Source organism: Helianthus annuus, chromosome 6 (assembly GCF_002127325.2).
Source record: "Helianthus annuus cultivar XRQ/B chromosome 6, HanXRQr2.0-SUNRISE, whole genome shotgun sequence".
NCBI classification, from domain to species: domain Eukaryota; kingdom Viridiplantae; phylum Streptophyta; class Magnoliopsida; order Asterales; family Asteraceae; genus Helianthus; species Helianthus annuus.
This window is the reverse complement of record NC_035438.2, coordinates 102,714,775-102,786,863: the sequence shown is the minus strand read 5'-3', so window position 1 is coordinate 102,786,863 and position 72,089 is coordinate 102,714,775. Positions and strand designations below refer to the sequence as shown.

At 38.3% G+C, this 72,089-nt stretch overlaps 2 long non-coding RNA genes across 4 annotated transcripts in view; one reads left to right on the top strand and one right to left on the bottom strand.

The window, feature by feature from the left end:
- The window catches only part of LOC110912676, a 1,196-nt gene extending 664 nt beyond the window's left edge, over positions 1–532 (bottom strand). For all 3 annotated transcript variants that reach the window (XR_004860856.1, XR_002578106.2, XR_002578105.2), the window contains exons 1-2: positions 343–532; positions 1–21 (exon numbers count right to left, since the gene is read on the bottom strand). The exon at positions 1–21 is cut by the window's left edge. This is a non-coding gene — a long non-coding RNA (uncharacterized LOC110912676). The remainder of the gene's footprint in view (positions 22–342) is intronic.
- A 40,152-nt stretch (positions 533–40,684) lies between these two features.
- LOC118479800 lies at positions 40,685–60,027 on the top strand. Its single transcript, XR_004860855.1, has 3 exons — positions 40,685–40,979; positions 42,152–42,229; positions 59,968–60,027. It is a non-coding gene; the product is annotated as an uncharacterized LOC118479800 (long non-coding RNA).
- Positions 60,028–72,089: the final 12,062 nt, after the last annotated feature.

The following is a 72,089-nucleotide window of genomic DNA, read 5'->3' as shown; positions in this document are numbered from 1 at the left end:
GTTTCTCATATCTTGCATATCCTGAAAGAGTAAAAACAAAACCGCATGAACCCTAGCATTGAATTAAGCCTAGCAGCATAACTTATCTCACCAATGGCAGCTTTCTATTCGATTTACAGCATAATTTCAAATCAGTTAACCTCAAATTACAAAAACAAATTCAACTTTCTAGCAATTCATCTTCCACAACTATTATTTAGTATTAAAAACTAAATTCGTGACATTGCACGGTTACAGTTGACAATCAAAGCAGAAATAAACGTAGTATTAACCGTTAATCAACACCAAACCCTAACTCACTTGCAATTAACAACGGAAAGCATTTCGAAATGGAAACCCTACCTTGGTCTTCTGCATCGTTAATTTGCGCCCAAGCTTCGAAGGTAGGTGGAGAGATGGATGGTACCTTTCTTCCTGAATCCTCGAGGGAACATATCTCTTGTTCGAGATCGCGATCCATTGTCGGCTTTGGGATTTGGTTTTGGGGATGAACCAGAAGAGAACCACGTTCTTTTGTGTTTTAGGTATTTAGGGATTTGACTTTTGAGTAATAAAAGATTTATTTTGTCTTTTTAAGGATTTTAATCAAAACTACGTAGTTTTGATGAGTTTGGCGCGTAAGCTTATACGTCTAACAGCACCGTATTCACTTTCCCCATAGTATAATGCCTTATAAAACTTTGAATATTCGTTGCGACATGCTTATTTTATCTGCATTTCAATAAAAGCTTTGTTCAAAGCTGAACGAGTCAATTATAATTTTTTTGTTCTTTACCATGAAAAACCAAATCGATGTTGTCCGAACACCTCGATAGTGGTGTAGAGTACCTTTTATATCATAAGCTATAAGTGAGTGTCGATGATGAACAAAATTGATATCATCCGATCACCATTGGTACCACGTCAATTTTAACCGAACATCAGTACCGGTGTTTGTACTTTTGAAAGCTTAATCAATTTTCATTCTTATTGTTTTTTTATCGATGTAAAACATGTGTCGGTTTTCTAATGGGCACATCAGACTTTATTTTTTTTGTGGTTTATCTTTCGGTCGCTAAGTGCTGATCACGATATAAATGCTTTTTCTAATCAAACCGATGATACCAACCGACTTCCCACCGCAACGCGTGTGGGGAAGTCCACTAGTTTTTATAAAAATTGCACCTTAAAAACAAGCGCTTTATTATCTTTAAAACGAACACACTATTGCTATACTTTTGGAAAAAAAAATTGTTTACGATAACCCAGATCCGTAAAACGCAATGGACAAAAACACAAAAATGATTTTTTTTAAAACGCAGTGGACTAAAAACACAAAAAAAAAGTGTTATTTCTAAAACGCAATGCACAAAAAACACAAAATAAAATATTTTTTTCTAAAACGCAATGGATCAAAAACGCAAAATAAAGTGTTCTTTGTAAAACGCAATGGACTAAACACACAAAATAAAATATTCTTTCTAAAACGCAATGGACCAAAAACACAAATAAATGTCTTTTCTAAAACGCAATGGATCAGAAACACAAAACAAAGTGTTTTTTTTTCTAAAACACAATAAACTAGAAATACAAAAGAAAGTGTTATTTTCTAAAACGCAAATGACTAAAAAGGTAAAAGAAAGTGTTATTTCTAAAACGCAATTGATTAAAAACACAAAATAAAGTGTTTTTTCTAAAACGCATTGGACAAAAAACTCACAAAAAATGTATTTTTTTTCATTTTTTTTATAAAACGCAATGGACAAAAAACTGTGTTTTTTCATTATTTTGTAAAATGCAATTGACAAAAAACACATAAAATTGTGTTTTTTCATTCTTTTGAAAAACACAATGGAAAAAATGTTGCTTTTTCATTTTTGTAAAACGGTAATGAACAAAAAACACACAAAAAATATGTTTTTTTCATTATTTTGTAAAAGACAATTCTAAATGAAAGTTTAAACTGAAAATTGTTTTATAATTTTCTTTAAAACATTTTCTCAAACACCTTAACACCTGGTATGCAACTTTTTACCATTGATATCTTAATAAAATTGGAACAAAGAATGTTGTCCAAACGCAAGAATACATCAAGAGAAGGTTAGAATCATAGAAATTTGAGAAGAGAAGTACATGTTTCAATCGATTTCTCTAGTTCCATCACATTATGTTAAATTGAAAAAAAAAAATTGAGAAATTACATAAAAATAAACTGGGTTTCTTCAAAGAAATTGAATAACACGTAGATTGAGTGTTTAAAACATTCGTTGATGAAGAAAATCGCACTATGATGTAGTAATTTTAGAGAGAGAAAATGAAGGAAATGTTGAAGATTGTGGGTTTTAAAAATGGTGCGTTTTGAAGATGCAGAGAACGATAAATAGAATAGAAAAAAAGGAGATTGACTAAAATGCCCATCCTTATGTTTTTTGTTATTTGTCACATGTACTCTTATTATTGCTTCCTACACTTACTACTGAAAGTAAACTTGTTATTTGATATTTTTCATATATATATATATAGTCTTAGGATCCTGTAAAAAAGACATTTTTGTGAGAAGTGTGGAAGGCATAAGAATTGACATGTAGACACCATGTTTTGGACTTGGGCATAATTTTTTGGGTTATTTTGGCAAAAAAAAAAAAAAAAAAAAAAAAAAAAACCAAACATAACAATTTAAGACACAGTGCAATGAATTCTAGGCTTAAAACTTAAAACACCATGCCAAGAACGTTAAGTAGTACGTTTCAGGTGTTAATAAGTGTGTTTTAAATTTCACGCCCATAATACGTTGCATTGTGTTTTAAATTGTTATGTTGGTGTTTTTCTTGCCAAAAAAAACCCAAAACATCATGCATAAGTTCAAACATGATGTCTACATGTCAATTTCTATGCTTTCTCACACTTTTCACGAAAAGGGTCCTTTTTATAGGAACCTCACCCTATATATATATATATATATATATATATATATATATATATATATATATATATATATATATATAGGGGATGGTTCAAATGAAAACCACTTTTATTGTGAAAACTCGAAAACTAACTAAAAAAGCCTAAAAAACACACAAAAAAAAAATTTTTTTTTCAATTTTTTTTATAAAAATCGCTAGTTTTTATATATAAAAAAAACTTTTTTTCAAAAAAAAAAAAAATAATTTTTGTGTAGTGCACATGTGTAATAATACACATGTGTAGTACACATACATATGTGCAGTATTACACATGTGCACTACACAGAATTTTTTTTTTTTTTTTTTTTTTGAAAAATTTTTTTTATATTAAAAAATCTGCGAAATTTTGATTGCAAAAAAAAAAATTAAAAAAAAAATTTTTGTATGTTTTTTTGGCTTTTTTTAATTAGTTTTCGAGTTTTCACAATAACTAGTGGTTTTCATTTGAACCTTCCCCTATATATATATAATATATATATATATATATATATATATATATATATATATATATATATATATAGGGTAGGGTTCCAGCGTGAAAAATCTCCCAAGAGTGAACTGCGTGAACAGATATGGACCCTTGATTTCCTTTTTAGTTGTTAAGGGTAGGATTGTAATTATATAAAAAAATTAGATTTAAATCATTATTTTAATAATTGAATTAAGTTACATCTTTCCTAATTTATATTCATTATCCACATTATGTTTATTTATTAATTAGATAATTATCAAAACAAACAACAAATCACCAGATTTCAGTTTTAATTTTTATTTCAGATTTCATCACCAGAATTCAAATTTTGATTTTTAAGATCCACGTAACCTTCATATTTCAACGGTATACACATGTGTACTTGGATATAAATAGAACAGTACACATGTGTACTCAGCATCGTACATATGTGTACAGTAATTCACAGGTGTACATCAACATTCAATACAAAAAAAAATCTGAGATATCACAAAAACAGACGATATACACATGTGTACATCGCATTAAAAAGAGGGCAAAATCAGAATACACATGTGTACATCGCATTTAAACAAATAATTATTTTAATAATTGAATTAAGTTACATCTTTCCTAATCCTTGATTTGATTTGTGAGAGATTTATGTAATCAATTTAAGAGAATAATTGATTACTTGATTTGTGAGATATTTATGCAATCAATTTAAGATTGAAATTACACATATACCCTTTTTGTATTTAATTAAATGGAAAAAAATTAACCAAATAATTACCATCATGCCACTCACTTTAATCTCAAGATCATAAAAATCAAGGGCTCAGATCAGTTCACGCAGTTCACTCTTGGGATTTTGTTCACGTTTGAACCTAATCCTCTATATATATACATAGGAGAAGGATTCGTTAGGAAACACCCTTTATTGCGAGACCGCGAGAACCAATGTGAACACAACCAAAAATACCTAAAAAATATAAAAAACACACAAATTTATTTTTGAGTAAAATGCACGGATAGTCCATGTGGTAACAACTTGTCAAACCACAGGGACTAAGAGTGTAATTTTGAAAAGTTTGAGACTAAAGGTGAAATTTCACCAAACCACAGGGACTATCCGTGCATTTTACTCTTTTTTAATATTTTTTTTATTTTTTTTGAGACTAAAAGTAGCGATTAGAATAAAAAAGTACTAAAAAAAATTGTGTATTTTTTAGATTTTTAAGTTTTTTTTAGATTTTTTTGGTTTAGTTTTTAGCATTTAGCTTGTGTGTGTGTGTGGGGGGGGGGGGGGGCGCGGGGGGGGGGGGGGGCTTAGGTTTTTGGGGGGGTCGAGGGTTAGGTTTTTTAGATTTTTGGTGGTGTAGTGGGTTTATTTTTTTGTATTCACATCGGTTCTCGCAATAAAGGTGGTTCTCGAATGAACCTACCCAATATATATATATATATATATATATATATATATATATATATATATATATATATATATATATATATATATATATAATATAAACCATTAAGTGTGTTACTATGTTTATTAAAAATTTTAGGTGACAATTACAGACAAAACTAGCGTGGGATTTCATTTTAAACTGTTGCTTATAATGATATTAAATAAAAAAAAACTATATATTCAAATAAATATTATTTAATTTATTTCATAACATCTGAATACAAACAATTGAAAAAAAGAAACACTAATAATTTTAACAAGAAAAAAATGCATCGAAAGATATAAAATATTGATTAAAGAAATGCCACCACGTCAAATGGTGAGCTAATCATGCCATCAAGGCGCCACCAGCAACTCCAGCATATCAGAAAACACTTCCACCATATTTAAAATTAAAACTGGCCGACCATCAAGCGGCCAAGAAAGCCAGAAACCAAAGAATGGTTAGAACCAAAAGAACTCCCCAAAAACTTCCATCAAGCTGCTCCATCTTTACGGCTCTCCGGCCACAGAAGAAGATAGAGAGGAAAACGATAAGGATTAAAAGTGATGCTATGAAAACAGGCTTACATAAACCTTGAATCACCATGAAAATGTATTCAATGTTGGAGTAGCATGTGAAGGCCATGAACATGAAGAGGTATGAACATAGGTGCATATACAGTGCTGAGTTCAAGGAAGAAGAAGAAGAATTATAATCTATTGACATTCTATTTTGTGTGTGTGAATGTTTTGGACAACGAAAAGCTCACTATATATGAATCCCGTTTCCTCGGTTTAATTGAATTGGGTTTTTTTTAACCAAAAACTATATAACTAGTTCGGTTCAATTTTTTAAATTTGATTTGCTTCTCAATTTAGTTAATATGCGAATGTTGAATTGGAGTACCGTTATACCAACCATAAATATATAACGAAAATGTTAATAATATTATTATTAATAATACTAAAAACTTAAAGTGGCAGGATGATCTCACTCTCACTATATGATGTATTATAAATCAACTTTAATTGAAAATTGTTGGAACATTATGCCCCACACACTCCACTTTCCATCATCACAAAGTCACTACTAATTCCAAATGTTTGTGTGTGTTTACCGAGATGCCCATTTCATCATTTTTCATTTTACCTTTTAATCGTATTTCGAATTGGCACCCTGTGGTAGAGCTATTTCCTTACAGAGAAAGGGCATCTTAGTCCGTAGTTATAAGGCACTTTTGAGGCGTTATGCGACATGTGGCATGCCACGTTCAGGGCCGGCTCAACGTTTTTAAAGGCCTAAAGCGATATCAAATTTTAGGGCCTTTTTTCAAATTAAGTACTCAAGTATTAAGGTATTAAACAGCTTTTACCAAAATCAATAGCGAACTAGGGACATAAAATAATCATGTGTTGCAAATGAACTTTGCAATAAAACAGATACACAACAATTATTTCTGGATAAGCTAAGTTAGACTTTTTGGCATAATTAAACTGAACGGTGGGCACTTTTTTTTTGTTTCCCTGCTTAGGCTACACGGTATGGGGGTCGTCCCCCTACCGTCTTGGACCGGCGACGGCAGCTACACCCCCCCCCCCCCCCGTCCCGTCCTCAACGTCTGTATTCGGACGATCTCGACGCGCACAAAATGACAAAACAAGTGGGACCATCTGGCATATGACCGTTTAAAAAAATTAATTTCAGAATTTATATTAATTAAATAATAACGGCTATATTTCAAAAAATCCCCCAATTCACTTCTATTTTTATAAATACTCACCTCTTTAACCATTTTTTTCACAACTTTTCACCCACTACCACCCCATCTCTCTCACATTTTATAACCATTCTTCCCTTTTTATAAAAACTCATCATTTTTTATACCATTTTTTACCCGCTACCACCCCATCTCTCGCTCAAAAATTATCATGGCTTCACCTTCTTCTATTTCTTCAATTTCTTCCATCTCTTTATCATCTTCATCTACGGGGTATTCATCATCTTCGGAAGAGAATGCTATTATGCATAACATGATAATGGAACATCATTGAACATCCAGCACGTTCGGCTACACCAAAGCGGTTAAGAAACATTATGTACGCTTGTATCATACTTCATAACATGATCATTGAAGACGAAGGTAGAGCGATATGTGAGTACGACGAAAACGCGTCTACTGGAAATACTGTTCCAGTTAGTGGGGAACAACAAGAGTTGAACATGTTCGCTCTACGTAACGAGTACACACATCATAACCTACAAGCGGACTTGGTTGCGTACATCTCGAACAACGCTCAAAACGAACCCGACGACATGGAAGACGAAGACTAGTAGCTTATTTTAATATATTAGGATTTGCTTAATTTTATGTTTTTTTAAGTTTATTTTTTTTAAGTTTATTTTTTTTAAGTTTATGTTTTTTTAAGTTTATGTTTTTTTTAAGTTTATGTTTTTTTTTAAGTTTATGTAATATTTTTAAATATTAATGAAAATATTTTGTTAGTTTATTTGTTAAATGTTAAAAAAAAGTAAAAGATTAAAAAAAACATAAAAAAGGTGGGGAGGACTATGACTAGGACCATCCTCCCATACCCTCTACTTTTAGGGGATGGAGCATCCTTGGGAGGACTATGACGTGGCGCCTACGTGGCGGATTATCCTCCCTTAGAGGACCATCACCATACCTTGTAGCCTTAGTTTCTCTATTATGTTATAAACCCAATGCACAACAGCCCCAAGCCCAGACATATATAATATAGAAATTGAATTTTCTAGATTATGGGCCCTAACATAATGGTAGCCTCAAGCAGTCGCTTGACTTAAATGTCCCTAGAGCCGGCCTTGGCCACATCACTAAGGGGCTTTATGGGGCATTATGCAAGTTGAGGCTGTAGTCATAAAGCCCCTTTGTCATCATTACTCAATTAATTTAATTTTCATTTCTTTAATTAATTTCTAAGTTTTATAAAATTAAAAATCATTGCATTAAAGCCCCTTTATCATCATTACTCAACTAATTTAATTTTCATTTTTTTAATTAATTTCTAAGTTTTATAAAATTAAAAATCATTGCATTAAATAAAAATCAATACATTAAAAATCAATACCAAAGTTGGCCCTTTTTTATCACCCCGTGTATGTTGACCTCGCCATGCGGTTGGACAATTATACCAATGCCATTGACGACAATCCAAGCTACCAATCATGCCGGGTATTCCATGCTTTTCTAGATGCACCTCATATATTTGTTATATTTGTTGAAGGTCGTTCCAAGTGGGATTTCTCAAATAACGTTTTCCATATAACTGGCATATACCTAAAATATAATTTAATATATAAAAGTTTTACTAGTAAGCTACTAAAAAAATAAATAGATAAAAGTAAATAAATAAAAGTCAATAAAAAATACCATAGCAAAAATGTTCCAAGCAATCTCGGGTTGTTTTCTCCGGCATCTTCAAGTACTCGTCGTTGATGTCGTACGTGTTTCCGTATGATAATATGCGTAAGGCGGATGTGACCTTTTGAATTGAGGTGAAGCCTAAATATCCTTGCGCGCCCATTCTTTGCTTAAAGAAATCATACTTATTTTCCAAATCATTATTAATGCGCAAAAATAACCTTTGGCTCATCCGAAAACGTCGTCTAAAAACATTGGGTCCGTGAACCGGTGTCGCATCAAAATAGTGTTTCATCAAACGCTCGTTCGCGGCTTCACGATCTCGCAAGATATAGGTGCGCCGCAAGATGGGTTGTGGAGGGGGACTAGGCCGAACGTGCTCAAATGCTTGTATCACAAAAGTACATGCACTCGTAACCGCTTCTGCCTCCTCCGCGTCTTCTTCGGGTGAAAAAAATCTTCGGTAAATATTGGTAAAGGAGTCTTCCGACGGGGAACCCATTTTTTTAATAGGGTGGGAGTAGCTTCAAACACTTTTTAAAAAAATATATAGAGAAGGAGAGAATAGTTGAGTATGAATTGTAAAAAAAATGGAAGAGTTGGGAGTTATTTATAGAGTGAAATTAAAAAAAATTGAATTTTTTTTAATATTATGACCGTTGTTTAACGGTCAAATTTTCAAAATCCTTCACAATCGCGCCGCTATAATCTCGCGCCCCACCTCAATTTGGCATTCATACCGCCCTTCGTGGCGGTGTTCCGAGGCATTTTCCGGCGCTATGGGGGACCACAGCGCCCCACTACGTTTGATCTAAGGGTACTATCCTAGCCTCGTCTAATCCTACACTACTATGTCAATTCATACACCAAAATATTCTAGAACCATAAAACACTGGTGCCCTGACTCTACTCTTTTCCTTCACCCACCAATCACACGCCCTAGACCTTAAACTCTCTAACATCCCAACCCTCAACAGTCAACCCCTACCCTTGCGGCAAACCTTAGGTGGGACGTGTGACAACCCTCAAATTTGCATGTAACCGTACAGATTATTAATGATAATAAAAGTACTTGATGACTGTGCTGAATCATTTAACTGCTCTCCGATTTCTGTGTTATAGTTACATGTGCGTGTTAGCATACTAGTAGTATATAGAAAAGTTACTAAATAGTCCGGTATATTTTCCTATGTGTTAGGAATTAATTTCGTTACAAAAAGATGCACAAAAGAGGCTTTACGGGACAATTAAACGCTTTAACGAAACAATGCGAAACCGAATAACCAGACAATACCCGAGACTCGAAAATATTGTCAGAAATATTATTTTATCATTTTAAATTAGTTACGGTCATAAAATCCCTATACACCATGTAAACATGACATACACCCACTATACTTGTAAACACCCTTAACCTTCTAACTTAATACCTACTAATTACCAAGAATTTACATTTTACCCCCCCCCCCCCAACCGATTTTCAGCCAATAATTACTAGAATATTTTGTTAAGATTTTTATTCTTGTAATCTTCACTCTTATTGGCCAATAGATAGGCCATGATGACCTTAGGATTTGAGTGTGCATGTTTCCAAGACTTACCATCATTTCTACCAAGCTAACACTCAACCTCTCTCTCTCCTCCCTTCTTATTTTCGGCACAAGCACCCCCCCCCCTCCATAACCGAATTCACCATCACCTCCCTTCACCATCTCCATTTCTTTCACTAAAAGCTCTCTTTCAAGTGTGAAGCTCTTCCATAGGAGTGCAAGATTAAAGGGTTTCCAAGGAAGCTTTGTTCAAGTCCTTCTCACCATCTTCTTCTCTTCATTTTTGTTTTAGATTCCTACCCTAGCCTTGTGCTAGTAGTAAGTCTCTTCACACCCTTGTTCCATCTTGTTCTTGTTATGTTTTGTTTGAATGTTCATGACACACAAGAGCTTAAACACTAAAATATGAACTTAAGTTTCTGCCTAAAAACATTATGTAAAAAAGGTTGTGTGAGGTTGAAATCTGAATGATTTAAGGTTGGTTAAAGCATCATTGAAGTATTAACATTTGTTCATCAATAAACCATGGTTAGGATCTTCGTTTATGCACTTTTAGTCACTTCTACAATGTAAACAGCTTGCTGAGTTGGATTTCCAGCCAACTTCAACAGGCTGTAACGGGATCATTTTAAATCGAAAAACGGATTTTCTGAAGCCTAAAATGAGTATTTTGGTATAACTAAACAAATGGCACTGGAATCGTAATTTTTCGAGACCGTTTACTATTTTTAAAAGACTATTTTTTGACAGCAGCTCAAGCTGCATTTTTACTACAGAAAAAGTGTGTTGTTTTCGAAGTCATAACCTGAAACCTGAGTGAAACCGACTCATGGAATTTTTACAGTAGATGGACACCGTTGTCAGGACGACCCTCCAACTGGAATTTCATCAAACGGACTTACGGTTAATTTTTAGTGAATATTTCCGTAAACTGCAATCAGAAAGTAACAAATCAGATTGCAGTCGAGAAAATGATTTTCTATAAAATATGGGTAACGGACTGGACTCTGAAATTTTTATACAATAAATATTGGAACATATAGAACCTTCTGTAAAAATTTGAGAATTTTTGGAAAAGGTTAACTATTTTATTAAAACACTCGAAAATAGTCCAGTTTTGATTAATAAAGCTGAAACGACATAAGTAGTGATTTGCGTGTCTAAATGTCGAGTAGGTTATCCGAGAATGATATAACATGTTATATGTCAATAAAAGTGTTATATGCAATGTTGTATGTTTGTCTACGAGTGGGGAATAGATGGGAAACTTATAAGGGCATGAACCGTTAAAGTGATGCATGTTATGTGATAGATACGTGTAGGGACTTTGTGTTCTATTTGAAATCACTAATAAACTAAGTGATAATTATACTAGGGCGTGATTGACCGACCTTGACTATTAGCTATATTTGAGAATCAAACCGAGCAACCAAGGTGAGTTCACACTCTTTCCAAGGCATGGGATTCCCGGTGGGTTGGGAATGGGATTTAATGGCTACTCGAACTATCATTACTATTATACTACTTACTATTGTCCTCGGATTGAAGGGCACGTACGTAAAGCCTACGTACACGATCATAAGACCATCAACTCTATCAATTGAAGTCCCTCATTTATCGACTTAATCGCCGAGGCCTATGGCGAGCGGGTCATTAGTTAATAGCGCTATTAGGTTTAACAAACCTCACACCGTGCCAGTCGGACGGGCGTGTACTAATGGACTATGGGCAAAGGGTCAATGCTGATAGACATTGACTTAGGGCACCTCTTACATTTTCGTAGCAGTCGATACGCGTGGTCTAGTAATACATGGGAAGCCCCCACCAACCTTCGCAAACATGTCAGAAAGACCGCAATACGAATTTATACGATACATGATTTACATAACGAACAAATGATTTACAAAACGAATGCTATAACAAAACAACCAGCTGTGAATTCACTCAACTTTGTTGTTGACTCGTTGTTACATGCCTTACAGGTCGCTAAATGCTTGTAGCTTGCACGAGGAAGGAGTCGTTCTGGTGTACGGACTTTTTAAATCTTTATGAACTTATTAAACTTGCGTTTTGGACTTTAAACTTATGGACTATGAACTTATATTTTGGTATCACATATTATGCTTCAGCTGTTTAATTTAAAACATGGTTAACCGGCTTTTGGTCACCAATTGTATTGTGGTTGGTTTTATTTACTTAAATACGTTGTTCAATATGATTGGTGGCTCGATCCTGGTCATGTCACGCCTCCAAGCGGTGGTACTCCGCATGGTGGATTTTGGGGGTGTGACAGATTGGTATCAGAGCCATTGGTTATAGTGAACTTGGTTTTAAAAAGGGAAAAGCTTTTTGATAAAACCAGACTATAACCTGTAAAGTGCTCAACGATCCACAACGACGCTTCGCTCCACGTGCAAGACTCGACACAATAGGTGGTATGATCTATGTTATATTGTCGGTTAGATAGTCTACACTGTGCATTAGATAACGTGATAATTGCTATATGAACCTTGTGTGCTTACTCTCTACTGTCGTCCCACACTTACGCACTTTTGCGACACTTCCCTCACTTATGTTGCTTCGTTATGAAGATCATGAACGGACGCGGAGGACGTATCAACCTCACTCAAGCCCAGTTGACGGCTTTGATCAACGAACGAGTTGCTGAGGCACTCGCCGCTGTTCCTGCAGGAGGTATAACCTGCTATTTCGACCTATCCTAGGATGTTTAGATCCTACTCTCGCGAACCAACTCTCGTGCTTAACCTTGTCTTTTATTCCCCGCACCATAGGTCATCATGCTCAGCCTCCTGTGTGTACGTTCAAAACATTCATGGATTGCCGACCTAGCACCTTCAGCGACACAGAAGGAGCGGTAGGTCTACTTCACTGGTTCGAGAAGCTTGAGTCTGTATTTGAGATGTGTGAATGCCCCGAAGATCGAAGGGTGAAATATGCTACTGGAACCCTCGAAGGAGCTGCATTAACCTGGTGGAAAGCACAGGTTCAATTGCTTGGGTTGGCGGTTGCCAATGCCACCCCATGGAACGGTTTCAAGGAACTGATTAGAGAAGAGTACTGCAGTCGTGACGACATCCACAAGCTGGAAGTGGAATTTTTCAATCTGAAGATGACGGGATCTGAAATTGAGGCATACACGAAGAGGTCAAATGAGCTAGCCATCTTGTGCCCTACTATGGTGGACCCTCCCTACAAACGCATTGAGCTGTACCTTAAGGGCTTGGTGCCAGAAATTCAAAGCCACGTAACCTCAGCTAACCTTGGCACTATACAGCAAATCGTCAAGTTGGCTCATCGTCTCACTGATCAGGCAGTTGAGCAGAACAAACTACCCAAACGTATTAGCGCCACTACTTCTGATGCACTTACCGACAACAAGCGAAAATGGGATGGAAACTCCAGTAAGGGTTCTGCTTCGGGTCAGTCTCAGCAGCGAAAGACGGAGGACTACCAGAGTCCTGGTCAGCAATCCTCCGGTAATCAAGGACAGGGTGGATATCGAGGAAACCACCCAAAGTGCAACAAATGCAACAGACACCATAGTGGTCAGTGCAACAAGGGACGCTGTTAGAGGTGTCTCAAGATGGGTCATGAAGCCAAGGATTGCAGGAGCTCACGGCCTGCAAATCAGAATCGTCAGCAGCAACAGCAAGCACCGCAGAATCAGCAACAGCAACAGGGCAACAGGGGATGCTTTCAGTGTGGCACTGAAGGCCACTTTAAGAAGAACTGTCCCCAGCTGAACCAGAATCAGAACAACAACAGAGGAACGGGAACCACAATGGAAATAACAACGGAGGCAACAATGGAGGTAACAATAATGGCAATGGCGCCCAAGGTCGTGTGTTCGTGATTGGCCAAGGGGAGGCAAGGAACGATCCCAACGTTGTGATGGGTAAGTTTCTTCTCGATGATTTCTTTGTTACTGTGTTATTTGATTCGGGTGCCGATACTAGTTATGTGTCCTTGAAAGTTAGCCAAATGCTTAAGCGCACTCCAACACTTTTGAACACCAAACACACGGTAGAAATAGCAAACGGTAAAAGTCTTGAAGCCACACACATAGTTAAGGGCTGTAACCTCGTCCTAGCTGGTCAGACCTTCTCCATCGATCTTATTCCTATCGTTCTGGGTAGTTTCGACGTCGTGATCGGGATGGATTGGCTATCTCATCATCAAGCGGAGATTATTTGCAAGGAGAAAATCGTCCGCATTCCTCGTTCTGGTAAAGAACCCCTCATAATTCATGGCAACAAGAGTGGTGCTGTTGTGAGCATCATCTCTTTCCTTAAGGCCCAGAAGTATTTGCGAAAGGGCCACACCGCTATTCTAGCCCTCGTTTCTGATGCATCCTCAGAGGAAAAGAAGATAGAAGACATTCCTATTGTGCGCGACTTTCCCGAGGTATTTCCTGAGGAATTACCTGGTCTTCCGCCTCATCGACAAGTCGAGTTTCAAATCGAGCTAGCTCCTGGAGCAGCGCCCATAGCCCGAGCACCGTATCGTCTAGCTCCATCGGAACTTGAAGAACTGTCCGCGCAACTAAAAGAACTCTTGGAAAAGGGTTTTATACGTCCTAGCTCTTCACCCTGGGGAGCTCCAGTCTTGTTTGTGAAGAAGAAAGACGGTACTTTCAGGATGTGTATTGACTACCGCGAGTTCAACAAGGTGACTGTGAAGAATCGGTATCCTCTTCCATGAATTGACGATTTGTTCGACCAGTTGCAAGGGTCGAGTTATTACTCTAAGATTGATTTGAGATCGGGATACCATCAGCTGAGAGTCCGAGAGGAGGACGTCTCCAAAACAGCATTCAGAACTCGTTACGGCCATTATGAGTTTCTAGTTATGCCTTTCGGATTAACGAATGCACCTGCAGTTTTCATGGACCTCATGAACCGAGTGTGCAAGCCTTACATGGATAAGTTTGTCATAGTGTTCATTGACGACATCCTGATCTATTCGAAAAGCCAGGAAGAACACGAGCAACACCTGAGGCTTATTCTGGAACTTCTTCGAAAAGAGCAGTTGTACGCCAAATTTTCGAAATGTGACTTCTGGCTTCGCGAAGTCCACTTTCTAGGCCATGTGGTAAACAAGGATGGGATCCATGTTGATCCATCCAAGGTTGACTCGATCAAGAACTGGCCTGCACCCCGTACACCAACCGAAATCCGCCAATTCTTAGGTTTGGCAGGATACTACAGAAGATTTATCAAGGATTTCTCCAAGATTGCGCAACCTCTCACTTCACTGACTCAGAAGGGTGTCACCTACCGTTGGGGTGATGCACAGGAGTCCGCATTTCAGCACTTGAAGGATAGACTCTGTAGCGCACCTATCCTCTCATTGCCTGAAGGCACAGACGATTTCGTGGTTTATTGCGACGCTTCTATCCAAGGACTGGGTTGTGTGCTGATGCAACGTGACAAGGTCATTGCCTACGCATCACGCCAACTTAAGGTTTACGAAAGGAACTACACTACGCACGACTTGGAATTGGGAGCAGTTGTTTTCGCGCTTAAGATATGGAGACACTACCTGTACGGTACCAAGTGCGCCATTTACACCGATCACAGGAGTCTCGAGCATATCTTCAAGCAAAAGGAGTTAAACATGCATCAACGCCGATGGGTCGAACTCTTGAACGATTATGAATGCGCTATCAAATACCATCCAGGCAAAGCCAATGTTGTGGCTGACGCTCTCAGCCGAAAGGATATTATACCTAAGCGTGTACGTGCGTTACAGCTTACCATCCAATCTAACCTTCCCGCTCAGATTCGCGATGCTCAGATTGGAGCATTGAAAACAGAGAACATCAGGGCTGAGTCCTTACGAGGATCGAGGCAACGACTAGAACAAAAAGAAAACGGAGCCTACTATGTTAACGGACGCATCTGGGTTCCACTGTATGGAGACCTACGCGAGCTTGTGATGGATGAAGCACATAAGTCTCGTTATTCAGTACATCCTGGTTTGGATAAGATGTACCACGACCTAAAGACTACATACTGGTGGCTTGGTATGAAAGCCAGCATAGCAACCTACGTCGGTAAATGCTTGACTTGTGCTAGGGTCAAGGTCGAATATCAGAAACCATCAGGCCCACTTCAACAACCAGAGATACCTAAGTGGAAATGGGAGCAAATTTCCATGGACTTCGTTACTGGCCTGCCCAGATCTCAGCGCGGAAACGATACCATTTGGGTGATCGTGGATCGACTGACCAAGTCTGCACATTTTCTACCTATCAAGGAAGCGGATAAGTTTTCTACTCTAGCAGACATCTACCTTAAGGAAGTAGTATCAAGGCACGGAGTGCCAACCTCCATCATTTCAGATCGTGACGCGCGTTTTACTTCTGAACTGTGGCAAGCTATGCATAAGTCTTTTGGCTCACGTCTAGATATGAGCACCGCTTATCACCCACAGACAGATGGGCAATCTGAACGCACCATCCAAACCCTTGAGGACATGCTTAGAGCATGTGTAATCGACTTCGGCAAAGGCTGGGAAAAGCATCTTCCGTTAGTGGAGTTTTCTTAAAACAACAGCTACCACACCAGCATCCAAGCCGCTCCGTTTGAGGCATTGTACGGACGTAAATGCCGATCACCTCTCTGTTGGGCAGAAGTTGATGACAGTCAAATCACTGGCCTAGAACTCGTAGTAGATACAACAGAAAAGATTGCTCATGTACGACAGCGAATGGCGGCAGCTCGTGACCGTCAGAAAAGCTATGCCGATAAACGAAGAAAACCACTCGAGTTCCAGGTTGGGGATCGAGTGCTACTCAAAGTCTCACCTTTGAAAGGTGTAGTTCGTTTTGGCAAACGAGGCAAACTCAATCCGCATTACGTCGGACCATTCGAGATCATTGAGAGAATTGGCAAAGTAGCCTACAAGTTGAACCTACCGGAAGAACTCAGTGGAGTTCACAACGTATTCCATGTGTCGAATCTGAAGAAGTGTCTGTCAGATGAGACCCTCATAGTTCCTCTTAAAGAACTCACAATCGACGACCAGTTGCGGTTCGTCGAGGAACCAGTAGAGATTACGGATCAAGATGTTAAGATCCTCAAGCACACCAGAATATCTCTCGTCCGAGTTCGTTGGAATTCCCGTCGTGGCCCAGAGTATACCTGGGAACGAGAAGACCAAATGAAACTCAAGTATCCCCAGTTGTTTAAGAAAAGTGCAACCACTACTGAGACTGAAGCTACTGCAGAATTTTGGGACGAAATTCCAAATCGACAGGGGGATGATATGACACCCCAGGAAAACCAAGAAACCAACGCAACTTAACTAGCTTCTCAGTAACCACGTGCTAAATTTCGGGACGAAATTTTCTTAACAAGGGGAGAATGTGACAACCCTCAAATTTGCATGTAACCGTACAGTTTATTAATGATAATAAAAGTACTTGATGACTGTGCTGAATCATTTAACTGCTCTCCGATTTCTGTGTTATAGTTACATGTGCGTGTTAGCATACTAGTAGTATACAGAAAAGTTACTAAATAGTCCGGTATATTTTCCTATGTGTTAGGAATTAATCTCGTTACAAAAAGATGCACAAAAGACGCTTTACGGGACAATTAAACGCTTTAACGAAACGATGCGAAACCGAACAACCAGACAATACCCAAGACACGAAAATATTGTCAGAAATATTATTTTATCATTTTAAATTAGTTACGGTCATAAAAATCCCTATACACCATGTAAACATGACATACACCCACTATACTTGTAAACACCCTTAACCTTCTAACTTAATACCTACTAATTACCAAGAATTTACATTTTACCCCCCCCCCAACCGATTTTCAGCCAATAATTACTAGAATATTTTGTTAAGATTTTTATTCTTGTAATCTTCACTCTTATTGGCCAATAGATAGGCCATGATGACCTTAGGATTTGAGTGTGCATGTTTCCAAGACTTACCATCATTTCTACCAAGCTAACACTCAACCTCTCTCTCTCCTCCCTTCTTATTTTCGGCACAAGCACCCCCCTCTCCATAACCGAATTCACCATCACCTCCCTTCACCATCTCCATTTCTTTCACTAAAAGCTCTCTTTCAAGTGTGAAGCTCTTCCATAGGAGTGCAAGATTAAAGGGTTTCCAAGGAAGCTTTGTTCAAGTCCTTCTCACCATCTTCTTCTCTTCAGTTTTGTTCTAGATTCCTACCCTAGCCTTGTGCTAGTAGTAAGTCTCTTCACACCCTTGTTCCATCTTGTTCTTGTTATGTTTTGTTTGAATGTTCATGACACACAAGAGCTTAAACACTAAAATATGAACTTAAGTTTCTGCCTAAAAACTTTATGTAAAAAAGGTTGTGTGAGGTTGAAATCTGAATGATTTAGGGTTGGTTAAAGCATGATTGAAGTATTAACATTTGTTCATCAATAAACCATGGTTAGGATCTTCGTTTATGCACTTTTAGTCACTTCTACAATGTAAATAGCTTGCTGAGTTGGATTTCCAGCCAACTTCAAAGGCTGTAACGGGATCATTTTAAATCGAAAAACAGATTTTCTGAAGCCTAAAATGAGTATTTTGGAATAACTAAACAAATGGCACTAGAATCGTAATTTTTCGAGACCGTTTACTATTTTTAAAAGACTATTTTTTGACAGCAGCTCAAGCTGCATTTTTACTGCAGAAAAAGTGTGTTGTTTTCGAAGTCATAACCTGAAACCTGAGTGAAACCGACTCATGGAATTTTTACAGTAGATGGACACCGTTGTCAGGACGACCCTTCAACTGGAATTTCGTCAAACGGACTTACGGTTAATTTTTAGTGAATATTTCCGTAAACTACAATCAGAAAGTAACAAATCAGATTGCAGTCGAGAAAATGATTTTCTATAAAATATGGGTAACGAACTGGACTCTGAAATTTTTACATAATAAATTTTGGAACATATAGAACCTTCTGTAAAAATTTGAGAATTTTTGGAAAAAGGTTAACTATTTTATTAAAATGCTCGAAAACCGTCCAGTTTTGATTAATAAAGCTGAAACGACATAAGTGGTGATTTGCATGTCTAAATGTCGAGTAGGTTATCCGAGAATGATATAACATGTTATATGTCAATAAAAGTGTTATGTGCAATGTTGTATGTTTGTCTACGAGTGGGGAATAGATGGGAAACTTATAAGGGCATGAACCGTTAAAGTGATGCATGTTATGTGATAGATACGTGTAGGGCTTTGTGTTCTATTTGAAATCACTAATAAACTAAGTGATAATTATACTAGGGCGTGATTGACCGACCTTGACTATTAGCTATATTTGAGAATCAAACCAAGCAACCAAGGTGAGTTCACACTCTTTCCAAGGCATGGGATTCCCGGTGGGTTGGGAATGAGATTTAATGGCTACTCGAACTATCATTACTATTAAACTACTTACTACTGTCCTCGGATTGAAGGGCACGTACGTAAAGCCTACGTACACGATCATAAGACCATCAACTCTATCAATTGAAGTCCCTCATTTATCGACTTAATTGCCGAGGCCTATGGCGAGCGGGTCATTAGTTAATAGCGCTATTAGGTTTAACAAACCTCACACCGTGCCAGTCGGACGGGCGTGTACTAATGGACTATGGGCAAAGGGTCAATGCTGATAGACATTGACTTAGGGCACCTCTTACATTTTCGTAGCAGTCGATACGCGTGGTCTAGTAATACATGGGAAGCCCCCACCAACCTTTGCAAACATGTCAGAAAGACCGCGATACGAATTTATACGATACATGATTTACATAACGAACAAATGATTTACAAAACGAATGCAATAACTAAACAACCAGCTGTGAATTCACTCAACTTTGTTGTTGACTCGTTGTTACATGCCTTACAGGTCGCTAAATGCTTGGAGCTTGCACGAGGAAGGAGTCGTTGTGGTGTACGGACTTTTATGTTCCGTGCTAAATTTTTAAATCTTTATGAACTTATTAAACTTGCGTTTTGGACTTTAAACTTATGGACTATGAACTTATATTTTGGTATCACATATTATGCTTCCGCTCTTTAATTTAAAACATGGTTAACCGGCTTTTGGTCACCAATTGTATTGTGGTTGGTTTTATTTACTTAAATACGTTGTTCAATATGATTGGTGGCTCGATCCTGGTCACGTCACGCCTCCAAGCGGTGGTACTCCGCATGGTGGATTTTGGGGGTGTGACAGATTGGTATTAGAGCCATTGGTTATAGAGAACTTGGTTTTAAAAAGGGAAAAGCTTTTTGATAAAACCAGACTATAACCTGTAAAGTGCTCAACGATCCACAACGACGCTTCGCTCCACGTGCAAGACTCGACACAATAGGTGGTATGATCTATGTTATATTGTCGGTTAGATAGTCTACACTGTGCATTAGATAACGTGATAATTGCTATATGAACCTTGTGTGCTTACTCTCTACTGTCGTCCCACACTTACGCACTTTTGCGACACTTCCCTCACTTATGTTGCTTCGTTATGAAGATCATGAACGGACGCGGAGGACGTATCAACCTCACTCAAGCCCATTTGACGGCTTTGATCAACGAACGAGTTGCTGAGGCACTCGCCGCTGTTCCTGCAGGAGGTATAACCTGCTATTTCGACCTATCCTAGGATGTTTAGATCCTACTCTCGCGAACCAACTCTCGTGCTTAACCTTGTCTTTTATTCCCCGCACCATAGGTTATCATGCTCAGCCTCCTGTGTGTACGTTCAAAACATTCATGGATTGCCGACCTTGCACCTTCAGCGGCACAGAAGGAGCGGTAGGTCTACTTCACTGGTTCGAGAAGCTTGAGTCTGTATTTGAGATGTGTGAATGCCCCGAAGATCGAAGGGTGAAATATGCTACTGGAACCCTTGAAGGAGCTGCATTAACCTGGTGGAGAGCACAGGTTCAATTGCTTGGGTTGGCGGTTGCCAATGCCACCCCATGGAACGGTTTCAAGGAACTGATTAGAGAAGAGTACTGCAGTCGTGACGACATCCACAAGCTGGAAGTGGAATTTTTCAATCTGAAGATGACGGGATCTGAAATTGAGGCATACACGAAGAGGTCAAATGAGCTAGCCATCTTGTGCCCTACTATGGTGGACCCTCCCTACAAACGCATTGAGCTGTACCTTAAGGGCTTGGTGCCAGAAATTCAAAGCCACGTAACCTCAGCTAACCTTGGCACTATACAACAAATCGTCAAGTTGGCTCATCGTCTCACTGATCAGGCAGTTGAGCAGAACAAACTGCCCAAACGTATTAGCGCCACTACTTCTGATGCACTTACCGACAACAAGCGAAAATGGGATGGAAACTCCAGTAAGGGTTCTGCTTCGGGTCAGTCTCAGCAGCGAAAGACGGAGGACTACCAGAGTCCTGGTCAGCAATCCTCCGGTAATCAAGGACAGGGTGGATATCGAGGAAACCACCCAAAGTGCAACAAATGCAACAGACACCATAGTGGTCAGTGCAACAACAGACACCATAGTGGTTAGTGCAATATGATTGGTGGCTCGATCCTGGTCATGTCACGCCTCCAAGCGGTGGTACTCCGCATGGTGAATTTTGGGGGTGTGACAGGACGGGGCACCTCAACGGGTACCAAGCCGTGTTAGAACCTGGACGGTAACACCGCCGCCACCCCCCACAAGTAGGCTGGGCGAGATCCGTCCACAGGTAAAGTAAGCAACACAGTTTGATGAAAGCGTGTGTATTTGGAGAGTTTAAAGTTTAACGAAAGTGTGTGTGATTTGTGGGTGGAGTAAAATGGCAGGGTTCATGGTTCTAGGGTACTTGTGGGTAGGCACCGCCAATATTTTGTGGTTTTAGGACACTTTGGGTGTAGAATTGACATGACAGCGCAGGATTGGTCTGGGATAGGGTAGTACCCTAAAGTGCCCATACCCCCTTACCCGGGCAAAGTATCTTTAACGCCTACCCTAGAGGGTGTCGACAATGTTACCACATGGGTACCTCACCCGCATCCTTATACCCCATGAGGTGCCCCGGTGGGCCTAATATCTCGCTGGTTGTAAAGCTAATACTTTGTCAATGGGGATTTGATTGACGCTTTCTAAATTTGTTTTAGAAAGTTTTCTAAATTTGTGGACAAGTTATGGCCATTCTTGAGTTGAAGGTGAGCTTGGTATGAATTAAATGTTTAACCTTTGGCAAAGTTGTGTGTTGTGTCTTTATTAATTCCTTCTACTCTTCTTCTTTTTCTTCTTCTTCTTCTTCCGTAACGAGCATGTGAATACTTTTGGTCTTTAATCTTGTGGGAGTTCTTGATAACCTTGGGAGGTGAAGCTTATTGGTATACTCATTTTGTGTAACAACCCATATACTATTAAGGGAACTCCGAACTTGGAGAAGCAGTTGACCCATTTGTGAAAACACATCTTGTGATTAACCCTGGTTTATCAAGAATATCATTGTTGGCCTGCACGGTTTATATGCTCGGCCTCAATGATTAGCCAAAGCTTAGTTATGCAAGTTGTCTAACACGTTTTATATGTTAGGCTTTGCGCAAACCAAGAATTGTTGAACCCATGTTAAAATACTATACATATTTGTATATATATTTCAGTATTATAACACCACCTGTTAAATATAGATCAATCACCTTAATTAATCGCAAGTGTCATTAGCAGCCATGGGAAGCACTTGGATATATCCTTGGCGATCTTTCAAGTGAGACGGAGATATGCTGTTTAGAGGATCGCACCCATGGGAGGAATGTAGAGGAAAGAATAGTAGTTGGATGTAACTAACCCAATATTAGGGGATTGTTCCTTAAAAAGAACCTTCTTCAAAGATTGGGAAATGAATTATCTTTAATTGGCTTTAATTTTATTTTAACCTTAAAGTTACAATTTTGGAAATCTAATAAAAATTCGTCGGTAACCTATGCTACGAGTTAGGATTTTTAGTTTATTACCATCACCACTTGCTAATAACTTAACTATAATTCCTCCTAAGTGGATTTTTAGGTATCCTATCCAGGTTTTCCAAGTCTTCATATTCCATATGCAACAATCATTTATTACTTGAAGAGAAAAATGCCCGGATAGTCCCTGTGGTTTGTCCATTTTTCACCTTTAGTCCCTAACTTTCTAAAATTACAGCTATAGTCCTCAACTTTTACAATTTCATTCCCGGATAGTCCCTGGCACGAATGGGGGTTAGTTTTTGATGTTAAGTGGATGTTAAGTTACTAAATTGCCCCTTACTTCAATAAAAATAATTAAACAATAAAACAATTATAATGTGACACCTGTGTCACCACGAACACCAAACAAATGCCAAACCTATGAAACATTGTGTTTCATACCTGGGATTTGTATAAATATGTGTATCCTTTGCACATATCAATTCTTGTTCAATTCCGAGCTTTAAATCGCTTTCTGGAAAGTTATATGCGCACTGGTGCGTAGACGTAATCAGTTTTAGCGCAACAAACACTCCGGAATAGTGAAATAGGCTTAACATACCTTAAATGACCTTTACATAACTTAGAAATAAGTTTTGGAAGGTTTGGTATGGCGAAAACAAGTTTATTCGATCGCAGGGACTATTTGCGTCAAACTGCAAAACTATACCGATTCGTAAGGTAACGAATAGTCCGGAACTTGATCATAAGCTAAACATACCATATATAACCTAAACATAGCTTAGAAATAAGCTTTGATAGGTTCGGTGTGCGAAAACATGCTTATATGATCTTACAGGGACTAAAAGTGTCAAAAATGGCATAAGTTTGCATTTTCGCGCATATCTTACGTTCTGGCCACATCTGGACATCCAAAATTTTTGTACACACTAAAATATTTTTATTTTAGTGATCGGCATGCAAAAATTCCATTCGTCGCTTAGTTTGGATCGATTTTGCGTTCGTTACGACTTCCGTCGTAATTAACCGAACAACGCGATTGTACGATCAAACGAACCGACATCCGAGATATTTTGAGCATGTTTTGAGTCCCCTATACTTTAACTTCATTTTAGAGCCTTAAAATGAGGTTAACGGGGTTTAAACGCATCGAAAAAGGCTTTAAAAACGTGCAGGGACCATTTCTGCCAAATTTTGAAAGTTCAGCCTACACCGTCGCGTAGCGCGACGACCATAAGGCTTTATGGTCGCGCTACGCGACCATCACATCTGGGCAGAAACATTGTTTTCAGCATCAGTTTGATAATTCAGGGACCTTTCTTGCAATTCCTTTGTGTGGTGACCAAGTTAGCACCTCTCCAAGCAAAGTATAGCTGTCAATTACACTTGTATGGTTGTGATTCATTGCTTAATGGCTAAACAAACCACTTGTCATGATCTTGTTGATCACCAACAAGTATAAATAGGCCACTCCATTCACTTGTTCATTGCTCATTCCTTCTTTCTCTCCTTCACATCTGCTTTGGAGCTCTCCTAAGCTGAATTGGGACTTTGTCTTCTTGTTGAAAAGATAGCAAGGACCCTTAGTGAGCTTCTTTCGTTCTTTTTATGGCTTTTTCCTTATGTAATGCAGAAAGTCAAACGTTTGGCCAACAGTTTGACTTTCGGTTTTGACCATCAATTGGTCAAGTCAAAGTTCAATTGAACTTTGAAACGTGATTGTAATCACGATAGTTATAATCCTTCGTGATTATAGCCGCTGATTACCACGTTAACTAGTTATAGTGTCGAGTCAAAGTTTCGGTCAAAATGCGTTTTAGCACGCATTTTGCAACGGAACTACTTTAGGGTATCAAAACGCTTTGTTTTGATACCAAATCAGTAGGTTAGACATGTTTTGACATGTTTAACTCGACACTATTAGATTAGTGCTTGTTTAGGGTCGTAAGGTAAGCGGTCTAAACAACCGCTTAGCCTTTCGAACCCGACCCATTTGGTTGATCTTTAAGATCCGACCAAGCTTAGTTAGTGATCATAGTTGCATAGGGAATAGCCACTGAGGTTATACCTTATGATCACATAGGATTGGTTAGTCGTATGCTAGTTAGCTTGTATGCCCATAGGAAATGACCAAAATGCCCTTTTGAAGCTAAAATCCATATTTTGATTATGTGAACATATTTTTGACATATAATCTGAATTAGTAACATGTTTAGGGATAATTGGGCATGTAAGACTTCACATAGCACATAGTTAACCATCCGAACATAAGTTTTACGCAAACGACGCATTATAGTGGCTTATACTACCATAATGCGTCGAAACGGGTCAAAAGCACTTAGGTAAACTTCCAAATCAGAATGTTAGGTCTATTAAATCATGCCATATGAGTTGCAATACTCATTTGATTTATAGAACTTCATTCTATCCTATCTTCCGATTTAGGATCCGATTGTTTAACATAGTGATCCATACTAGGTGCCACTTGATTCCTTGATTTCCCGAGCTTTGTTAGGACACTTAATCAAGGATACTTGCAATCTCAAGTGAGTACATAGTCCCCTCTTTTACTGTTTTCAATTGTTTTGGGGTGAAACATATATGCCTATCTGTTATTTTCCTGATTTTAAACTATATGATTACACATACTTAATACATATTCTTTTGACAAATTAAACAATTACCTATGGTTTAAACACTGATTTTCCAAAACTTAATAAACAAATTGTTGGATTGTACCATTTTTATACATTCACCCAGCCGATTGGTAGTATGATATAGCGCTATAGGACTAGACACCCCATTCCTGTTGTATGGAATGTCAGAAACCAAATTTAAACCAAATAGAAATTGCCTTCGTGGTATTTCTATAGTCTCCAAAGTGTAGTTTGATACACTAAGGCTTGGTTGAATACCAAATCACACTCTCTTTGTATATGTTGATATACTACAAAAGTACAGTTTGATGTGCTCTCAAATGTGATCTACCAAAGTATATTTTGATATACTATGTACAAAAATCCAACATATGTTTTAACACACCTACTTTGTTATTTCATAAACTAAAGTATAATTTGATATACTATCAAAGCATAACTGATATGCTATTTTTAAACCAAAGCATATTTGATATGCTATTTTCAAACCGAAGTATAATTTGATATACTACCAATACTTTTATTCTTAAACCAAAGTATACTTGAGATATACTACCGAAACTATTATTTTAATTACTAAAGTATATTTTGATATACTATCCATTTAACTATTTCAAAACTAAAGTATACTATGATATACTATTTGTACAAACTTTTCAAAACCAAAGTATATTTTTGTCTATACTATAAACCCGTTTTCCAAAACGACACATTTTCAGAAACAAAACTTTTACATTAGATTCATGGCTATTTTGAAAACATAAAACCTTTTCTCATATTATCTAAAGCCATGAATCTAATACACAAAATCCTATGTTACTCACAGGCATTTTTATGCTGACGTACCATATTTTCATATATGTTTCAGGTACTACTATGTGATGATTGTTGATGCATGCTACACATAGGATGGACTTGTGCCTTAGCGACTTTAAAACTGAGAAACAATTATTTGTATTTATCTAAATTGTATCAAAACATTGAGTTCATTAATTCAATAAAACAAAACTATTTGATCCATGGTTGTGAAACAATGATTCTGTTACAACACTCCCCGACGTTTCCGCCACGATTTGTTGTTTTACGTGGTCGGGGTGTGACAGAAAAGTTGGTATCAGAGCCAATGGTTATAGGGAATTAGGTTATTAGTAATGCTTTGACCTAGACTATAACCTTCCTAGGACCCTAACACAAATTATCTTGTGTTTAGTCTTAAAACAATACACTTCACCTATCCTTAGGTGATTAACAAAAAAAAAAAAAAAAAACACAATTCGTTCTCTCGAGTCAAAATTTTTCAAAACATCACAAGAAGTCATCTATCCTTAGATGATTTGTTTTTAGACTTTTAAGCCTTTGGTGTTTTTAAAATCTCGTCAAAGTTTGGGTCTAAATAATGTGAACACGTGCAAACTGGAAGGGTGAATGCCTGTACCCTGAGTTTTCTGTCTAAGGCTAGAGTGTTCGTACAAATCCGCAGTATCGGACCAGTCACTCTTACCTGGGAACTCTTGGGGTGAGTGTTCACTTATAGGCGAGCATGTCTTCAGTGATACATTATGTTGACCCATTTACTTTGATTTGTCACAGTGTCGTTTGTTTGTTTTAAGTAATGAACTAATGATCACAATCCTTATGCTCCGTCGATATTCTTAAACATCCAGTTTTGAATATCCAATGACATCTCACTCGTTTTTCCCTCCTGTTTCTTTGCCCTTTTAGAATATGCCTCCTCGACGTGATCAAGCTCAGGATGCCGCCTTGGCAGCCTTAATCGCTCAGCAATTCGCTGCTGTACTCCCGAACCTTATCACCCAGATAAATCAGGCAAACAATAACAATGTTCAGTGCACCTTTAAGACATTCAACTCAGCTAAGCCACTCACATTTACTGGGTCTGAAGGGGCCACGGGACTCCTACAGTGGTTCGAGAGTCTCGAAAGCACGTTTCGTCATGTACAATGCCCAAACGAGCGAAAAGTTGAGTTCGCGTCAAGTGTGTTCCAGAAAAGAGCACTCACATGGTGGAACGGCATAATGAGGGATTGAGTGCCGATGTAGCAATGGCACAAACCTGGGAAGAGCTTCGGGCTCTAATGATGAAGGAATTCTGTCCTCGTCATGAGCTTAGGGCTTTGGAACGGGAATTTGATGATCTCAAACAAGACAGCGGTGAACATCGAGCCTACACTGATCGTTACGAGGAATTGAGTCTGTTATGTCCTACCATGGTTACGCCCTTGGATAAGGCGATTGAAAGATACATCGATGGTCTTCCTGACCCAGTTCAGGATATTGTTACTGGTAGCAACCCTACTGCCGTCAGACAAGCCATTGAACTATCTGCTACCCTGACTGAATCTCAAATCAGGAAGGGTAAGCTTTTCCGAAAAGGCAATCTGAAACCCTCTGACAAGTTGGCACAAGAAAAACCAAAGGATAAACAGATCGAGTCCTCTAAGAAGTCGAAGAAGCGTAAGGCTTCACAAAACTTCGCAGTGGTCGCTCAGAATGATCAGGTTGCACCAAATCAGCCAGCACAGCCTCGTGCTAGGAAGAACTATATTGGTACTGCACCCTTGTGCAACAAATGCAACCGTCATCATGTGAATCAAACACCGTGTCTCAAGTGTACCCACTGTGGGCGATTGGGACATTTGGTTGAAACCTGCCGTCATGTTATCCAAAACCAGAATGCTGCAAATCCTGCTGCTGTTCAAGCACAATTTCCACCTGGATCCTGCTATAACTGTGGTGATCTTACTCACTACCGGAACAATTGCCCAAGACTTGCTAATGCAAATCCAGCACGCGGACGAGTATTTAACATAAACGAGGCAAATGCAAATGACAATGCAGTAGTGAACAATTAGACTTTTGTATTTCCTTCGTTTGTTATCTTTTGACATTTGAGACAATTCAGTTACTATAAATAAAATGGTTGTTCCAATTTTATTTCCAAAACTGATACGATTGTGTGTGTGTTGACATACCCCTACAATATCAACACCAAAGAACCATGTTCTTTCCAGAACAAACTACTCGTGTGGTTCCTTCATTCTATGATCATTTGTGATCTCCCCAAAAATCCTAAGTACTAGTTTTTTTTAAGAAACAAAGTACAGGTGCAATTCTTAATCAGATACTTGAAGTACCATTTCAAATCTTTGATTTGATAAAGGTACTGTCGTAAGTCCTTAATTGGATTCTTTATTTATCCTAATACGAATGTTATAACACGACAGAAACAAATTCCAAATCCTTATAAGATCTTCCTATCTTCATAGTTAGATTCTTGAGGATATTTTAAAGTACTAATTGAAGTCCGTGATTGGATTTCTAGTGTACTTCAAATTCACAAACGAGCTAATAATTAAATTAACGAATACACAATTTGGTGATTTTGTGTTTATGTGTAACTCCAAAGCTCGTTATCTAAGTCCTGGTGGAATCTTCCGTATTTTCATATGTTAGATTCTCAGAAGGATACTCAAAGTACTGTCTTAAATCCTTAAGGGGCTTCTATGCAAATAGTAAGAACCTTGGATTCCAAAGTGCTGAATCAAAACGATTATTTGGTTCCGAGTTATAAAGATCCCTTAAGTGGTCTATTTAAAGAGATCATACAACGGTCTAGTTAAGGAAGATCATGTGTTGATCTGGTTAAAAGGATTGTTCATTGATCTAGTTAAAAAGATCCTTTGGTGGTCTAGTCAAGTCATTTCATGGTTATTCGATTGATTTTACCCTACACATTATGAGATGAACTGTGTGGACTGTGCAAGGAATTACGTAATTATGGATGCATACGTAATTATGGAATTCAATGCACAGAAACCACAGCAAGTTTTGTCATGTGTTAAGACCTATAGTGATAAGAATAACGAGACGGGAACAATGTAAAAAGGGCATGGTGGATACGCCGCTGGTACTTCCTATATATAAGTGTTCCTTATTACATTGCGAAAGTAGCGTTATTTAAATTGCTAGAAGTCCTGGACCTTGACCAATGTCAATCTTATTTTGCATTCTCCGACTCTAATTTCGAGCACACACAAGTTTCCTATAATAGTCTTCATAGGAAACATTCTCCTATCCGTTGTTCAAAACCCCATGTTTTTGGTACTACAACAACGACATTTTGGCAGTTAACAGATTCGCTAAGAATCCAAACGTGACCTAGAGTTCTACTTGGGAAACGAAGGATTCATTTGAAAGCGAAACGATCACAGTTGTCTTCACAAGTTTCCTCTAGAATTAAATTTCGGGACGAAATTTCCTAAAGTAGGGGAGACTGTGACACCTGTGTCACCACGAACACCAAACAAATGCCAAACCTATGAAACATTGTGTTTCATACCTGGGATTTGTATAAATATGTGTATCCTTTGCACATATCAATTCTTGTTCAATTCCGAGCTTTAAATCGCTTTCTGGAAAGTTATATGCGCACTGGTGCGTAGACGTAATCAGTTTTAGCGCAACAAACACTCCGGAATAGTGAAATAGGCTTAACATACCTTAAATGACCTTTACATAACTTAGAAATAAGTTTTGGAAGGTTTGGTATGGCGAAAACAAGTTTATTCGATCGCAGGGACTATTTGCGTCAAACTGCGAAACTATACCGATTCGTAAGGTAACGAATAGTCCGGAACTTGATCATAAGCTAAACATACCATATATAACCTAAACATAGCTTAGAAATAAGCTTTGATAGGTTCGGTGTGCGAAAACATGCTTATATGATCTTACAGGGACTAAAAGTGTCAAAAATGGCATAAGTTTGCATTTTCGCGCATATCTTACGTTCTGGCCACATCTGGACATCCAAAATTTTTGTACACACTAAAATATTTTTATTTTAGTGATCGGCATGCAAAAATTCCATTCGTCGCTTAGTTTGGATCGATTTTGCGTTCGTTACGACTTCCGTCGTAATTAACCGAACAACGCGATTGTACGATCAAACGAACCGACATCCGAGATATTTTGAGCATGTTTTGAGTCCCCTATACTTTAACTTCATTTTAGAGCCTTAAAATGAGGTTAACGGGGTTTAAACGCATCGAAAAAGGCTTTAAAAACGTGCAGGGACCATTTCTGCCAAATTTTGAAAGTTCAGCCTACACCGTCGCGTAGCGCGACGACCATAAGGCTTTATGGTCGCGCTACGCGACCATCACATCTGGGCAGAAACATTGTTTTCAGCATCAGTTTGATAATTCAGGGACCTTTCTTGCAATTCCTTTGTGTGGTGACCAAGTTAGCACCTCTCCAAGCAAAGTATAGCTGTCAATTACACTTGTATGGTTGTGATTCATTGCTTAATGGCTAAACAAACCACTTGTCATGATCTTGTTGATCACCAACAAGTATAAATAGGCCACTCCATTCACTTGTTCATTGCTCATTCCTTCTTTCTCTCCTTCACATCTGCTTTGGAGCTCTCCTAAGCTGAATTGGGACTTTGTCTTCTTGTTGAAAAGATAGCAAGGACCCTTAGTGAGCTTCTTTCGTTCTTTTTATGGCTTTTTCCTTATGTAATGCAGAAAGTCAAACGTTTGGCCAACAGTTTGACTTTCGGTTTTGACCATCAATTGGTCAAGTCAAAGTTCAATTGAACTTTGAAACGTGATTGTAATCACGATAGTTATAATCCTTCGTGATTATAGCCGCTGATTACCACGTTAACTAGTTATAGTGTCGAGTCAAAGTTTCGGTCAAAATGCGTTTTAGCACGCATTTTGCAACGGAACTACTTTAGGGTATCAAAACGCTTTGTTTTGATACCAAATCAGTAGGTTAGACATGTTTTGACATGTTTAACTCGACACTATTAGATTAGTGCTTGTTTAGGGTCGTAAGGTAAGCGGTCTAAACAACCGCTTAGCCTTTCGAACCCGACCCATTTGGTTGATCTTTAAGATCCGACCAAGCTTAGTTAGTGATCATAGTTGCATAGGGAATAGCCACTGAGGTTATACCTTATGATCACATAGGATTGGTTAGTCGTATGCTAGTTAGCTTGTATGCCCATAGGAAATGACCAAAATGCCCTTTTGAAGCTAAAATCCATATTTTGATTATGTGAACATATTTTTGACATATAATCTGAATTAGTAACATGTTTAGGGATAATTGGGCATGTAAGACTTCACATAGCACATAGTTAACCATCCGAACATAAGTTTTACGCAAACGACGCATTATAGTGGCTTATACTACCATAATGCGTCGAAACGGGTCAAAAGCACTTAGGTAAACTTCCAAATCAGAATGTTAGGTCTATTAAATCATGCCATATGAGTTGCAATACTCATTTGATTTATAGAACTTCATTCTATCCTATCTTCCGATTTAGGATCCGATTGTTTAACATAGTGATCCATACTAGGTGCCACTTGATTCCTTGATTTCCCGAGCTTTGTTAGGACACTTAATCAAGGATACTTGCAATCTCAAGTGAGTACATAGTCCCCTCTTTTACTGTTTTCAATTGTTTTGGGGTGAAACATATATGCCTATCTGTTATTTTCCTGATTTTAAACTATATGATTACACATACTTAATACATATTCTTTTGACAAATTAAACAATTACCTATGGTTTAAACACTGATTTTCCAAAACTTAATAAACAAATTGTTGGATTGTACCATTTTTATACATTCACCCAGCCGATTGGTAGTATGATATAGCGCTATAGGACTAGACACCCCATTCCTGTTGTATGGAATGTCAGAAACCAAATTTAAACCAAATAGAAATTGCCTTCGTGGTATTTCTATAGTCTCCAAAGTGTAGTTTGATACACTAAGGCTTGGTTGAATACCAAATCACACTCTCTTTGTATATGTTGATATACTACAAAAGTACAGTTTGATGTGCTCTCAAATGTGATCTACCAAAGTATATTTTGATATACTATGTACAAAAATCCAACATATGTTTTAACACACCTACTTTGTTATTTCATAAACTAAAGTATAATTTGATATACTATCAAAGCATAACTGATATGCTATTTTTAAACCAAAGCATATTTGATATGCTATTTTCAAACCGAAGTATAATTTGATATACTACCAATACTTTTATTCTTAAACCAAAGTATACTTGAGATATACTACCGAAACTATTATTTTAATTACTAAAGTATATTTTGATATACTATCCATTTAACTATTTCAAAACTAAAGTATACTATGATATACTATTTGTACAAACTTTTCAAAACCAAAGTATATTTTTGTCTATACTATAAACCCGTTTTCCAAAACGACACATTTTCAGAAACAAAACTTTTACATTAGATTCATGGCTATTTTGAAAACATAAAACCTTTTCTCATATTATCTAAAGCCATGAATCTAATACACAAAATCCTATGTTACTCACAGGCATTTTTATGCTGACGTACCATATTTTCATATATGTTTCAGGTACTACTATGTGATGATTGTTGATGCATGCTACACATAGGATGGACTTGTGCCTTAGCGACTTTAAAACTGAGAAACAATTATTTGTATTTATCTAAATTGTATCAAAACATTGAGTTCATTAATTCAATAAAACAAAACTATTTGATCCATGGTTGTGAAACAATGATTCTGTTACAACACTCCCCGACGTTTCCGCCACGATTTGTTGTTTTACGTGGTCGGGGTGTGACAGAAAAGTTGGTATCAGAGCCAATGGTTATAGGGAATTAGGTTATTAGTAATGCTTTGACCTAGACTATAACCTTCCTAGGACCCTAACACAAATTATCTTGTGTTTAGTCTTAAAACAATACACTTCACCTATCCTTAGGTGATTAACAAAAAAAAAAAAAAAAACACAATTCGTTCTCTCGAGTCAAAATTTTTCAAAACATCACAAGAAGTCATCTATCCTTAGATGATTTGTTTTTAGACTTTTAAGCCTTTGGTGTTTTTAAAATCTCGTCAAAGTTTGGGTCTAAATAATGTGAACACGTGCAAACTGGAAGGGTGAATGCCTGTACCCTGAGTTTTCTGTCTAAGGCTAGAGTGTTCGTACAAATCCGCAGTATCGGACCAGTCACTCTTACCTGGGAACTCTTGGGGTGAGTGTTCACTTATAGGCGAGCATGTCTTCAGTGATACATTATGTTGACCCATTTACTTTGATTTGTCACAGTGTCGTTTGTTTGTTTTAAGTAATGAACTAATGATCACAATCCTTATGCTCCGTCGATATTCTTAAACATCCAGTTTTGAATATCCAATGACATCTCACTCGTTTTTCCCTCCTGTTTCTTTGCCCTTTTAGAATATGCCTCCTCGACGTGATCAAGCTCAGGATGCCGCCTTGGCAGCCTTAATCGCTCAGCAATTCGCTGCTGTACTCCCGAACCTTATCACCCAGATAAATCAGGCAAACAATAACAATGTTCAGTGCACCTTTAAGACATTCAACTCAGCTAAGCCACTCACATTTACTGGGTCTGAAGGGGCCACGGGACTCCTACAGTGGTTCGAGAGTCTCGAAAGCACGTTTCGTCATGTACAATGCCCAAACGAGCGAAAAGTTGAGTTCGCGTCAAGTGTGTTCCAGAAAAGAGCACTCACATGGTGGAACGGCATAATGAGGGATTGAGTGCCGATGTAGCAATGGCACAAACCTGGGAAGAGCTTCGGGCTCTAATGATGAAGGAATTCTGTCCTCGTCATGAGCTTAGGGCTTTGGAACGGGAATTTGATGATCTCAAACAAGACAGCGGTGAACATCGAGCCTACACTGATCGTTACGAGGAATTGAGTCTGTTATGTCCTACCATGGTTACGCCCTTGGATAAGGCGATTGAAAGATACATCGATGGTCTTCCTGACCCAGTTCAGGATATTGTTACTGGTAGCAACCCTACTGCCGTCAGACAAGCCATTGAACTATCTGCTACCCTGACTGAATCTCAAATCAGGAAGGGTAAGCTTTTCCGAAAAGGCAATCTGAAACCCTCTGACAAGTTGGCACAAGAAAAACCAAAGGATAAACAGATCGAGTCCTCTAAGAAGTCGAAGAAGCGTAAGGCTTCACAAAACTTCGCAGTGGTCGCTCAGAATGATCAGGTTGCACCAAATCAGCCAGCACAGCCTCGTGCTAGGAAGAACTATATTGGTACTGCACCCTTGTGCAACAAATGCAACCGTCATCATGTGAATCAAACACCGTGTCTCAAGTGTACCCACTGTGGGCGATTGGGACATTTGGTTGAAACCTGCCGTCATGTTATCCAAAACCAGAATGCGGCAAATCCTGCTGCTGTTCAAGCACAATTTCCACCTGGATCCTGCTATAACTGTGGTGATCTTACTCACTACCGGAACAATTGCCCAAGACTTGCTAATGCAAATCCAGCACGCGGACGAGTATTTAACATAAACGAGGCAAATGCAAATGACAATGCAGTAGTGAACAATTAGACTTTTGTATTTCCTTCGTTTGTTATCTTTTGACATTTGAGACAATTCAGTTACTATAAATAAAATGGTTGTTCCAATTTTATTTCCAAAACTGATACGATTGTGTGTGTGTTGACATACCCCTACAATATCAACACCAAAGAACCATGTTCTTTCCAGAACAAACTACTCGTGTGGTTCCTTCATTCTATGATCATTTGTGATCTCCCCAAAAATTCCTAAGTACTAGTTTTTTTTAAGAAACAAAGTACAGGTGCAATTCTTAATCAGATACTTGAAGTACCATTTCAAATCTTTGATTTGATAAAGGTACTGTCGTAAGTCCTTAATTGGATTCTTTATTTATCCTAATACGAATGTTATAACACGACAGAAACAAATTCCAAATCCTTATAAGATCTTCCTATCTTCATAGTTAGATTCTTGAGGATATTTTAAAGTACTAATTGAAGTCCGTGATTGGATTTCTAGTGTACTTCAAATTCACAAACGAGCTAATAATTAAATTAACGAATACACAATTTGGTGATTTTGTGTTTATGTGTAACTCCAAAGCTCGTTATCTAAGTCCTGGTGGAATCTTCCGTATTTTCATATGTTAGATTCTCAGAAGGATACTCAAAGTACTGTCTTAAATCCTTAAGGGGCTTCTATGCAAATAGTAAGAACCTTGGATTCCAAAGTGCTGAATCAAAACGATTATTTGGTTCCGAGTTATAAAGATCCCTTAAGTGGTCTATTTAAAGAGATCATACAACGGTCTAGTTAAGGAAGATCATGTGTTGATCTGGTTAAAAGGATTGTTCATTGATCTAGTTAAAAAGATCCTTTGGTGGTCTAGTCAAGTCATTTCATGGTTATTCGATTGATTTTACCCTACACATTATGAGATGAACTGTGTGGACTGTGCAAGGAATTACGTAATTATGGATGCATACGTAATTATGGAATTCAATGCACAGAAACCACAGCAAGTTTTGTCATGTGTTAAGACCTATAGTGATAAGAATAACGAGACGGGAACAATGTAAAAAGGGCATGGTGGATACGCCGCTGGTACTTCCTATATATAAGTGTTCCTTATTACATTGCGAAAGTAGCGTTATTTAAATTGCTAGAAGTCCTGGACCTTGACCAATGTCAATCTTATTTTGCATTCTCCGACTCTAATTTCGAGCACACACAAGTTTCCTATAATAGTCTTCATAGGAAACATTCTCCTATCCGTTGTTCAAAACCCCATGTTTTTGGTACTACAACAACGACATTTTGGCAGTTAACAGATTCGCTAAGAATCCAAACGTGACCTAGAGTTCTACTTGGGAAACGAAGGATTCATTTGAAAGCGAAACGATCACAGTTGTCTTCACAAGTTTCCTCTAGAATTAAATTTCGGGACGAAATTTCCTAAAGTAGGGGAGACTGTGACACCTGTGTCACCACGAACACCAAACAAATGCCAAACCTATGAAACATTGTGTTTCATACCTGGGATTTGTATAAATATGTGTATCCTTTGCACATATCAATTCTTGTTCAATTCCGAGCTTTAAATCGCTTTCTGGAAAGTTATATGCGCACTGGTGCGTAGACGTAATCAGTTTTAGCGCAACAAACACTCCGGAATAGTGAAATAGGCTTAACATACCTTAAATGACCTTTACATAACTTAGAAATAAGTTTTGGAAGGTTTGGTATGGCGAAAACAAGTTTATTCGATCGCAGGGACTATTTGCGTCAAACTGCGAAACTATACCGATTCGTAAGGTAACGAATAGTCCGGAACTTGATCATAAGCTAAACATACCATATATAACCTAAACATAGCTTAGAAATAAGCTTTGATAGGTTCGGTGTGCGAAAACATGCTTATATGATCTTACAGGGACTAAAAGTGTCAAAAATGGCATAAGTTTGCATTTTCGCGCATATCTTACGTTCTGGCCACATCTGGACATCCAAAATTTTTGTACACACTAAAATATTTTTATTTTAGTGATCGGCATGCAAAAATTCCATTCGTCGCTTAGTTTGGATCGATTTTGCGTTCGTTACGACTTCCGTCGTAATTAACCGAACAACGCGATTGTACGATCAAACGAACCGACATCCGAGATATTTTGAGCATGTTTTGAGTCCCCTATACTTTAACTTCATTTTAGAGCCTTAAAATGAGGTTAACGGGGTTTAAACGCATCGAAAAAGGCTTTAAAAACGTGCAGGGACCATTTCTGCCAAATTTTGAAAGTTCAGCCTACACCGTCGCGTAGCGCGACGACCATAAGGCTTTATGGTCGCGCTACGCGACCATCACATCTGGGCAGAAACATTGTTTTCAGCATCAGTTTGATAATTCAGGGACCTTTCTTGCAATTCCTTTGTGTGGTGACCAAGTTAGCACCTCTCCAAGCAAAGTATAGCTGTCAATTACACTTGTATGGTTGTGATTCATTGCTTAATGGCTAAACAAACCACTTGTCATGATCTTGTTGATCACCAACAAGTATAAATAGGCCACTCCATTCACTTGTTCATTGCTCATTCCTTCTTTCTCTCCTTCACATCTGCTTTGGAGCTCTCCTAAGCTGAATTGGGACTTTGTCTTCTTGTTGAAAAGATAGCAAGGACCCTTAGTGAGCTTCTTTCGTTCTTTTTATGGCTTTTTCCTTATGTAATGCAGAAAGTCAAACGTTTGGCCAACAGTTTGACTTTCGGTTTTGACCATCAATTGGTCAAGTCAAAGTTCAATTGAACTTTGAAACGTGATTGTAATCACGATAGTTATAATCCTTCGTGATTATAGCCGCTGATTACCACGTTAACTAGTTATAGTGTCGAGTCAAAGTTTCGGTCAAAATGCGTTTTAGCACGCATTTTGCAACGGAACTACTTTAGGGTATCAAAACGCTTTGTTTTGATACCAAATCAGTAGGTTAGACATGTTTTGACATGTTTAACTCGACACTATTAGATTAGTGCTTGTTTAGGGTCGTAAGGTAAGCGGTCTAAACAACCGCTTAGCCTTTCGAACCCGACCCATTTGGTTGATCTTTAAGATCCGACCAAGCTTAGTTAGTGATCATAGTTGCATAGGGAATAGCCACTGAGGTTATACCTTATGATCACATAGGATTGGTTAGTCGTATGCTAGTTAGCTTGTATGCCCATAGGAAATGACCAAAATGCCCTTTTGAAGCTAAAATCCATATTTTGATTATGTGAACATATTTTTGACATATAATCTGAATTAGTAACATGTTTAGGGATAATTGGGCATGTAAGACTTCACATAGCACATAGTTAACCATCCGAACATAAGTTTTACGCAAACGACGCATTATAGTGGCTTATACTACCATAATGCGTCGAAACGGGTCAAAAGCACTTAGGTAAACTTCCAAATCAGAATGTTAGGTCTATTAAATCATGCCATATGAGTTGCAATACTCATTTGATTTATAGAACTTCATTCTATCCTATCTTCCGATTTAGGATCCGATTGTTTAACATAGTGATCCATACTAGGTGCCACTTGATTCCTTGATTTCCCGAGCTTTGTTAGGACACTTAATCAAGGATACTTGCAATCTCAAGTGAGTACATAGTCCCCTCTTTTACTGTTTTCAATTGTTTTGGGGTGAAACATATATGCCTATCTGTTATTTTCCTGATTTTAAACTATATGATTACACATACTTAATACATATTCTTTTGACAAATTAAACAATTACCTATGGTTTAAACACTGATTTTCCAAAACTTAATAAACAAATTGTTGGATTGTACCATTTTTATACATTCACCCAGCCGATTGGTAGTATGATATAGCGCTATAGGACTAGACACCCCATTCCTGTTGTATGGAATGTCAGAAACCAAATTTAAACCAAATAGAAATTGCCTTCGTGGTATTTCTATAGTCTCCAAAGTGTAGTTTGATACACTAAGGCTTGGTTGAATACCAAATCACACTCTCTTTGTATATGTTGATATACTACAAAAGTACAGTTTGATGTGCTCTCAAATGTGATCTACCAAAGTATATTTTGATATACTATGTACAAAAATCCAACATATGTTTTAACACACCTACTTTGTTATTTCATAAACTAAAGTATAATTTGATATACTATCAAAGCATAACTGATATGCTATTTTTAAACCAAAGCATATTTGATATGCTATTTTCAAACCGAAGTATAATTTGATATACTACCAATACTTTTATTCTTAAACCAAAGTATACTTGAGATATACTACCGAAACTATTATTTTAATTACTAAAGTATATTTTGATATACTATCCATTTAACTATTTCAAAACTAAAGTATACTATGATATACTATTTGTACAAACTTTTCAAAACCAAAGTATATTTTTGTCTATACTATAAACCCGTTTTCCAAAACGACACATTTTCAGAAACAAAACTTTTACATTAGATTCATGGCTATTTTGAAAACATAAAACCTTTTCTCATATTATCTAAAGCCATGAATCTAATACACAAAATCCTATGTTACTCACAGGCATTTTTATGCTGACGTACCATATTTTCATATATGTTTCAGGTACTACTATGTGATGATTGTTGATGCATGCTACACATAGGATGGACTTGTGCCTTAGCGACTTTAAAACTGAGAAACAATTATTTGTATTTATCTAAATTGTATCAAAACATTGAGTTCATTAATTCAATAAAACAAAACTATTTGATCCATGGTTGTGAAACAATGATTCTGTTACAACACTCCCCGACGTTTCCGCCACGATTTGTTGTTTTACGTGGTCGGGGTGTGACATATAATATTTAAAATAAAGTGGGCCCACCTTTTTCCTACCCCTACCCCACCTCAACCTCCTCTTCCCCTTTCTCTCTTCCGTCTTCTCTTTCTTTGTCAGCAACAACTCTTCACCACAACCATGCTCCATAAACTCCATCAAGTGTATGCATATTTGTAGCTAATAAACCATGGGGTTTCAGTGATGTAATTAGCACCAGAATCTCCTCTCTTCGGCCACCACAATCCCTCTCTTCAGCCACCACAATCCCTTCGTCGTCACCAACATGAGGTCAGATATGAGACGTCTCCGGCCACCACAACCTCCTTCACCACTACCAATCACATGCATCTGAGACGGTGTTCACCTGCAACGGTGTTTAGACCAAACATGAGGTCAGATCTACAATGCCACCGATGAGATCTAAGACGGGTTCATCTGTTGTTGTTTCACTGGAGTGCTACTCCATCAGAGCCCTAGAGTTCGCCGTAGTGTGGCGGTGGTGATTGCAAGTGTTATTGGCGGGTTGTGGCACGGTAGTGGATGATGGGGATTGTGGGTGGTAGTGGCAGGTAGAGCTTGAGGGTGGTGGACGGTGGTGCTTGAGGGTGGTGGAGGCAGGGGTGAAATGAGCCCCACCTTAATTTTTTTTTTAATAACAAGGGCATTTAGGTATTCTGATCTGCAAATTTCGAGGACGAAATTTCTTTTAAGGGGGTAATAGTTGTAATAACCGAAAATAATAATAATAATAATAATAATAATAATAATAATAATAATAATAATAATAATAATAATAATAATAATAATAATAATAATAATAATAATAATAATAATAATAATAATACTATACTTCTATAATTGTGAAGCCTTGCAAGTGGAAAAGAAAGAAAGGTATAGATAACCCTATGTCAGACAAATTGCATAATAGATTGAATTGAATGAATGAGAATTTTTTTGTATAAAATATTTGTCAACATGAATTATTCACTTCTGCAAAATTTTACAACTTGCATATAAATAGAGCTTTCTTCACCTCTATAAATTGAAGAACGATCATCCATTTATCTCCATCCCATCTTCCATGATTAGTTCGTTTCTAAACTATTCCTTCCTTATTTTGTTTTAGTGAAGAAAACCTGGTTCCGGTAACCGTAACTGAAACCGAACACCATACCGACACCACTTTTCATTCACCACTATGCCTACTAAACCACTCAACTATCTCTACTAAACCACTCGAAGCTTTAACCACGGAAAACATACTACCCGAAACCATTTCCGGTGAAGAAATACTAATTCCGGCGATACTTACATACTTTCCGACGACGTCTTTCGTAACCGAAACGTGTTTTTGACCAAGGTAACCATAAACTAAATCTTTATTTTTGATACTTTAAGGTTAATCTATATTGAAAGTGGAATCAAGAATTTATTATGTAAATGTTAGTTTTCTATAAAAGATGATGAAGAAGAAGATAAACCAGTAAACTGAGTAAAATAAATAATGAAGTTGTTTATTCACAAGGGCTCCTGTAGCCCATTTGGTTCAGCAGCTGGTTTACGGCCCAGAGGTCTCAAGTTCGAATCTTGTTGGAGACATATATTTTTACCAGATTCTTATATAATGCACCAGATCTGATGCAATATCCGATTTTCTGATGAAACATCAGAATTTTATAAAACATCAGAATTTCTGTTAAATGCACCAGAATTCTTATATAAAACATCAGAAATCGTCAATTAAGCATTAATAACTAAGCGGTCCACTGGTTAAGGCTCTAACTTATAACCTAGAGGTCTTGAGTTCAAATCTTGTAAGAGTCATTCTTTTTAATACAAAAGAATTATATTTAAACGCATCAGAATTCTAGTTAAATCCATCGGATTTCAAAATATTCTTCAGAAAGTGGTGTAGTCTAGCTAGATACGTCTTGGAACTTAGAAACTAGAGATCTTGGGTTCAAACCATGCTAGTGACATTATATTTTGTTATCAAATTTTATGTTTTATGAATCATATTTTAATTAATGACATCAGATTACTTGTTTAAATAACCAGATCTTATAAGATTAATATTAGTGATAAAGTGGCCTACTGGTTAAAACCTTTTTCTTAAAACCTTTAAGTCACATGTTCAAATCTTGCAACTAACATTGATTTTTAATTAACTTCTATTTTATTTAAACATATATTAAATTATTTTACAACTAAAAACAACTTTATTTTCTTTAATAAAGAGAATGAATACATGTACGTATTCTTTAATCTAAGCAAATCTAATTCATGATTACTTGAGACAAACTTGAGGTTTTAAACTAGACATTGTTATAAATACAGATATATTCCCTCCTAATTCTCCTCCTAAATTATCATGGTTTTAGTTACATTTGACTACATAATGTTTCAGTTACATTTGACTACATAAATTCTCAGTTACATTTGACTACATCATTGTACATATGTATATATGATTGATAAAAGAAAGAGTACACACTTCTCATACAGTTCTCATTTTTCATTTCACGTTATCAGCACTTTGACTCTCCACTGGGATTTCTGCAAATTTTCAACCAGACAGATTCAATCAGCATTTTTGTTCATCATATCCTGGTACACATATTCATAATTTCTACTCAGTGTTATGTTTCCCTATTATAAATGCGTCTCCAAAGGATGGACCACAAATTAAAATTTCTACACACTGGTTATTAAAAAGGGATTTTCATCCCCTCTGTTTTTCTACAGTGATTTTTTTACCATCAATGTTCAACTAATTTTTTTTTTCAAATCAGATTATTGGTCTCATCTTTTGGAACACATGACATATGCCTTTAGATCTGGTTTTGCGAATACCCAACACAGGTTTATTTTTATGCCTTTTAGAACACAAGTAGGGTTGATAGTTATTATCATATAGAAACAATCCGAAATTGTTGTTTTTCTTCAACCAACGGCGGTCACTGCCGCCACTAACAATCGAACCAAACACATCAAAACAAAACATAAAATTTCATACCCGAAATTTTTTCCGGCGATATACTGGCAGCGACGACGCTCCGGCAGCTTAACCGGCAGCGGTTTTTCTGTAACCGTTTCTGGAGAACACAAAACTTAACAAACTGCTCCGTTTTCTGTAACCGTTTCCGGCGAATCAATGACGGTTGTTTTTTAGAGATCCGGTGGGTTGGAAAGGTTTACCGGTGGTTTATAATCTTCTGTTCCTCTTTTGCTATTTTAGCGCCGAACGTTTTTTTTTCTCTGCTCTTTGAAGTTATGATAATAAATGATATTATGAAGGTTTTGAAGCTTTATATTGAAATAGAAAATGAATGGGTGTGAAAAAGAAAAGGTTTACATTTACTCTCATCACTCTATTCAAGATAATGGTATACAGCTGGACCATATTAACACTATTAATAATATTTTATTATAATTAATTATCAAATGTTAGTATTTCACATCCATGGTGAGGGGTGTTGCCTTTTCTGTCATAGTAAAAAGAATACTGGACTTCTCTATATTATATTAATAATAATAACACCACCAATAATATATTACATCAATATAGATAGTTGTTATTGTTGTGCGTTACAATATAATTTTTTTTCATTTACTGAATATTAACTCACATTAATGCATATTCATATAAACATTAATATATCTATATATACTATTTTTTTTCCCAGTCATTTTACATCACTACGTGCATATGTATGTTCAAATTGTTTTTTTTTTCTACATCTTAATATCCTAAAGTTGTATTATTTTAATCAAATGCCTAAGTTTACACTTGAATTTAACTAGATGTGTGATTTATATATAGTTAAAATTAATTAAATAAATTTTAATCAAATGTATCCATCTCTCCACTTAGTAATTTTTTTTATTACTTATCATTTCACAAAATTCACATATAAGTTTCATTTCGTAGATACAATGTCGAACTTATCAAAACTCGAATTCGTCGCACTTGACATCTCGGGAAATAACTACCTCCCATGGACCCTTGATGCGAAAATTCATCTGACAGCAAATAATCTAGGGGCAACAATCGATGATGAGAATCAAACATCCGCTCAAGATAAGGCTAAGGCCATGATATTCCTCCCTCACCATCTCCACGAAGACTTGAAGAGGGAGTATCTTACTGTTGAGAACCCTCTCGAGTTGTGGAAAAATATCAAAGAAAGATTTGACCACCAGAAGCTGGTCTTGCTCCCTAAAGCTCGCTATGAATGGCTTCATTTGAGGCTACAAGATTATAAAAGTGTTAGCGAGTACAACTCTGCCCTTTTCCACATCACCTCTGAGCTTAAATTATGTGGTGAAAAAATAACCGACGAAGACATGCTTGAGAAAACTTTCTCAACGTTCCATGCATCAAACATGCTCCTGTCGCAGCAGTACAGGGAACGTAAATTTACAAAATATTCTGAATTAATATCATGTTTGTTAGTCGCGGAGCAAAACAACAAGCTCCTACTACAAATTCATCAAGCGCGACCCGTCGGTGCAAGCCCATTGCCAGAAGCCAATGCGGCAAATTATCAAAGCGGACGCGGGAGAGGTGGCGGTCGCAGCCGTGGTCGTGGTCGTGGTCGTGGTCATGGACGGAGCAATACATGGTGACGAGAGTCTCAAAATTCTAAATCTAGTGGTGGCGAATCGAGCCGACAAAGCACGGGACGACCTCCTAGAGGGAGAACTGGTGGGAGCCAAAACAATATATGTTATAAATGTGGAATGTCAAATCATTGGTCCCGCACATGTCGCACCTCTAAACATCTCGTTGAAGCTTACCAATAGATGATGAAAGAAACAGGAAAAAATGTTGAGACAAATCTAATTGAGAATGCACTTAATCTGCCATCTCCTACACCACTATCAGACACTCATCTAGACGCATCTGACTTCATTGAAAATTAGTGACATCCTATGGTTGAACTTTATGTGATGTTTTTTTTAAGACTATGGTTTCTTTTCTTTGTTTGGATCTTGTTTAAACTCTTATGGTATTTTATGTTTGAACTATTGTTATGGTTTCATTTAAAATCTTTGTGATATTAATTTTTTTTATTTATCATACTCAAGCAATTAGTTCGTTATATTAATTTATTTTATTATTACCAGAGGAAATATGTTTACAAGCTCATATAAAGCTATCATTGGTGATGAATGTCTCGTAGATAGTGGTACCACCAACACTATTCTCAAACATAAGAAATTTTTCTCTGAGTTGTCTCCTGCTGAGACACTTGTGGGTACTATTTCCGGTGTGTGTGATCTTATAGAAGGCTCTGGAAGAGCAAGCATCATATTACCATCGGGTACTAAACTAATTATAAATGATGCATTATACTCTAGTAAATCAAGATGAAATTTACTTAGTTTTAAAAGTATTCGACAAAATGGTTACCACCTCAAAACAACATCCGAAAATAATATTGAATACTTACAAATTACTTCAAATGAAAATGGCAAAGATACCATTGTAGAAAAGCTAAAAGCTTTATCCTCTAGATTATATTATACAAATATTACTCCTATTGAAGCATACATGGTGGTGAGTAACCATATGTTACTAGATAAAGACACATTTACAATATGGCATGACCGACTAGGTCACCCAAGTAACATAATGATGAGGCGAATAATTAAGAACGCAAATGGGCACCCTCTTAAAAATTTAAAAGTCTTACAATCAAAAGATTTATTATGTGCAGCATGCTCTCTAGGCAAACTCATAACTCGGCCCTCACAAACTAAGTTGACACAAGAAAACCCCTCATTATTGGAAAGAATCTAGGGGGATATCTGTGGGCCAATACATCCTCCTAGTGGTCCATTCCGCTATTTCTTAGTCTTAATTGACGCCTCATCACGATGGTCACACGTGAGTCTTTTAGCTACTCGAAATGTAGCGTTTGCCCGACTATTAGCGCAAATCATACAGTTGAGAGCTCATTTCCCTGAAAATCCAATTAAAAGCATACGAGTGGATAATGCAGGAGAATTCACATCCCAAGCTTTTAATGATTATTGTATGTCGATTGGGATAAAGGTTGAACATCCAGTAGCTCATGTTCATACACAAAATGGTTTAGCTGAATCATTAATTAAACGATTACAAATAATCGCTAGACCTCTCCTGATGAGATGCAAATTGCCATCTTCTACATGGGGACATGCTATTTTACACGCTGCTGCACTAATCCGATTAAGACCAACTTCTGATCATGAATACTCCCCATTACAACTAGTCTCCGGAAGAGAACCAAATCTGTCCCACCTCAAAATATTTGGTTGTGCGGTATATGTACCAATATCGCCACCACAACGTACCATTATGGGACCACAAAGAAGACTGGGCATTTACATCGGTTTTAACTCCCCGTCTATTATTAAATATTTAGAACCATTAACGGGTGACATGTTTACAGCATGCTTTGCTGACTGTCAGTTTAATGAGACAGTATTCCTGGTCTTAGGGGGAGATAAGACAAAAGAAAGACCGGTAACACAAGAGTTAACATGGAATGCATCATCATTATCAAATCTCGACCCTCGAAGTGGTCAATGTGAATCTGAAGTCCAAAAGATTATACATTTGCAAAGAATCGCAAATGAATTACCAGATGCATTCACAGACACAAATAGGGTGACAAAGTCACATATACCAGCATCAAATGTACCTGCTCGAATTGAAGTAATCCCAGAAGCGATTACCATACAAAGAAAACGTGGGAGACCAATAGGTTCCAAAGATAAAAACCCACGTAAGCGAAAAGAGCAGAATAAACCAGTTGGTGAAAATTTAATAACTGAAACCCTAGAAGAGGTAAATGTCCCAGAAGAGACAAATATAACTCCAGAGGAAAATGAAAATCCAGAAGACACACTGGTACCAAACGAAAACGAGATCTCTATCAATTATGTACAAAATAGTACAATATGGAACCGAAATGAAACACGTGTTAATGATATATTTGCATATGCTATAGCAACGGATGTAATCAATGAAAATGATTATATACCTAAAACTCTAGAAGAGTGCATGCACATAGTTGATTGGCCAAAATGGCAAGAGGCCATAAAGGCTGAGTTAGGTTCGCTTGAAAAGCGAAATGTTTTCGGACCTGTAGTCCGAACACCCATAGATGTCGAACCAGTAGGTTATAAATGGGTGTTTGCTATAAAAAGAAATGAAAGGAATGAGATTGTACGATACAAGGCACGTCTTGTAGCACAAGGGTTTTCCCAAATCCCAGGAGTTGATTATGAGGAAACGTATTCCCCTGTAGTGGATGCGATAACCCTTAGATTTCTAATTGGCCTTGCAATCTCAGAAGGACTTCAAATGAGAGTTATGGATGTCGTCACTGCATACTTGTACGGGACACTTGAAAATGACATCTACATGAAAATACCTAAAGGGTTAAAAATGTCCGAAGCATTAAAATCAATACCTCGAGACATGTGTGCTATAAAGCTAAAAAGATCTTTATATGATCTTAAACAGTCTGGCCGCATGTGGTACAATCGGCTCAGTGAATATCTTGAAAAAGAAGGATACAAGTCTGATGTAATCAGTACATGTGTTTTTATAAAAAGATCACTCTCAAAATTCACTATTGTAGCAGTCTACTGTAGGATCGTTTGAAGACCCGAACGAGTCGTTCAGAGGCTTTCTCCTTGGTTTCAGGTGCGGAATAACAAGAAACTAAGGTAGAAATAGCACACAGATCACTTTAACTACTTGTTTTATTGATTTGACGCTGATTACACTTCAAATCTCGCACCGGCAGCACTTCGGCACGATTTCTCCAACTGTTACCACAGGAATCGCTCATAGGGCTATATATAGTGTTCTTGGATCGCTTATTGGACAGGTCCAATAAGCGGTCCAGACATGTTACGCTCGAGCGATCCAACACTTGGACATATGAGCGGTTCAGCCCATTGCCGTTCGAGCGATCCAACAACATGTCATACAAGCGGTCCAGCACGTTCACTCGAGCGGCCCAAAACACTAAATGACCTAAAGAGCGATCCAACATCTAAAACCTATACAATTTGACTATTTCTCGTATTATCTACATTTTACAATCAACCCTATTCTAAGACTCGAACGAAGATGTAGTCGACAGACAACTGCACCAACAGACTCCCCCTTGAATGTTGACGGAATCTTCAGTGAGAGTCTTCGACCATTCACAGCTCTTCAATCTTGTTCGATCTTCTTCAGGAACTCAGCCTGGAATCAAATCTTCTTCAGGAATTCCTTCCTAGAATCATATGCCTGGATCTTTCTCTGGTTTTAACTTTCGTCAGACTCCCCCAATCATCATGCTGGGATCTCTGTCTGGAAATCGTTATCACCATTGAAATCAACTCCTGGCTTTCTCTGTTTAAGCTCTTCTCTGGTTCTGATATGTCTCCTGGCTATCTGTAGCAACAGGATCAGAAACCTGCAAGTCTCAAACACACTGTCACAATACAACACAATTGTGATTCAACTTAATGAATCAACTAATCATTTGATACTTTTTACAATTAAACACTGATCACAAATTTGAAACATTCCAATTTCTGATTCAATCTAATGAATCATTTTAAACATTTCAAACGACTTAACCAACCTGTCTGTTCATCAAGTTTAGCCTTTGAGATTTTGAAAATCAGCTCTTCAACATCAGTTGTCGAAAATCTTTTTAGATTTTTCAAAATATGAAACGTAAATGCAAAGACAGAAATTTAAATGCAGAACAAACATATTTTTGTGAGTTTGTGCAGGAGGATCATATCAGTTTTTGAAACACATCACAAGCACCGTTAAGCTTCTAATCGTTTTAAGTTCTAAACGATTCACGTAGATTGACGATATATTTGTCCTCTTAAATTTTCATACAATTTTCAATCTATTCAGGATACTATTTAAGTGTTTTATAAACTTAGTTCAATTCATGTGTCTCACCTCTTGAATATACTCCCGTATACAGAATCCCAATATTCAGTCTTACGGGTATGAATACTACAATGATGTCTGTACATAAATTAGGGAAAAGATGCGAGAATTGAGGGATCTCAGGTCAGAACTTCCGTTCAGCAGAGAGATATCAGCTTCGACTTAGCAGTGTGTCCCTTTTAGAGGATCTTTTCAGCTACAACAGATGATTATCAATTTTATTGTCTAATCAGCTGAGGGCTTTATGCTCTGTTTCAAGCATTTTGCGGAAAGTATTAGCCAAGGACTAGGTCAGAACTACCGTTCAACAGAAGTCCCGGAATAATACCCCAGACATCATAGAGTATAAACACCTAGTATATTAGAATACGAGACCTTTCAAACGAGATTTCAGGGGTTACCTATATACCCAAGTAGTGTTCCCCACGAATTTCACAAGTTTGAAATTTTAAGTTTATATCCCGAATAAATCTACTAAATGTACAAAAACCTATCGTCACATCATCAGTGAGATCGTTTATCATATTTGGCATTACATTTCTTTAGCGTGCTGTGATAGTCCACTGATTTACTATCATTTCCTCTTTTTTCACAACAAAACTCATTTTTAACTTTTTAATGTTTTTGTTTTTTTTTTCAAATTTTCAAATTTTTAATTTTTCTCCCCCTAAAATCAAAATATGTTTCAATTTTGATTTTCTGGGAAAATTTGAAACAAACTGTACAAACTTGACAACATGACGAGAATCACTTCAATCCTTCATCCATTTGGCGTACACAATCAGAACTCCCCCTCACAACAGACTATTTTCCCATTATGATTTCAAAACACTTAAGTTTGTTTTAATCAGAATGGTTTTTTCCGGAAAATAAGTTTAGTTGCTTTTACCTTTTGTAAAAATGGGGTTCACATCATCACTTTGTTTACCAAATTCTTGAATGATAATTAAATCAAGTCCAATTCAATGACCTTGATTTAACCACTTGTAAGATCTACACCAATCACTACCATACAACCACTTGTAGGTTTCGCAATTAAGCTTTTCAAACCTGTTTTTCAACCAATTACCATCTTTAGGTTGAATTCTCAAGATGCCGATTCCTACTCCTCGCTTACAAACCTGGGAGTTCCGGCAAGTCCTGCAACTTTTCAAACAGATTTAGAAAGATGCCGATTCCTGATCCACAATACCATCTTGGGATCTCCGGCAAGTCAGGTTTTTCATTTAAACAGATTCACCCAAGCCTGACGGTCCTTGGGTGATTTCGAATTCTTGTTCAACAATGGTGGAAAATTTGCATCATCCATTGTTAAACCTGAATTCTCCTTTTTTACCTCAACCATTGGCTCCTCTGGTTTTAACGAACCAGAATCATTGCCTGAATGTGGCTTGTCTGACTTTAATGAGTCAGATTCATCGCCGACATGTGGCTCCTTTGTTTCCGAAGAAACAGATTCATCGCCAGAAGGTGGCTTATCTGACTTCGGCACGTCAGATTCATCGCCGACCTTTTCCTTCTTCTTCTCCTCTTTCGTCCTCAGATTTGCATCTGACGAGTTCGGTTTACTTGACTTTGCATCCGAGGGAGTTGATTCATAAGAACTTATATTCTTTCCAACGGATGAACCCGAGGACAAAATTCTCTCTAAATACTCTCTTGCCTTCTTTCTCTTTTTCCTCAGTCGATCTTTCTGCCCCTGAGAAAGCTTCACTTTTGTTTCTTGAACTTTAGGTTCTTTGGCCTTCTGTTCTCTGACGTTTTGGCCCGAAGCTTTCAATTCTATGGGCTTGACAACGACTGGTATCTTCTTTGCCATTTTCTGAGATTTGACCCTCAATCTTTCATGCGATCTTCTTGGGCAATCTCGGGCAATGTGACCTTTGATGTTGCAGTTAAAGCACCTCCTGGTCTCATAACTCCAGTATTGGCAGTTAACAGCAATATGCCCCTGATAGCCACAGCTGTAGCACACCCTGTTATCATACCAGTTACCACCGTTGTACCAAACATTCAAGTCGTAACATTGTTTGGCCTGGTGGTACTCCTTCCTCAAATTTGCTGGTTTTGACGCTTTAGCACTGTGGTCTGACCTGCACCACTTATTACCAACAATTTTTGAATTTTCATTTTTTACTTTTTGTAATTTTTTCTTTTGATTGGATGATCGATCTGATGAACTTTTATTATCTTTTTGTTTCTGTTCTGCTTTCTTCTTCAAAGACTTTTGCTTAGAACATTCACCTTTTTCAGTTGATTGCAGAACAGTTTTCTGAAAACTTTCTTTCAAATTTAAAACCAATTTTTGTTTTTCTTTTTTAATATTTTCATCATCAGATGTCTCATCACAATCTTCAACTTTGATAGAATCAAAGTTTGTGACAACATCACTTATTGGAATTGAATTGATTGGTTTTGGACAGGGAAAATTCAAACTGTCTGATTTAGTCACAAAACCTATCAATTTCTTCTCAAGTTCATCAATTTTGTTCCTCGAATTCTCAGCTTCACTTTCAAGCTGAGATATTCTCCCAAAATGAGACTTGATTGTTTTCTCATTATCATTCTTCAAATTTTCAAGAACAGATTTTTCATTCATCAAAACTTTTATCTGTTCCTGAAATTTTGATTCATTCGCTTTCAGATTCTTGTTTTCAAGCTTAATCCAGAAATCTAAATCTTCTGTAGATTTCTGTTTGCTTTCAAGCTCTTTTTCCAACTCTTTGATTTTCCTTTGAGCCCATTCACCTTCTTTCTCCAATTTCATAATCTTCTGAAGATGAGAATTTATCATTTTCTGTTTTTCAATGTTGTTTTTACTAAACACATTTCTCCCATCTTCAAGAATTTTCATTTGATTTTGAAAATCTTTCTCAATTTTTGATTTTTCAATTTCACAATTTTTAACCTTTTCTTCAAACTTCTGATTTTTCAACATCAAGCTGTTAAAATTACATAACAGTTTGTTGTTTTCAACTTTCAGTTTCTCACAAATACCCTGAACCATAAGAATCTGTTTTTCAGCAGCATGCTTCTCGTCTTTCAACTTTTTGACTTCAGATGCCAAACTTTCTGCCTCTTTCATGAATTTGTCATTGTTTGTCTTCAAGTTGTCACATTTAGAGCATGCTAACGTAGAACTTAAAGATCCAGACTCTACAGATTCTATGATTTCTGAAGCTTCTTCTTTCTTTTCATCGTTAATTTTCATCTGTTCTTCAATTTTTTCAATGAGTTGACCAATTGTCAGTCTAAAAAATTCTCCAGAACTTTTTAATTTTAAGATATAATTTTCCCATTCCTCTTGAGATAAAGCATTGACAAATTTTTCGACCCATTCCTCTGATGCTTTGGTTATACCAATTATGGACATTGAACGAACAAGATGTTTGTATCTCTCAATGACACATCTTGTGCTTTCTCCTGGAAAACCTGAAAATGAATCAAACTCTTTCGTTAATACTTTTCTTCTATCACATGTTTCTTGAGTCATGTTAAAGATATTCAAATCCATGATTAGATAATGCGTTTTTTTCTTAAACACTCTGACTAATAAGCGAAATTGCACGATGTACACTTGGATCAGACTTTGACTGAAAAGCGAACCAGAAAATGACCAAACACGTGGACCGTCCAAAAGAGCGAACCAAATGATGATCAAATAAGCGGTCCGGATGAATGTTCGACTAAGCGATCCAAATAAGTTCGTTCGAGCGGACCAGAATTGTCCGTTCGAGCGGTTCAAGCGATGTCCAAATGAGCGGTTCCAACAATGTCCGAATGAGCGGTTCAAGACTTGTTCGATCGAGCGGACCACATTCAATTCCAATTTTGACCCACTTAAACTTCGAATTTTGATCCGAAACTTTCTAGGGTTTGTCTCTGTGTAGTTGCGCACAATCTCTGAGATTTTGAGACGATTCCGACCGTTAAATCTTTCCGAACGAAGAAAAGAAGGTGTAGAAGTAAGAAAAAGTGACGAAATCCGGCTAATTTCTGCAGAGAACCTCCTCCTGAGCTCTGATACCACTTGTAGGATCGTTTGAAGACCCGAACGAGTCGTTCAGAGGCTTTCTCCTTGGTTTCAGGTGCGGAATAACAAGAAACTAAGGTAGAAATAGCACGCAGATCACTTTAACTACTTGTTTTATTGATTTGACGCTGATTACACTTCAAATCTCGCACCGGCAGCACTTCGGCACGATTTCTCCAACTGTTACCACAGGAATCGCTCATAGGGCTATATATAGTGTTCTTGGATCGCTTATTGGACAGGTCCAATAAGCGGTCCAGACATGTTACGCTCGAGCGATCCAACACTTGGACATATGAGCGGTTCAGCCCATTTGCCGTTCGAGCGATCCAACAACATGTCATACAAGCGGTCCAGCACGTTCACTCGAGCGGCCCAAAACACTAAATGACCTAAAGAGCGATCCAACATCTAAAACCTATACAATTTGACTATTTCTCGTATTATCTACATTTTACAATCAAACCTATTCTAAGACTCGAACGAAGATGTAGTCGACAGACAACTGCACCAACAGACTCCCCCTTGAATGTTGACGGAATCTTCAGTGAGAGTCTTCGATCATTCACAGCTCTTCAATCTTGTTCGATCTTCTTCAGGAACTCAGCCTGGAATCAAATCTTCTTCAGGAATTCCTTCCTAGAATCATATGCCTGGATCTTTCTCTGGTTTTAACTTTCGTCAGACTCCCCCTATCATCATGCTGGGATCTCTGTCTGGAAATCGTTATCACCATTGAAATCAACTCTTGGCTTTCTCTGTTTAAGCTCTTCTCTGGTTCTGATATGTCTCCTGGCTATCTGTAGCAACAGGATCAGAAACCTGCAAGTCTCAAACACACTATCACAATACAACACAATTGTGATTCAACTTAATGAATCAACTAATCATTTGATACTTTTTACAATTAAACACTGATCACAAATTTGAAACATTCCAATTTCTGATTCAATCTAATGAATCATTTTAAACATTTCAAATGACTTAACCAACCTGTCTGTTCGTCAAGTTTAGCCTTTGAGATTTTGAAAATCAGCTCTTCAACATCAGTTGTCGAAAATCTTTTTGGATTTTTCAAAATATGAAACGTAAATGCAAAGACAGAAATTTAAATGCAGAACAAACATATTTTTGTGAGTTTGTGCAGGAGGATCATATCAGTTTTTGAAACACATCACAAGCACCGTTAAGCTTCTAATCGTTTTAAGTTCTAAACGATTCACGTAGATTGACGATATATTTGTCCTCTTAAATTTTCATACAATTTTCAATCTATTCAAGATACTATTTAAGTGTTTTATAAACTTAGTTCAATTCATGTGTCCCACCTCTTGAATATACTCCCGTATCCAGAATCCCAATATTCAGTCTTACAGGTATGAATACTACAATGATGTCTGTACATAAATTAGGGAAAAGATGCGAGAACTGAGGGATCTCAGGTCAGAACTTCCGTTCAGCAGAGAGATATCAGCTTCGACTTAGCAGTGTGTCCCCTTTAGAGGATCTTTTCAGCTACAACAGATGATTATCAATTTTATTGTCTAATCAGCTGAGGGCTTTATGCTCTGTTTCAAGCATTTTGCGGAAAGTATTAGCCAAGGACTAGGTCAGAACTACCGTTCAACAGAAGTCCCGGAATAATACCCCAGACATCATAGAGTATAAACACCTAGTATATCAGAATACGAGACCTTTCAAACGAGATTTCAGGGGTTACCTATATACCCAAGTAGTGTTCCCCACGAATTTCACAAGTTTGAAATTTTAAGTTTATATCCCGAATAAATCTACTAAATGTACAAAAACCTATCGTCACATCATCAGTGAGACCGTTTATCACATTTGGCATTACATTTCTTTAGCGTGCTGTGATAGTCCACTGATTTACTATCATTTCCTCTTTTTTCACAACAAAACTCATTTTTAACTTTTTAATGTTTTTGTTTTTTTTCAAATTTTCTAATTTTTAATTTTTCTCCCCCTAAAATCAAAATATGTTTCAATTTTGATTTTCTGGGAAAATTTGAAACAAACTGTACAAACTTGACAACATGATGAGAATCCCTTCAATTCTTCATCCATTTGGCGTACACAATCAGAACTCCCCCTCACAACAGACTATTTTCCCATTATGATTTCAAAACACTTAAGTTTGTTTTAATCGGAATGGTTTTTCCGGAAAATAAGTTTAGTTGCTTTTACCTTTTGTAAAAATGGGGTTCACATCATCACTTTGTTTACCAAATTCTTGAATGATAATTAAATCAAGTCCAATTCAATGACCTTGATTTAACCACTTGAAAGATCTACACCAATCTCTACCATACAACCACTTGTAGGTTTCGCAATTAAGCTTTTCAAACCTGTTTTTCAACCAATTACCATCTTTAGGTTGAATTCTCAAGATGCCGATTCCTACTCCTCGCTTACAAAACTGGGAGTTCCGGCAAGTCCTGCAACTTTTCAAACAGATTTAGAAAGATGCCGATTCCTGATCCACAATACCATCTTGGGATCTCCGGCAAGTCAGGTTTTTCATTTAAACAGATTCACCCAAGCCTGACGGTCCTTGGGTGATTTCGAATTCTTGTTCAACAATGGTGGAAAATTTGCATCATCCATTGTTAAACCTGAATTCTCCTTTTTTACCTCAACCATTGGCTCCTCTGGTTTTAACGAACCAGAATCATTGCCTGAATGTGGCTTGTCTGACTTTAATGAGTCAGATTCATCGCCGACATGTGGCTCCTTTGTTTCCGAAGAAACAGATTCATCGCCAGAAGGTGGCTTGTCTGACTTCAGCACGTCAGATTCATCGCCGACCTTTTCCTTCTTCTTCTCCTCTTTCGTCCTCAGATTTGCATCTGACGAATTCGGTTTACTTGACTTTGCATCCGAGGGAGTTGATTCATCAGAACTTATATTCTTTCCAACGGATGAACCCGATGACAAAATTCTCTCTAAATACTCTCTTGCCTTCTTTCTCTTTTTCCTCAGTCGATCTTTCTGCCCCTGAGAAAGCTTCACTTTTGTTTCTTGAACTTTAGATTCTTTGACCTTCTGTTCTCTGACGTTTTGGCCTGAAGCTTTCAATTCTATGGGCTTGACAACGACTGGTATCTTCTTTGCCATTTTCTGAGATTTGACCCTCAATCTTTCATGCGATCTTCTTGGGCAATCTCGGGCAATGTGACCTTTGATGTTGCAGTTAAAGCACCTCCTGGTCTCATAACTCCAGTATTGGCAGTTAACAGCAATATGCCCCTGATAGCCACAGCTGTAGCACACCCTGTTATCATACCAGTTACCACTGTTGTACCAAACATTCAAGTCGTAACATTGTTTGGCCTGGTGGTACTCCTTCCTCAAATTTGCTGGTTTTGACGCTTTAACACTGTGGTCTGACCTGCACCACTTATTACCAACAATTTTTGAATTTTCATTTTTTACTTTTTGTAATTTTTTCTTTTGATTGGATGATCGATCTGATGAACTTTTATTATCTTTTTGTTTCTGTTCTGCTTTCTTCTTCAAAGACTTTTGCTTAGAACATTCACCTTTTTCAGTTGATTGCAGAACAGTTCTGAAAACTTTCTTTCAAATTTAAAACCAATTTTTGTTTTTCTTTTTTAACATTTTCATCATCAGATGTCTCATCACAATCTTCAACTTTGATAGAATCAAAGTTTGTGACGACGTCACCTATTGGAATTGAATTGATTGGTTTTGGACAGGGAAAATTCAAACTGTCTGATTTAGTCACAAAACCTATCAATTTCTTCTCAAGTTCATCAATTTTGTTCCTCGAATTCTCAGCTTCACTTTCAAGCTGAGATATTCTCCCAAAATGAGACTTGATTGTTTTCTCATTATCATTCTTCAAATTTTCAAGAACAGATTTTTCATTCATCAAAACTTTTTTCTGTTCCTGAAATTTTGATTCATTCGCTTTCAGATTCTTGTTTTCAAGCTTAATCCAGAAATCTAAATCTTCTGTAGATTTCTGTTTGCTTTCAAGCTCTTTTTCCAACTCTTTGATTTTCCTTTGAGCCCATTCACCTTCTTTCTCCAATTTCATAATCTTCTGAAGATGAGAATTTATCATTTTCTGTTTTTCAATGTTGTTTTTACTAAACACATTTCTCCCATCTTCAAGAATTTTCATTTGATTTTGAAAATCTTTCTCAATTTTTGATTTTTCAATTTCACAATTTTTAACCTTTTCTTCAAACTTCTGATTTTTCAACATCAAGCTGTTAAAATTACATAACAGTTTGTTGTTTTCAACTTTCAGTTTCTCACAAATACCCTAAACCATAAGAATCTGTTTTTCAGCAGCATGCTTCTCGTCTTTCAACTTTTTGACTTCAGATGCCAAACTTTCTGCCTCTTTCATGAATTTGTCATTGTTTGTCTTCAAGTTGTCACATTTAGAGCATGCTAACATAGAACTTAAAGATCCAGACTCTACAAATTCTATGATTTCTGAAGCTTCTTCTTTCTTTTCATCGTTAATTTTCACCTGTTCTTCAATTTTTTCAATGAGTTGACCAATTGTCAGTCTAAAAAATTCTCCAGAACTTTTTAATTTTAAGATATAATTTTCCCATTCCTCTTGAGATAAAGCATTGACAAATTTTTCGACCCATTCCTCTGATGCTTTGGTTATACCAATTATGGACATTGAACGAACAAGATGTTTGTATCTCTCAATGACACATCTTGTGCTTTCTCCTGGAAAACCTGAAAATGAATCAAACTCTTTCGTTAATACTTTTCTTCTATCACATGTTTCTTGAGTCATGTTAAAGATATTCAAATCCATGATTAGATAATGCGTTTTTTTCTTAAACACTCTGACTAATAAGCGAAATTGCACGATGTACACTTGGATCAGACTTTGACTGAAAAGCGAACCAGAAAATGACCAAACACGTGGACCGTCCAAAAGAGCGAACCAAATGATGATCAAATAAGCGGTCCGGATGAATGTTCGACTAAGCGATCCAAATAAGTTCGTTCGAGCGGACCAGAATTGTCCGTTCGAGCGGTTCAAGCGATGTCCAAATGAGCGGTTCCAACAATGTCCGAATGAGCGGTTCAAGACTTGTTCGATCGAGCGGACCACATTCAATTCCAATTTTGACCCACTTAAACTTCGAATTTTGATCCGAAACTTTCTAGGGTTTGTCTCTGTGTAGTTGCGCACAATCTCTGAGATTTTGAGACGATTCCGACCGTTAAATCTTTCCGAACGAAGAAAAGAAGGTGTAGAAGTAAGAAAAAGTGACGAAATCCGGCTAATTTCTGCAGAGAACCTCCTCCTGAGCTCTGATACCACTTGTAGGATCGTTTGAAGACCCGAACGAGTCGTTCAGAGGCTTTCTCCTTGGTTTCCGATGCGGAATAACAAGAAACTAAGGTAGAAATAGCACACAGATCACTTTAACTACTTGTTTTATTGATTTGACGCTGATTACACTTCAAATCTCGCACCGGCAGCACTTCGGCACGATTTCTCCAACTGTTACCACAGGAATCGCTCATAGGGCTATATATAGTGTTCTTGGATTGCTTATTGGACAGGTCCAATAAGCGGTCCAGACATGTTACGCTCGAGCGATCCAACACTTGGACATATGAGCGGTTCAGCCCATTTGCCATTCGAGCGATCCAACAACATGTCATACAAGCGGTCCAGCACGTTCACTCGAGCGGCCCAAAACACTAAATGACCTAAAGAGCGATCCAACATCTAAAACCTATACAATTTGACTATTTCTCGTATTATCTACATTTTACAATCAAACCTATTCTAAGACTCGAACGAAGATGTAGTCGACAGACAACTGCACCAACATCTACGTTGATGATATAAACATCATCGGAGCTCCTGAAGAGATAGAAAAAACTGCTAATATATTAAAGAGAGAATTTGAGATGAAAGACCTTGGCACAACAAAATTATGTCTCGGCCTGCAGTTTGAGCATTTACGAAACGGTACATTCGTCCATCAGTCAAACTACATCCAAAAGATGTTAGTACGTTTTAATATAGACAAAGCTCATCCGTTTAGCATACCCATGGTTGTCCGACCACTAGATCCTCAAAAGGATCCTTACCGCCCTCAAGAAGAAGGCGAAGAAGTACTTGGTCCAGAAGTACCGTACTTAAGTGCGATCGGTGCCCTTATGTATCTTGCAAATAACACGAGACCCGATATTGCATTCTCGGTACATGTACTAGCAAGATATAGTTCAAACCCAACACGTAGACACTGGAATGGAATAAAACACATATTCCGATATATTTGCGGGACACAAGACTTAGGTTTTTTCTACCAGAAAGATCAAAAGTCCCAGCTTGTTGGGTATGCTGATGCTGGATATCTATTAGATCCACATAAAGCAAAATCTCAAACAGGTTATGTATTCACATATGGTGGCACAGCAATTTCTTGGAAGTTAACTAAGCAAACACTTACAGCAACGTCATCAAATCATGCTGAACTAATTGCACTATATGAAGCTGGTCGAGAATGCGTGTGGTTGAGATCAATGATTACTCACATACAAGAAGCATGTGGATTAGAATAGATCAAGAAGGAGCCAACGATTATTTATGAAGACAATGCTGTTTGCATAGCTTAGATCAAAGAAGGTTACATCAAGGGTGATCGAACAAAGCACATTTCACCAAAATTCTTCTCAACATATGACTTGCAGAAAGAAGGGGAAATTGATGTTTGTCAAATCAAGTCAAGTGAAAATTTAGCTAACCTATTCACAAAATCTTTACCAAGAAACAGTTTCGAGCAACTATCACACAAGATCGGTCTCCGTAGATTGAAAGATGTTTGTTGAATTCGGGGGGAGAATTATACACACTGTACTCTTTTTCCCTTAACTAAGTTTTGTCCAAATGGGTTTTCTTAGTAAGGTTTTTAATGAGTCAGTACAACTGATCCAGTAGTATCAGTTTATTATATAGGTCCTGAAGTATCTATTTAATATCATCCTGATGTATGTTATTAACTGTGTATAATAAATAATAATATATATCTGAGGGGGAGTGTTATAAATACAGATATATTCCCTCCTAATTCTCCTCCTAAATTATCATGGTTTCAGTTACATTTGACTACATAATGTTTCAGTTACATTTGACTACATAAATTCTCAGTTACATTTGACTACATCATTGTATATATATATGATTGATAAATGAAAGAGTACACACTTCTCATATAGTTCTCATTTTTCATTTCAGACATGAATTAAACAAACAAATTACATATATACTTTTTATACGGGCACGACCTTATAAAATATATGGACACGATGTAGGTTTATTCAAACACGCTTGACAAGTTTATATATATTTAAGACAACAATCAAGAAACAAGGTACGGATCATTAACCCTCTCCCTTTGTTATTTGGTTCGGTTACTATAAAGCCTTATTTATAATATATTTATGTATATATATATATATATATCTCGAAAACTCTAACATCTTTGAGCCTCGATTCAACAGACCGTCCGTTCATTTCTTACTCCGATTAAAATTATTATTCAACTTGACAACATGGGATAAGTTTATGATTATATTGTGCTCATTATCGCATGTTCCGATGCTTATATATCTATTAATGTTAGTATTATATTTATTTCTAATTATCTGAGATCTGCTACCCTAAGCTCTCCGTCTCCTCCCGTGATGGAATTATCAGTTCACGGCGTCCCTAGGTACAAACGTGGTACATAGCGACTAGGTGGCGTATGGATATATCCTAGGTATGTTTCTGGAGATGGATGTCGGGTAGGCCAACCCGCTCCGTCTCATGTGACAGACTTTGTGGCTGTCACCTCTGTTTAGCTATTGGGTACATCTGTATGATATGATTCAGTTCAGTTATATGTTATGTTTTGTTGTGTTATGCTTCTTGTCAGTGATATCATTTCAGTCGTTTATTTGTTTGCTATTTGAGCCTGTTATTCCGTACTGGGCATTTGGCTCATTCTGTATATTTCATTTCACTACAGGTTCACAGGTTATTTTGGGCAGGGAGAACAGTGAAGAATAAACCCTAGGATGCTAACCGAAGATGTTTGTCACTTTTATAAAATAAATATATATTTTGGGCCTTAGGGCTATGAACCATATTTTGAAATGTAAGCCTAACTTTAATTAATGGAATTATGACTTATGTTCTGATCCACTGTTATAGTAACACGTCAACCCATCCGGGTTGGGGTGTTACAGCTATGGTATCAGAGCAAAGGCTCTTTCCTGTAGAAAACTTAAACATTAGTAATTAGGCCTGTGAGGTTGGGGTAGACGTCTAGGATAAAATTCTGGTAAATGTTCCCATTTACGCGTCACCGCTTTCATATTTTAACTCATGCATCTACTTTTGATAGATGCCTCCTCGTCGCCAAACTCGTAGGAATGGCCACACGACTAACCGTCAGCCTAACGACACTGACTCAAATGAAACTCCACCGGACCTAAACATGGTTTCTGCTATCAACCAAGCGTTTGCCGGACTACTTCTGAACCTCATTGCTCAGACCGTAGAGGCGGTTGTTCAACAAACTCAAGGAGGCGCTAACCCTAACTCTGGAGTTGTCGTTGGTGAGAATACCACCAACAACACTTCTGAAGGCATCCATGTGTGGCTCTGTCATTTCCAAAGGCAACACTCAAAACCTTTTAGTCACGCTGCTACTCCGATCGATGCACGAAACTGGATAGCCCATATAGAGAAGATTTTTGAGGTAATGGGAGTTGCAGATCAGTACAAGGTCAGGTTGGCCACCTTCAAGCTGGAAGACGATGCACAGACTTGGTGGGAAGGATACAAACAAGTCAAAGGAGGAGATGCTTACGTCGCCACTCTTTCGTGGGCTGTATTTCGTACCATCTTCTATGAGAGGTATTTCTTGGCCTATTAACAGAGAAGCTCACATCAGGTAGTATGTTGTTATCCGACAAGGGATCGACGAGCCTGCTTCGGAGTTTATTACCCGATTCTCAAGGTTGGCGAATATTGTGGGAGAAGCAGCAAGATCTGTCATAATTCAAGCTGAGAAGTGGAAATGGGCAGTTAATGATCGAATTTGGAAAACGATCATGTTCATGAAGTTTAAGGACATCACTGAGGTGGCGGATGCAATTAAGACTTTCAAGTTCAAGAGAAAGGAATTCTTATCTCGGACTGGGGAAAATAAGAAGAGAGACAAGGATGGAATCCCCAAACAGGTTACGGGCCAGTCATCCACTGCTGCAAACCATCAGGACCATAGAGTTTAAGCGAATCGAAACCCTGGAAATCAGACAAGTCTTAGGAAGCCAAGACCCCTCAATCAAACACCTGTCTAGAATCAGCCACAACCAAATAGAGGACCTAACAAGGCTCAATTGATTAACCAGAATCAGACCACGAGCCCTTTATGCAATACTTATGGCAAGAAACATCATGGTGTATGTCGTAGGGCTGCAAGAACATGTTTCAGATGTGGCGAGACTAGACATATGATTAAAAACTGTACCAAGCCAGATACTAAGAGGATAACTGGAGGGAATGTGGCACCACCAAACACTGGGGGAAGAGTGTTTGCACTTTCTGCTACAGATGCTTCTAACACCACAAGTACTCTGTCTGGAACCCTTCAGCTTGGTGATCGTAGTATCTATGTGTTATTCGATACGGGAGCGACACATTCCGTAGTTTCTAACTCGTTCACTAGATACCTTAAGATCGCACTGACACCACTAGAACACGCTTTGTTTGTTTCTACTCATATGGAGAACTCTGTCCTAATCACTCATGTTTATAAAGATTGTCTTATCTGTATAGAATCCGTTGTGTACAACGCGGATCATTTTCCGATGCATATGGGTGACTTTGATGTGATCCTTGGGATGGATTGGTTAACTCGCCATCGTGTGGCTATAGATTATTATTCTAAACGTGTCATATTTGGTAATCTTTGTCGTCCTGATCTTATTTATCAAGGGGTTCAACCCCATAAGCCTTTTAAGATTATTTCCGCGCTCAAAGCTCATAAGTTAATCTGGTACGGTTGTCTTGGATTCTTAGCTTCGGTTAGAGATACCTCTGTTATTGGAAATGGCATCGATAGCCATCCTGTTGTTCGCGAGTATCCTGACGTATTTTTGGATGAACTACCGGGACTACCACCTGACCGTGAAATAGAGTTCGCTATCGACTTGACCCCTAGTGTTGAGCCTATCTCTAAAGCACCGTATCATATGGATCTATTAGAACTGAAGGAGTTGAAGGAGCAATTGCAAGAATTGTTAGATTTGGGATTTATAAGGCCAAGTGTTTCACCTTGGGGTGCACCGGTCTTATTCGTCAAGAAGAAGGACGGTAGTATACGGTTGTGTATCGACTACCGGGAGCTAAATAAGATTACCATTCGCAATCGGTATCCTCTGCCCCGCATTGATGACCTCTTTGACCAACTTCAGGGTGCTAAGTTCTTCTCAAAGATCGATCTAAGGTCTGGTTATCATCAACTGAAGATCAAGGAAGAGGATGTTCCTAAGACTGCCTTTCGAACTCGCTATGCTCACTACGAGTTTTTGGTTATGCCTTTTGGGCGAACCAATGCACCTGCTGTCTTCGTGGACTTGATGAATCGAGTATTCCATGATTTCTTGGACAAATTCGTCATAGTCTTTATCGACGACATCCTAGTGTATTCTAAGAACCAAGAGGAAGATGAAGGACATCTGCATGCAGTGCTGGGAACACTACGACAAAAGAAGTTATACGCAAAGTTTTCGAAATGTGAGTTTTGGCTCAACCAAGTAGCATTCTTGGGCCATATTGTGTCGGCAGATGGAATCAAGATGGATCCCGCCAAGAATGAGGCTATTACAAACTAGCCTAGACCCACTTCTGCTACAGAAGTACGAAGTTTCTTGGGTCTAGCTGGCTACTACCGAAGATTTGTTGAAGGATTCTCCACCATTTCCTTACCCCTCACACAACTTTTTAGGAAAGGAGTTAAGTTCTCATGGAACGATGAGCGCAAAAAGAGCTTTGAGGAATTAAAGAAACGCCTCGTATCTGCTCCGATACTCACTCTCCCTTCTGGATCAGGGGGTTATCAGATCTATAGTGATGCTTTGAAGAAAGGCTTAGGTTGTGTGTTAATGCAACATGGGAAGGTTATTGCTTATGCCTCACGTCAGTTGAAGCCCTATGAAGTCAATTACCCGATGCACGACTTAGAACTAGTTGTAGTCGTCTTTGCATTGAAGATATGGCAACACTATCTGTATGGCGAGACTTGCGACATCTTCACTGACCACAAAAGCCTCAAGTATATTTACTCAGAAGGAGTTAAATATGAAGCAAAGTAGGTGGTTGGAACTTTTGAAGGACTATGACGCTTATATTCAGTATCACCCTGGCAAGGCTAATGTCGTAGCTGATGCTTTGAGTCGGAAGAATTTCGGAACAGTATCTTAGCTTCATATTCAACCTCGCATTATCTCATGTAACACCTGCACTTTTGTGCGTTGTTACTACTTGTTATACTCGTTACGCCTAGCACCAGGGATTCGGATCATAATGTAACTATATCAGATACATCGCTATATCATAGTATATTCGAGTAATTACGCATATTCTATCACTATTAAAAAGCTATTTTCACAAATAATAACACTCACGATGACGTTGAGTGAGGACCTATTCTACCCTCCTCGATAGCCGTGAGGTGTCGAAACGTAAACAATCAACGCTAACAAGGACTTTCGGGTGAGTACCATGCCTCCAGCCATCGTGACGATGATGGCAATACGAGCAAGTAGTACCCCGATAATCATTGTGGCACATCACATCGAAGAATGCACACGAAGGCATGCATAACTTGAGCATCGCACCGAATATTGAATATATAGATACATATATACGACCTTTTTGTGATTAATTATAATAAATAAATAAATAATAAATAAGTATACGGAAGCGTGTGACCAAAACTATCGCAACGCACAAACACGAGGATCGAGATGCCTCCGAACGGACAGGCCAACCGATCGGATGGGCCAGCCGATCGGACGGGCCATCCGTTCCGGACCATTTTCCCCTCCTTTCCTTCCTCTCTTGCCTATAAATACTTCCCTCACTCACCCTTTCCTTTGAGGAGAAGCTCTTAGCCGACCAGGACGCTCTTGACCCTTCATCTCTCGATTTCGCGCATTTCTTGTAAGTTTTCAACTCAAATCTTGTACTTCTTTAATCTATACGCACTCCTCCACCTTTCTACCTTTCAAATCTCAACTTTTAACCGTGAAATCAACGGATTTGGGGTGTTCTAGACTGATGTCATCATAAAGTTCTTATGAACTTCAAGTGTTAGCCTCATTCCACCAAGAACAACTCAGATTCGAAGGATTTCCACAAGAATAAACAACATTTTCGTAGCAGATCTACACTTAATCATGAATAAAAGGATTGAAAGATTGTTTTCCAATTTTCTTTCAACTCTTTTACTCTCAAAGCACTCAAAAACGGTGGAATCGGAACTTATACCGACCTTCTACTCATTTCTAGTGTCGTGTTGGTCCAAGATTTGATTCCTAACAATGAGACAACCAATTTCGGGTTAAACATTGAAAAACCGCCAAGAACGGCCAGTTCTGATGAAACAGGGTGATTCCCGGATGTTAAAATACGTCGGACTTGACGGGTTTCAGTTGTTTAACATGTCACAGCAACGTCTCGACCAAAACCACCGAAAACCTTCAAAATATTGTCGAATACAGCTGGACGGGCTAGCCGATCGGACAGCCCAACCGATCGGACAGGCTAACCGATCGGACAAGCTCTCCGATCGGACAACCCAACCGCTCGGATAGGCTAGCCGATCGGACAGGCTAACCGATCGGACAGGCTATCCGATCGGACAGCCCATCCGATCGGACAGCCCATCCGAACTGGCCAGCCTTCTGTCTGATTATCATTCGTTTTTGTGTATTCCGTTACCATTTAACGCGCCATCAAATGCTCACGTGATCAGTCTATAATCAGGGTTCTCAGACATTATCCCGCCAATCCAACCAAATACGCACTGTGAGTATACTTTACCCCTTCTTATCGCATTTTGGGTGTAACATACGTTCCTAACAACTCGAACTTATCAAATGAATTATTCAATCAATCAATTTGTCACTTGCGAATAACTGATATGCATAGATATACGTGATGCTAGTTGCATATGTGCTAGGACTTATACTCGTGACGTCCCACCACGACTAGTATAGTACTATTGCGCCCGACGGGGCCTAGTTATGCCATCGAAGAATCGAGCATCGAGGACTTAGCTGGTAGTATCAGTTTTGTGAGTATATATGTCGTGTATTACGTTTATGCATGTGGAAATTCACAGCACTTATTAATCTATTACGCTACTATATATATATCAAACTTGTATACTCGCCAATACTTTAGTATTGACATTATTTTAACGTATGTTGCAGGTTAGTCGCAGTCTACATCAATATCAAGCTAGGAAGTCTAGAAACGCACCTAAAAATCTAGGTTGCCGATTGTATTGTTCGAGAGGACAAGAAATCTATGATAACTCATGTGATTGTATTATTTGTTAGTATGGGATAACGAATGTAATAAATATTATCGCAAGATAGTTGTTATGGATTCTCTTGAGCAATCTGATTCGCCTAGTGCCGCGCCCCGATGATTCCGCCATCGGTTGGGGTGTGACAGATTGGTATCAGAGCCATAACTATAGGGAATTAGGCAAGACTCGACCTAGTCCGGGTCGACGTCTTAGAAATTGACCTAGTCTATAGTCTAAGTACCCACAGGCCGACTCGTACGAACCCAGTAGGGTTTGTATTGGGCCTACTTTATACTCTCGGTCGAAATTGCTAAAAGCAACAACTTTGTGTGAACACCGCGTACTACAGCTTCACACAAGGAAGCCTTCCCTAAGGCTGAAATATTACTTAGCCTTTCCTAAGGCCGACACAATGCACATGTTTTCAAAATACTCGCATAATGAAACCGAGTGATTCAGTCAAGATCTGGTGTGAAAACCAAGAACTCTCGATGAGATCGCTCACTCAGCGCATTTTTCTAGCACGAGAACCTTTCATCGAGCTTGGAGTGATATCCACATCTCGACGAAAGTCTCCATTTCGAATTTCTAGTGGAACTCTCAGATTTATTCGATGAGCACAACCACAATTAGGGACGAAACTGTTAAGTCAGGGGTGAAACCTGTACCTTAACAAACCGTTCCACTCTCTAAAATGATTTCGAAAAGCTCTCACCAAGGACTCGACCATAACAATGACTCGAGCCACGCGATGACTAGGAAGATGAATGCCATGAGCTGCATCCCAGTGGAAGCATCAGTCTTCTAGGTCAACACGCATGCACGAACTTGTTGGGTATAGTTTGGGTACCTTGGGTAGTCAACGCCTAAACACCCAGGGCATTCTATCGAATTTTCTAGCCTAAGGTTCGCTGGTTTTACTTATATACGTCTACGAAATCTAATATGTTATATGTTACAAGTTTTGATCGCGCCCAATCGCATCGCAAAACTCAAAATCATTATGATCGAATCTCAATCCGAATATCTCTCTGTCTAGATGCTTTCCCACAACTCTACCTCGAGACGAATAGCTAGGAGAAGGGCCAAACGAAGTGCCGATAGGAGGATTGCCTCGCTTGTGACCAAGGAAGTGGTCAAGCTCATTCCTCAAATTGTCGCTCAAGTGCACTCTCTCAGCAACTCTCGAGCCTCGAAGGACTCTAAGACGGAAGCGCCGCAATCTGCTTTTTTTTTTATAAACACTTCAAAGCCTGTGATCCAATGGAATTCACGGGTGAAGGGGGTGTTCCCCAACTACTCCAGTGGTTCGATTCTATCGAAGTTACCCTTCATCAAAGTGGGTGTCCCGATAGTTTCCGTGCTACTTGCGCTACCGGAGTATTTCAATCGCGAGCACTCGACTAGTGGACCGCCGAACGCAACAAACGTGGGATCACCGCAGCTTATGCCCTCTCCTGGGATGAGCTGAAGGAACTCATGAAGAAAGAGTACTGTCCTCCTCAGGAAGTCCAGAAGCTATAAAATGAATTTTGGGAAATCAAGCAAGTCGAAGGTGACAATGCTGGCTACACCGCAAGGTTCAAACAGCTTAGCATAATCTGCCCAAGCCAAGTCAACACTTCAGAAAAAGCCATTCCAAAGTATATCCGCGGCTTGCCTGAGTGTGTGGGTGATTTTGTCGAAGCTGCAAGACCTACTACCATCGAAGAGACCTACCGCTTAGCCGCAGAGATCAACAGCAAACGAGTCTTAGACGGATTTTTCTCCAAGAATCCTGTCAAACAGGCTCATCAGGAAATCATCATCGACTCATCCGACGATTCCTCTGGCGAATCGGCCGATGGTTCGTCTAACGACTCCTCTGAAGGGTCTTCTGAGGATTGTTCCGAGGATGTCCCCGACGAATCCCCAGACGAATCCGCCGACAACACCGTATCATCCCAAGAAGATCAACCCGACCGCAAACGAAAGATTGTGAGCCCAGACTCCTCAGCAACCGGACAATCGCAACCAGAACCTCTCCAAGCAATTCCAGTTCACTTGAAGCGCACCTACAACGAAGCTCATTCCCTGTGTTTCACGTGCACGTATCATTACCCGCTAGAGGCAGATTGTCGCTATTGCACAAATTGCAACTGGTATGGTCATTATGCACAGCACTGCCGCGCAGGACCACAACCATGAGGAGTTTCAGCAGCATCCACAGCCTCCTCAGAAGTCCCCTACAGCAACGTTACTTTATTTTTAATGACTGTTGTAATAATATGACTTATCGCCGTCAATTTCTTCTTATGTGTGGAATTCATTCTATCTTTCGACGCATGTGGACGCTATTTCTTTCTTGTACTCTCGCGCAATCTATAGGTTAACATTATGTACTATACAATGTATTTTACCCTTACAACACTCTTAGAACGAGGTACGATAGACGTGCAAGGAACAACTAATCGCGGGTGCACACGGGATTATTATGGTCAGTGCACGGGGGTCGTAGTGAATTCTAATGGTGCCATAATGTTTAAAAGCATGGTCAAGCGTGGTGGATACGCCGCTGGTACCTCCTATATATAAGCGTCTTGACCATGTCAACAAAGCGTGACACCAAATCACGGGACACAAGTAGTAGGGGTAACGCAAGGTGTGCTTTACCATACTACCGAAGTTTTGTGAAGAAAGTGCCATGTGGAGTTGGACGTTATTAGACCTATTATATTATTATGGTTATTTTCGACACACTACAATCGATCGCAAGGCGTAACAAAACTAAATCGCATCGCTGTGAGACTTTTCATAAGTCTGCGAACGCAACGCAATTGCCACATCGATATGTGGCTCAAAATCGCAATCGCATCTTTTGCTTATCTCGCAATCTCTACCGCTGGTTATTAACTATTGTGTGAACCTCTATCGCTTGGTGTGGATCGCTTATCGTGGATCGCTAGACGAGTATCGAAAATCACTCGCCGCTTTTCGCTTTAACGCATTTCGCGCCTATCTCATCACTTCGATACTCTTATCGCATGTTGCTACCGCTTATCGATGTTCGTGTTATCGGTGTTATGTTAGTACGCACGACCTCGCTTCACGAGACAAAACTAATAAGGCTGAAACACGGTGGTGTTTTAACCGTATTAGCAGACTTTCGTGGAAAAGGCCGTGTGGGTTAACATTAGTTAATGTTTGTGGTGTATTCAACTCAATCGAATCGCATATCGCTCGCAACGCAGAAATCGTCACCTATCACTCATTATGCATAGTTGATTATCGCTATTCAAAACATCACTTATCGCTCAGGAGTCATCGCAATTCGTGTGGTATCAGGATACATGACATCGCTTCACGAGACCAAACTAATATGGGAAACGTGGTGTTTGCCATATTAGCAAACTCTCGTGGAAACATGCCATGTGAGTTTTATGTGGAAACGAATCGAAATCGCATTATTCGCAATCGAAATCGCATCATTCGCCATCGCTTGTCGACCGTCGTCTATCCCAATACGCCCTATCAATGTTTCGAATTACTCGCACCCGACGCTCTGTTTGCATACGACTCGCTTCTAATTACGACTCGGTCTAGCATCCTATCGCTTGGACCAAGGGAACGAAATTCTACCTATGTCTATCGGCACACATGACACCGCCTCACGAAACAGAAGTAATATGGGCAAAGCATGGTGGATACGCCGCTGTACTTCCTATATATAAGTGTTTTAATCATATTAACGAACTTTCGTGGGAAGGTGCCAGATGGGGCTCGATGTAAATTATTTTTCCGTACTGTTAAAGAAAACCACTTTTTATAAACTTTTATTAAAACTGTTGGACAAGTGAAATTTCCATACAACATGGAGAAAACATCGAATCAGTTTAGCTCCATGCCCAATGGAAGTTTCATAAGTCCAGTTTTCCTTAAAACTTTTGCAATAACAAAAAGAAATCTTCCCGAAAACGATGGTTCGACAATCGAGTTTCAGCTCGAACCCACGTTATAGGAGAGTTTTTCTTAAAACTAATTTTACCACCGAATTCTTTTAAAAATGTATAACTCAAAATCTTTTATTAAACTAACAAAAAAAGCCTTCTCATAGCGCTAGGTGTGGACATCAATACAGTTAACACTGCGTTGTGAAAAGGTTTTCATAAACATGTCTTCCTACTTAATCGACTTTTCAATTGTTTGAAACGCTATGGAATCGCTTTGTGTATCGTATCATATCTTCTCAGAACGTGTGTGTTATCGCTTTTGGTTGTTCGAATCGTACTTCTCACCGTTCTCGCTCGACGAACCTCCTCGGAATCGCTCGCATACTTTGACGCATTTAATCGCTATACTCTATCGCATCAACTCTCGCAACCCTACTAATGGATTAATTTTGGGATGAAATTTTCTAAAGCAGGGGAGACTGTAACACCCCGCACTTTCGTGCGTTGTTACTACTCGTTATACTCGTTACGCCTAGCACCAGAGATTCGGATCAGAATGTTACTATATCAGATACATCGCTATATCATAGTATATTCGAGTAATTACGCATATTCTATCACTATTACAAATCTATTTTCACAAATAATAACACTCACGATGACGTTGAGTGAGGAACTATTCTACCCTCCTCGATAGCCGTGAGGTGTCGAAACGTAAACAATCAACGTTAACAAGGACTTTCGGGTGAGTACCATGCCTCCAGCCATCGTGACGATGATGGCAATACGAGCAAGTAGTACCCCGATAATCATTGTGGCACATCACATCGAAGAACGCACTCGAAGGCACGCGTAACTTGAGCATCGCACCGAATATTGAATATATAGATACGTATATATGACCTTTTTTGTGATTAATTATAATAAATAAGTATATGGAAGCGTGTGACCAAAACTATCGCAATGCACAAACATGAGGATCGAAATACCTCCGAACGGACAGGCTGTCCGGACGGATGGGCCAGCCGAACGGCTGGGCCAACCGATCGGATGGGTCAGCCGATCGGACGGGCCATCCGATACGGACCATTTTCCCCTTCTTTCCTTCCACTCTTGCCTATAAATACCTCCCTCACTAACCCTTTCCTTTGAGGAGAAGCTCTCAGCCGACCAGGACGCTCTTGACCCTTCATCTCTCGATTTCTCGCATTTCTTGTAAGTTTTCAACTCAAATCTTATACTTCTTTAATCTATACGCACTCCTCCACCTTTCTACCTTTCAAATCTCAACTTTTAACCGTGAAATCAATGGATTTGGGGTGTTCTAGAGTGATGTCATCATAAAGTTCTTATGAACTTCAAGTGTTGGCCTCATTCCACCAAGAACAACTCGGATTCGAAGGATTTCCAAAAGAATAAACAACATTTTCATAACAGATCTACACTTAATCATGAATAAAAGGATTGAAAGATAGTTTTCCAATTTTCTTTCAACTCTTTTACTCTCAAAGCACTCAAAAACGGTGGAATCGGAATTTATACCGACCTTCTACTCATTTCTAGTGTCGTGTTGGTCCAAGATCTGATTCCTATATCATCCGCATTCCACCCCAATATCAGGATAGGAGAAGCAGGTTATTCATGCTCAGGTATTGTTAAAATCGGTCAAAATTCCACCCCAATCAGACCAGGTTATTCATGCTCAGGTATTGTTAAAATCGGTCAAAAAGAAGATATTTTGTTCTTTTGTGTATGCGGAAAACAAATATCAGGATAGGAGAAGCTTGTGGGCTGATTTGTGTAACTTTAAAGGCCTCACTCATGATACCCCTTGGGTTGTAATGGGTGATTTCAATGCCGCTTTGAATATGGAGGATTTTACTATGGGGCCGTCCTCCCACACAATAGCTATGCG